Source organism: Chlorocebus sabaeus, chromosome 2, assembly GCF_047675955.1.
Source record: "Chlorocebus sabaeus isolate Y175 chromosome 2, mChlSab1.0.hap1, whole genome shotgun sequence".
Taxonomy (NCBI): Eukaryota; Metazoa; Chordata; class Mammalia; order Primates; family Cercopithecidae; genus Chlorocebus; species Chlorocebus sabaeus.
The window spans coordinates 3662164-3734252 of NC_132905.1; the positions used below are offsets into that span (position 1 = coordinate 3662164).

Sequence of the window (72089 nt, forward strand, 5' to 3'; positions counted from 1 at the left end):
TGCAGGGCTTGGAGGGGGAGCCCTGGCCAGGGGCGGAAGCAGCAGTGCTGAGTGGCCTCCAGCCCTCAGCTCTCCTCTGATGGCTTCGCCTATCTCACGGGACACCTTTCTGCAGAGCCTCGTTGGAAAGCAGCTTAAAGCTGTATTTGCACAGCATGTTGCCTAGATGGAAAAGTGGAATCCACCCATTTCAGAGGAGGGTGGCCATGAAAGGAAGGAGGGTGGATGAGGTACCCCTGGGAGAAGCCCCGTCCCCATAACTGGCATTCATTCCTGGCTCCCCAATTCCCAGCTCCCTCCAAGGCTCTGCCTTACCCAAGCGTATTTTCTCATTGAGTTCTTCCATCATTTATTCCTGAAATCCCTCTTGTTAGAATCTAATCCATAGACCACTGTGTCTTGCAAATCCTTTCTGCGTCCTCCTTTCTTCACCCGTCCCTCAGGTGGAGTGGTCCACCCCAGCCCCTAGTTCCCCACCGTTGCCAACTGTATGGACAAACGCTGCTCCACCTTCACCACCTGCAGTAGGGAGGGAGAGAGGAGAGTGTGGAAGGGGAGTGGCAGGAAGAGAGGGGGCGTGGAGCCTGTACTGGGTGAAGCAGCATTAACAGAAGAGTCACCTTGGCCCTCCCTGCTCACCCCTACCCATGCCAATGCCTACTTCCTCTCCTGCTCCCAGCTCCCAAGGGATGTGGCTCTGCTCTCTCAAACTGGGTCTCCTGAGAGTTTTCTGAATGCTTCTCCTCCCCTTTTCGGTCAAACTACTTGGAGTGGGTTCTCTCTTATGTCCAAAGAAATCCTATGATGGTGAATGGAAATGGAAGGTGGTGACGTTTGGGCAAAAGGGGACCTCTGTACCCAGAGCTCCCTTTCCCCGTCATTTGCCCAGCACCCAGCAGACCCCAGCCGGGGTTTTAATTCAGTTCCCCAAGCTATGTGGCCTTGCTCCATTAGCTCAGCACATGAAACCTCCCTTTGGGACAGGAACGAAGACTCAGGCTATTTCTCCTCATTGAACAGCCACCATGGGGAGGGCCAGGAGTGAGGCTGTCAATGCTTTAGGACCTTGGGGAGACTCCCACTCCAGGATGATGTCAGGTCAGGAAATGCTGGGACTCAGCAGCTCTGCCATCCCATGTAAGTCCCTTAACCTCTCTGATCAGCAGTTTTCTCTCCTGTTAAATTGGGAATACAGCCTCCTTCTCATTGGTGACTGTGAGGGCTTTTTTTTTTTTTTCTTCTTCTTCTTTTTTTTTGAGACGGAGTCTCACTGTGTCGTCCAGGCTGGAGTGCAGTGGCCAGATCTCAGCTCACTGCAAGCTCCGCCTCCCGGGTTTACGCCATTCTGCTGCCTCAGCCTCCCAAGTAGCCAGGACTACAGGCGCCCGCCACCACGCCCGGCTAGTTTTTTGTTTGTTTGTTTGTTTGTATTTTTAAGTAGAGATGGGGTTTCACCATGTGAGCCAGGATGGTCTCAGCCTCCCAAAGTGCAGGGATTACAGGCTTGAGCCACCGTGCCCGGCCTACTGTGAGGGTTTCATGAGAAGTCTGATGAAGCCCCTAGCATGAAGGAGGCTCACAATTATGGGTAGTTATTCCAGTCTTTTTTTTTCCTAATCTACTATATTCTGGAACTCAGTCTGGGAAAATATGTGGCAGGCACTTTGCACCATCCTATCCCACTTACCCCTTACTCCAGTGCTGGCAGGCAGCTCATAATCCCTATTGTATAGGAGGGAAAACTGAGGCAGCTTCTTGGTCCTTTTGCAGAACTCAGTGTCCGTCTTGGTCAGGATGCAAACCACTGCCTTTCCTATCAACACTGTCCCACCTAGACTGGCACTGGTGAGGGTGGCCCTTGTACTCAGTGGTCAGAGATTGCACTCAAAATCCTTGACTGACATAACATCATCTGCCCAAATTCAAATACGTGCGGAACATGCTTGCCCTGAACATAAAGCTGTTTCTACAGGTGTGTACTCAACTCATATGTTTCCCTGGCAAAATCAAGAACAGCCTTTTATTTTCATCAGGAACTCATGCTTGTGACCTTAAGCCACTGCATAGTACTTGATTAGCTGACTGAGGAGGAAATGAACACGGTAACATTTGACCTTTAAAGAGTATCTGATACCAAATGAAAAATACTCAGGGCAGGAAAAGAAATCCATCTGGGCTCCCGCTTCATTACTTTGTGTCTCTTTTGCCACCTCCTTCAGTTTGGGCTCAAAACATTTTCTTGTTTGGAAATCTTCTAGAATCATCCACATTGGACAAGATTGGGCCTGGGGTCACTCTTTGGACAGGGCCATTTGGACCTCCCATGGGATGGAGGGCAGGAGAGTCCCGCGTGAGTTGGGTGGGCTCCAGAGGCACCTGCCCCGTGTCCACACCGACTGCTGCAGAACGCATCTGAGTGCATCACGGGGCAGCTCTGAGCTCCTCATTTGTAAGAGGAGGACGGTGGTGCTCCTGCCAAGCACCTTCATTTAGTGAACGAAATGAGACAAGGCTGTGTCGGGCCCACGGGAAACGCCGAGCCCATGCAGGCTCCTCTTGACTTAGTCCCCAAAGACCCAAAGCGCAGGGCCAGAAGCCGTAGCCGCTGCCCTCTCAACTGCCACGTGTGCACGAAGCACCTGGGGACCTTATTAACATATACATTTCCAGTCATCAGGTCTGGGGCTCTGCCAGAGACTGATTTCTAACAGGCTCCCAGGTGATACAGAGGCTGTCTTTCTGGCCACACTTTGGGCACCAGGGATGTGCACAGCCCAAATCCACTGTTTTTCCAGGCTGCAGAAGTGTGAGCTACCTCATGTCTGGGCCAGCAGTGAGGAATGCTGGACCTGATCCTGGACCCCCTCCCCATCCTAGAACTCCTCCAGGAACCAGACCTTCAGACAGAGGCAGCTGTAAGTCTCTGAGCAGTCGCTGCTCCCCTGCAGGCAGGGGATCCTCGCTGGCTTCGCTGCTGCCCCTGCCATTGTGGTGGAGGTGCGGGGACAGCTCCCTCGTGGCTGTTTTTATTTTACCTCCTGTGCATCTTATTCACGATTCATCAGTCTCGCATACATCCAACACCAGTATTGCTCTTCTTGTAGGCAAAGCAGTTGGCCAGATCTCGTTGTTCACCAGGACACCAGGGCTTTGTGTCCTCAAATCGGTCTCCTGTCCTGAGTCTCACCCCTGACTGTAGATCATTTTCATCCGGAATCCAGAGAAACAGCGACAGTGGTTGCAGGCATGGCTTTGCACAGCCACTCTGGCTTGATTCCCAGGCTCTGAGTGTGTCATGAGGGACGGGGTGACGAGGGACTTGTGAACTCTCAGGAACGCCTCCCTGCTACAAACGCTATCCCCCCAGTATTCACTGGTCCAGTTTATGCCCTTTTCTGTCCTCTATGGGTCTCAGGGACTCCGAGTCCCTAGGGCTTCCTCCCACCCCACCATCACAGCAGGGAATGAGGAGGGACCCTGGGCTCTGTGCATGCCCCTGCAGTGACACGTGGGAGGCGGAAGACGCACACGGGGGCTCACACGTGGGTTCCTTCCCCTGCATGGAGGATCCGGTCCCATTCAGTGGTATTTCCCCATGGCCCCTGTGGCCTCCCTGTCTCATGTCCACACGCCCCTCCCACTTCTGCCTGGAATCGCCTCCTAAGGCAACTACTTGTGTCCATCCCAGTCGTTTCAAGATCTGCATCTGGAGGAATCCAATACTTACCCCGCAGGGCTCATGTCAGAGTTGGAGCTGGAGAAAGTGTGTATCCCTGCATCCCAGGTCTCCCTCGTGGGGCGTGGTTTTTAGACCATGGTCCTTAGAGAAACACGGCTGGGATGCTGGTCTATATTGTCCTCCAAATTTACTGGGGGCTGCCCTGTGGGCCAGCACAGTCATCACACCCCACGCCAGCTGAAGCCCCTGATGTGCAGGCGAGAGCTGACTGCGCGCAGGAATTCCCTAATTTCCACACAGAGGACAGGCTGCCCAAGCCAATAAATCCATTCGCCTCTCCAAGGCACTGTCACGTACTCCGGACCAGCCGTGGGTTTCAGAGGAAATGTGTTAAGTCCACATTCACAGGGCATGAAAGGAATATTGAGATGTTACAGCAATCAATTTTTCATAAATAATATACATGTGTAGCCACATTACATATTCAAAGCAGCTGTCAAGTGGCCGGGGAAAATGATCATTTATTCTGTTGAATTTCTTCAGAATGAATTCTGGGAGAGATCAAACAAAAAACTTATAAAATAGGAATTACCGATAATGATGCCTGCTTGTTGCAAAGCAGTTTGACTTACTTCACACGTAATTAAAGCAGGTGAGGTCAGGGTTGAGTTTCAGGTGATTTTAGGAGGAATCCCTGTATCCTGTTCATAGAGCTAGAGTAACACTTGGCTTATTTTGTAAGGATGTGTGATTGAAATGACTGATATTCAAAGCCTTTCATGAATGTGTCACGGTGAGTAAACATCAGTGCACGCCAGCAGAATAGTGACCAGCGTCTTCACATTTTGATCTCCGGAGGTAGAAGTTACTTGTCCCCTCCACAACCTTCTTGAGAATCCTCTGTTGCCTTGGTTGTCTTAGGCTATGACATCAGTTTGTGAGTACACGGCTGTCCCGTGTTCTAAGGTTGCTGTTTTCCCAAGGAGACTATAGAGCTTGGCCAACTTTAGAAGAGCATGGATCTATCTAGTTATGAGGCAGAGCCAGGCAGGGAGGCAGGATGGGTAGGGCAGTTCTGTGAGCATGCAGGGTCCTAACCTACGGGGTAAATTCAGTCCTGCAGGCGCTTTCGCTTCACCAGTGGGAGCAGATTGTGGGTCTAGAGCTGGGGGAGAGAAATCGGGGTGATGTTGAAAGGATCCAAAGTATCATTTAGATGAGGGGTGGGCACGGATAAGCTCAGGGAGTTATCCCACAACATAGGGATTATGGTCAATAACAGTGAACTGGATACTTGAAAATTGCTATGAGAGTAGGTAAGTATTCTCACTAGACACCTACACACACAAGATACATATGTAAGGTAATGCCTGTGTTAATCACCTTGGTTTGCTCATCCCACAATGTTATGCATAGACAGAAATACTTTGTCCACTATCAATACATACAACCGTATTTGTCTAAATAAATACAGTAATGGTGAAGAGTCCAGGCTTGTCCGACATTCAGAGAGATCTAGGTTCAAATCTTGAGCCTACAATATTCAGGTTGTGTGACCTTGAATATAACCTCTTTGACCTTTCCTGTTTTCCCCTGGGACATGGAGACACTGCTGCCTGCTGTATAGCATTGATGAGAGGAAGAAGAAAGATGAAGAAGGAAAGTGCTTATTACTTTGCTGATGGGAGTGAGGGTAAACTTACTAAAAGACAGCTACTCTTGCAATCTAATAATCATCAAACCAGATTTCTCCCAAAGTATCAGATGCCTCCTGGGTTTGCTATGCCCTGCTGACCCTAGAAAATATCAATATAATTAAAGATTGCTGGTGACATTGAAGACACCATGGTGCACAGCACAGGAGCACCACACAATCTTCCAGAGTCATGCTTGGGTCTGGCTGAGGCAGCCACACAGAAGGCAAACCTGCCCTCCAGCACTTCTGCCCAACTCGGCCATGCTGGGGAAGGCACTGCTGAGACCGCAGAGCAGCTGCTTGACAGCACCTGAGGAGCACAGGAGGAGCACCTGGGTGCAAGTCCAGAGGCTGCCCCTTAGGCCAGTACCCTCTTGGGCATGTTTCCTCATTCATGCAGCAGGGAGAGCTCAGGGGCCCGCATCACAGGGCTGTCTGAAGCGTAACCAGGATGCTGGGACGCATGTGGAGGGCTTTAGCACTGCGTCGGTAAAAGTACAAGATCATTCAATAAGCACTGCCGTTGTTGTGAAAATCCTTAAAGTTGCTCTGAAGCCTTTCAGAAATGCTGGCAAAGCAGCAAGCCCCTAAGCCTCTGAAATTCCTTTTCTCCACTAACCAGCTTGGAGGGGCTGCAACATGGACGATGGAAGAGGGAGTGTCGTGCAGGCGCGCAGGGCCCTTTCTCCGGGGCAGGATGGGGAGAACGCCGGGGATGCCTGGCCGGCCCTCACAGCCTGGGATGCTGCCTCTGGAAAAGATGCAGTCATGGGTCTCAGATGCCGAGAACAGCTGGCTGTGGCCTCCTTTGAATCGCTTTGGTCCCAACTCCAACGTGAGTAATAAGACACTCTAAAGCTCTTGGCATCCAGGGACTCTCATCTACAAACAACGGAACCCCCAGCTCAAAGTGCCTGACACACCAGGGCATTTATCTGCCTGGTCCTCCTGGAAGTCCAGCAGGTGCTCACGTTTCATATCTAACATCATCTGCCCGTACTGGCTCCACCTCCCACAGGACTCCATGAGCGACCTCCACCAGCAAGATACTCGACCACAGCATCTCTGTGCCTGGACATGCAGCTCAGTCAAAAGCAGAGAGTGAACATGACCTCCTTGGGCCACAACTCAGGCGGCTTCTTGCCTGATGAATTCTCACTGCTAACCTTTCCTTATCACTGTTTGACCTACAGAGATCTTCTTTACATTTTCTAAACCAACGCCACCATTGGAACTAGCGTGGCCAGCTTCCCTGGCAGCACAGGGGCCTCAGGGCAGGGAACCAAATACACGACAGAGCTGTGTCAGGAAAGAGAAAAGGGGAAGTGGACGCTGGGAGGCAGCCAGCCAGCGTCCGGCAGGCTCCTTCCACATTCTCATGACAAGTTCCGTGTTCGGATTGCAGGGAGTTCAAAGCAAGTGGCTGCTTTCTTCAACTAAGTCATTTTAAATTAAGTTCACAAAGTGAATATCAATGTTTTATTTCATTGTGACAGGCTGTCAGTAAACCTAAGGAGTAAATTTGATGACGGATTTTTTGGTGGTTGTTGTTCTTATATATTTTTTGGCATCTCCTCACAGAAGCATAAAAAATTCTCTTTGTACTAGCCCCATAAGAGCCTTTTTCCAAAGGAAATCTAACATCTAGACACACAGGATTTTCAGCCCTAGCAAAAACAATTCCAGCATCCTCACTGCACATCAAAGAGAGACAGCCTCGTTCTCATGGCCAGGATGGTTAGTCACAATATTACGAAAAGTAACAATTAAGTGCTACACAGTACATGGAGGCACTGGAAATTCGTCACCCAGCAAACAAAACACTTTTAATTACCAGACTCTTCTCTCTGCTTCCTAAATAGGAGTTAGTCCTCCGAGAGAGCTATGGTTTGGGGGAGAGGAGTAGGCAGAGATGGGCAGGGTTTAAGAATCACAGTGGCTTATGCCTGTAAGCCCAGTAGTTTGAGAGGCTGAGGTGGGAGGATTACTTGAGCTCAGGAGTTCAAGGCCAGCCTGGGCAACATAGGGAGACCCCTGTCTCTACAAAAAGAAAAAAGAAAAAAAAAAGCCAGGCCTGGTAGCACATTCCTGCAGTTCCAGCTACTCCAGAGGCTGAGGTGGGAGGATTAGCTTGAGCCTTGGAGGTTGAGGCTATCTATAGTGAGCTGTTACGGAGTCACTGCACTCAGCCTGGGAGACAGAGTGAGATCCCATCTCAAAAAAAAAAAAAAAAAGGTGTTTACAGAGGTTCCTCACTTTCTTTTAGAGAAGCACTGACATTTCAGAAGTTGTTCAGAGAACATTTCAGGGAGTAGACACGGGAAACGCCCAGGTAAACTGTAAGAGAGAGGCTCCCCACTGACACTCACATGGCGCTACGTGGCCAAGCTCTGCGGCCTGATTCCACGTCCAGCAAGGCCGGGTGCTGACTCATCCCTGCCATAGATGTATACCTTGAAGGGATGCCATCAGGAATCTGGCCACCTTTTTAAAGGAGATACCACTTGGCTTGGATTGTAACCCACAGAACAGGCTGCAGGGCTAATGCCGTCAAAGCCAGCCTCACAGAGCCCCAAGGTGCCCCTCCATCCCCAGCGTCCCTCCCATCTGCTCCCACTCAGCACCTCAGTTGCCTCTGCCAACTGTCCATGCCTTCTTGAACTGTTCTCCATCCTTGGCATCTACACCCTGGTACCCATCTTGGTGCCTCTGAACACAGACACAGCTGAACAGCATCTTGTTCATGCCCTAGGCTCCCCTTGATGCCAGGCTCCCAGATTCCATCTCTGCCTCTTTAATCAGAGAGGCTCTCTCCTGCCTCTGCGTAGCCTTCTCCTCCTCCTCAGGTGACACCAGCCCCCTTACCTTGCGTTGTTTGCACGTCTGCTCTCCCATTGGTCACAACAGTCTTGAAGGTACAAGCTTAGTCTGTTTCTCCCAGGTCCAGTGTGCTGGAGCAGAGTTAACCCATATGTGTTTGTGGATTCTCCATTTGCTTTTTTGCCATATCTTATCGTCTAACACCTTGTTTTCAAAACACGTTTTCAGCCGAAGTTTTTTCTTCTGTTAGTACTGCCTTGCCCTCCTCCACCTCCCCATGTGAACTTGGATTTGCTTTTACATTCTAATGAAGTGTAAATGAATCTATTTTATAGATTAAATTCCAGCTAATTTGACTCCTGGGTCAGTTTCAGCCATTTGGGGTGTTGACATGCCCTCCTGCAAAACAATGTTGGTTTGTACAAATCATAAAATGGACTTTCACTGGAAGGGGCCTGGGATAAAAAGAGAATGTCATTCAAAGTTTCCATAGATCACAGCCTCTGGTGTGGTCTCGCTTTGTTCACCACCCCCCACCCTATTACCACAGAGAACTGAAAGTCCATAAAAGGGATGAGGCATAGAGAACGTGCAGTTTTGTTACTTTCCTGGAACAGAATCTTTTTAGGTGTCTCATGGACTGCTTTGTGATACTTAAGCAGTTGTTCACGTTTCAGTTTCTGGGTAGATGAATTTATCGCATATTGCACAAATGAGAAAGTAAGTATTGTTAGGGGCATTTTCTCCTTAAAAGCTGTGAGATCAGTTGGCCCCTAGAACCCTGCAGGGGCTCCTTGGGTGCCTCCCTCAGGACTCTCAGACAAGGAGAGCTTAGGGCGCTCCCAGGCTTAGGCGCTCAGGGGTTTTGGTGTGGACCCAACCCAGGGTCAATAATCTGATTCTATGATATGATGCTAATTAAATGGGAGCACCAATGCCTACCTAGGCCAGAAATAACAAGGCTCAACGTTTTGCATCTTTGTGGTCATGAAAAAAGGGCAACATCCTGCAGTGATCGCAGTTTCCTGTTCTTCATCCCGTCCCTCTCCCACTGCACTGATGCATGTTCACTTTCCTCTCCCATGGTCATCTCCCGTGGTCTCTGGGGTGGGGCAATGTGAAACAGAGGGCTCTGGGGGAATCCATTGCCAGCCCGTTTTCCAGCCTCTGTGCGGCTCCTCAGCCCCACCAGCACATGAACGAATGAACCTCCTTTACTATTCTCCGATGTGCTACCTGCAAGGCAGAGGCCCTGCCATTTAAGCATACCAGCACTGTAGCTTGCCACAGGGGCCAGGAGATGTGTTGAAATGGACCTTCCTGATTTCGGGACTGCAATCTGAGATGATGCTTTACATCCATAGCCATTGTCATTTTCAGAGAAACAGATAATATTATCCTGGCAAAAGGTTCGCAGTCACAGTTGGACGTAAATTTCCCCCAAACGTCCATATCCTTTGAATGATGGCACGACTAATGTTGACTTTAGAAAAAAAGGTTCCAAATGGAATGCTCCCAGATTAAAATATAGTATCTATCTTTATTCACATGATAGTTTATCTCAAATAAAATCTCCAAGCTACATTTTAGGAAGCAGATTCAGTGGCAGGCCACAAAATTTATCTCTGGAGAGAAAGACATGAAAATACATATAAAAGTCGTTGCCATCAGCACAAAAGAGGGAGGGAATTTATAGAACTGCAGCCTTCATCAGATTTGAAATCTGGGCTCCTCCAGGCATCCTGAATGGCTCTTTTACCAGGAGGCTGTGTTTGACGGAAAGAAAAATGGACCCGAGTTAATGCTCCTTGAATATCCACTGTGCTCATGTGTGCCAAGAGCTTGGCCCCCCACGTCATCACCTGTTAAGTAAGGCAGGAACAGTTAGGGAATTGAAGCCTACAAAACCCGGGAGGAAAACCAAACCACCACCTTTAGCCATGGCAGAAAGCAGCAACAGTCACTGAATATTTGCTGTGTGTTGGGCTGTGTGCAAAACACTATCCCCATTTTTCAAAGAAGCTGAGGCACAGAGATGTTGAGAAACTTGGCTAAGGTCACACAGCTCATGGCAAACTCAGGGTGCAAATGCAGGGAGTGGCTGCAGGGCCACAGCTCTTATTCTGCCCAGATGCCCAGACCTGCCATTGGTGGATAACACCCCCCTCCTCTCCTCTCGCACATGGCATCCACAAGTCCCGGGTCTGGTGTCATCTCTCCTTCTGAAGTCTTTAATCTGTCCCCAAATCATCTTTTAAATGTTCTGTAACTCCTAAGACAGTGGGGAGCACTGCACTCTTCTGTAAAGAATTTGATGAAAAAATAAGGACTCTTTTCCCCCGAAAAGTGCACATACTGGCTGGTCTTGCAATCCTGTCTGCAGAACCACACAAACCCCCTATAGCTAGTCTCTGAGTCACCAGCTAATAGCTACCTTAAAGGCCCCCTTTTGAGATCTTGCTCATAAAGACACTAAGCATTGGTTGGTTTTAGTTTGCTTTGTGCTAATTAATCTCAAATTACTCAGATCTACCATAGAGAAATTCTATTGATTCCTACTAGATTTGTTTCATTTTCACCTTGATTCATATTCTAAACTGAATCAAGTTCTGTAGAAAGAACACCCATCAAATGTATCTCCTCAAGGAGTAGAATACCACTATTGTAGCCTTAAGCTTCCACCTTCAATTTTTACCCCTCAGGAGCTTACTCAACGCAAGAAGGGAGCATTAACTCATTGAATAATTACCATGTTAATGAAGGAGGGTGGAATTCATGCAGCCAATAAGAGGCTTCATCTTGGCCGAATTTCCCCCAGACCGAAGCTGGAGGCAGGATCCCTGGCACCTGCAGATCTCCTAAAATCTAAAGGAATGAGGTGCTTAATTCATTCTCTTGATCTGTTGCTCAAGCCATCTAGAGAAATCACCGTCCTGGCTGTATTACACCCAAATTAAATATATTTGCTTATAAGCCCAGAAGATGAAAGCAATCTCAGCGCCATCCACATTGCAAAGGGACTAAGATACGGTGCGGGTCTCTGCAGTTGTAGGAGTGGCTATGGGAGTGCTAAATCACCTCTAATACACTACTGATTTAAGGAACACATTTCTGTTTGGCTTTTGTTCTAGCAGCCGATTTTTTTCCTCTCTTTTTAATCTATTTTTTTTTTTTCCATCATGGTGTGATCACTGCCTCTGTGCTAAATTTGTAGTGAGATGCTGCAGACTTGTGGCCTGTACCTGAATGGATGGGGAGGAAGAGTGAAGGAGGTTGCTGGCTTTCCTTCGGTGTTCTTGCTCACAGCCCGGACAGCAGAGGTGGAGCTGAGCACCTCCAGGGCAGGCCTCCATCAGCTGGGGAAAAGCTTCCGAGTATCGTTGCCCAAATTCAGCTCTACCTTTCCTAATCTCAAAGCCGGTATGAACAGCAGCTGGATTTCAGCTTTTCATCTCTCTGGTACAAGTCCACAGAGCTACTTCAAAAGGCTGTGAGTGGAAGGGAGGCCTGCAAGTCCAGGGAAGTTTTAAAATATTTGAGACTTTGAATTGTGTGTTTTCACTTCAACACTGTGACTCAATAACCCCTGCCCCTTTCCACAAATGGTGCCAATCAAGCCATTTCTTTCTCAAGGGGAACTGAGTGATTTGCAGGGTTTGGGGAAGGTTCCCTGTCCCTAAAGCATCATCCCACTCTGGTAAGATTCATAACTAGCATGTTTTGGGGGCTTATCCTAGTGGGAGGCTTTGAGAAGGAGATCATCGTCTTCAAGGGGAAGCAGGTGGAAACACCTTGAGATAGATAACTCCCCAGTCAGGCCAGGCTGGGCAGGGGGAGGCAGAAACAGAAAACAGAATGAGTGATCTTGGCATCCTGCAGTGTGAGGGTCTGTAGTGCCAGCACCAAAGGGGTACTGAGCTCAGGGCAGAGACAGGAGAACACCACGTATTATTGATCATGTTACTCTGAAAATTATTTTAGAACTTAGTGTTGTTCTTTTTATTATTATTGGCAACATGGAAGGCACTTAAGGACAGAATTTACTCAGCAAGCGACTTTTAGCAGATATTTATCGAACATCACAATGTACTGAGCAATGAACAGAATGAACAAGAATCCCTGCCTTTATGGAGCTTGCAGTCTCAGAGATAAATAATAACAGCCACCACGTGGCACTGAGAACATGCCAGCTACCATGCTGAGCACTTTTTACATAGTAACTCATGAATCCTTCACATAACACTATGAGCTAGACTTTGCTATTATCCTCATTTTCTAAATGAGGAACCAACTGAGAACGGTGAGGTTAAGCCTCTTGTCCCAAATCACGCAAGTGGTAGACCTGGGGGGCTTGAACCCAAGCCTCATGGCTGTGCTACACCATAACATTTTCTGATGTCACAACTGGCCAAATTTGCAACTTCGGATACCATATACACCACCTTAAAACCTACTGGGATGTGGTATAAATATAACAAACCTACTCCCAATAATCGAAAATCACATGAGGGAAGTGGAGAGGGAGGGTCTACACAGGACAGACAGAGAGCTTCAGAGTGGCAGTAAGCATCTAGCTGTTCCCGTCGAATATGACCCAGGCAAGGACTTACACCTCTGAGTTCCAGTTTCCATATATTTTCTTCACGAAGAGAAAAGTTCCATTGCAGCCATTTGACAGCACCATTACGACATTCTATACACAATAAATATGAAGATCCTTTGTAAACTGAACCAGTGCAAAGACTTAGTAGAATCTGAAACAGACTTACTTTTGCTTTCGTTTGTTTGAGCACACATGAGTGCCGTACACATTCCACAAGCCTCACATTTGCTCTGCGAATGTGACTCTTCCCGTTCATTCCACAACTGGGGAACTAAGGTTCAGGGAAGTAAAGCAACCTGCCCAGTGTTTGACAGTGGGAATTGTCCTATTGCCTCATTTTTATACATTTCCCAAATCAATGATGAATACATGCATTTAATATATACTTCACTCAAGTAGAAAACCTACTCTTTGTTGAGCCACTCTGTATACCAAGCATAGTGAAGTCTCTTTGTGTATCTCATTTAATCCTTGCAACAGTTTTCGCAAGTAATTCTATTACTTTACCATTCGATTGATATAAAAAATGAAGTTTAGAGAGCATAAATGATCAATCAGTATGTCATCTCAGTTAGCAAGTCGTAAAAAGAAAAAGCCATCGAATCCTTACACATTTGACTGTAGAACTCTAGTCTTCGCTACTGTACATGTACCTTTCATGTGTGCTCAAACAAAGGAAACCAAGAGTAAATCTGTTTCAGATTCTACTAAGTCTTTGTGTTGGTTCAGTTTACAAAGCATTTTCATGTTTATTGTTTATAGAATGTCATAGTGGTGCTGTCAAATGGCTGTAATAGGACTTTTTCTTTGTAAAGAAAATATATGGAAACTGGAGCTTAGAGGTGTAAATTCTTGCCGGGGTCATATTTCGTACATTAATGTCATATTTTGTGTATTGATGCCACATTGTAGGATTGGAAATAGGGCAATGGAACTAGGATTCTAACCCAATCTTTCTCTCTCCAAAGTCAGATCATTTGATACCACGATGGATACAGACTTCTGAGCTGAAAGTTTTTTGTTTTGTTTTCAACAGTCTAAAAATATTTTTCTGCTGTCTTCTGGCCTTCATTTTTTTCTGAGATAAAATCATCAGTTTTCTGAATTGTAATTCCTTGTATGTAGCATGTTAATTTCTCTGGTTCCTTCTGTGTTTTTCTCCTTGACTTTGGTTTTTGGCAGTTTAATTATGATGTATCTATATGTTGCCTTCTTTGTATTTATCCTAATGGGTTAGCAGATGTTCCAGTTACTATTGCTGCATAATAAACCATCTCTAAATTTAGTGGCTTAAACAACAGCAACCATTTTCTTATCTCTTGCTGTCTTTGGCTCAGGACTCAGGATGGGCAACAGTTCGTCTCCACTCGGTAACACCCACAGTTTCAACTGAGGACTTTAAACCTGAGGGCAACTCAAGAGCAGGAACAGGAAACATCAGCGGCCGTCCTCACTCCTGCATCTGGCCATTGGTGCTGCCTGTCAGGTGGGACAGCAGTGGAGCTATCAGCAAGAACACCCTCAGGGCCTTCTCACGTGGCCTCTGCAGCCTCATCATAGGATGGAGGCTGTGCTCTAAGTGGGAACACCCCAAGCTCTACTACCTTTTATGACTTATCTCAGAAGTCACAAGGGGTTCCTTTCCTAAATTCCTAGCGCCTACAAAACTCAAGGGAAGGAATATAGACCACAAGGGTGTCTGCCACGGTGGTCTCTAAAGGAGGAAATAGAGGAAGCAGTTAAGTTGAAATCCAGCAAACATTCTACGTTAGGGGTGAACTGGGGCAAGGAACAAGGTGATCCCATATTCCAAGCTAGTGGTTAAATGGAGGTTATGATAATTCATCAAAGAGGGCATTAGCACAGAAAGACCTAGAATAAGACCCGGTCAGCTGTGGCAGACTGCATTTTCCAAATGTGTCCAGAATGACATCTGCCACAACACATGTTCTTTGAGAACGCTGTTGACTTTCTACCCTTGAAGACAGGCAGGTTCGAGGTCATTTTTAACCACAGGTTATGCCAGAGTGGTGCAGGGTTACTCTTGAAACCTGGTACTACAAGGTAACATGGTTCTTCCTTGTAGGCTGAGACACTTGCTCTCTGACATCTTAGGTGCTATGCACGGAGCTCGATTATCCTGAAACCACCATGATTCAACCCCATGTCATTCCTTTGGCTGCTAGCCCAGTTCAATTCCAAGTTGATGACCAGTGTCAACCGCCAGCCAGTCAATTCTGAACATTTGGCCAGTTGAGCTTTCAAATGATGGCAGCCCTGGCTGACATTTTGTGTAAATAACATGAGAGACTGGCTGGTTGAGCCCTCCCCAAATTTCTGACCCACAACATTGTGAGAAAAATAATCTTAAGCCTCTCAGTTTGGGGACAATTTGTTACTCAGCAATAGAAATGAAAACATCATCTCAGTAGGACCATGTGACTTGCAGCAACCAGGGTGACAATGGACATCCCTGCAGACACCCGAGGAGGGGATGTGTGAAGGTTCCCAAGGCTCCCTGGAAATCTACAGCTTCCTGCTTTCCTCTGCCACAGACACATGACACACTGTACCCCTACACCTAATCTTTTGGTTTGGAAAGAAACAGACGGTGATAGAAATCTGCAAGTTGCGACTGAGGATGATGATCCTAAACACATTATTTCATGAGACTAACTCCAAGATTATTGGCATGGACTAGAATTTTTCTCCCCTTTCTTATAAAGCAAATGGGACAGCTCAGGAGGAAGACTGGAGCGGTTATATACAAAAAATTAACACACAAATGAAGCAACCACATGACCTCTGTATATGGAGAAAAGTGTGAGCAAATGTGGGTGCCTAATACAGAATGTCAGCCAGGAAGGCGAGGAAGGCAGACCTCCCTAAAACAGTGGCACAAGGCATTGGTGGTCATCTTAACAGATATGCACTGACTGATAACCTTCAGAATAGGAAGGAAATGTCAGATCTTAAGAAGGAATTTTAGGGGCGGGCTCACCTTTACCCCTTCTGACTTGCACTTGGTCAGGATACAACTTATTCTTCCCACCAGAGTGAAAGAAAGAAAAAAAGAAACAGTTCTATATGTTAAGGAATATCACACCTTGGCCTTTAAATTATGTTAAAATTATAGCAACAAGAGTTTTCCTGAAACTTTATTACTGTATATTCTAAAACATGAGAGAGGATTCCTTCTGGTCTAGGTACTCACCATCACTCTGAAGGAGCGTCTCACCTCAAGGTGGAGCTCCCCAAATACATGCTGGATTTGTAGTTAAAAATCCGCCTGCCGCAGATAGGCATGAGATGGGTGGAAGAAGGGGAGAGGCGGTGCCGGAGGTTGGGTGCTCAGCCTTCGGCTGGAAATGAGCAATCAATATGCTAAGTACACGTAAGTCCCATGCAAATCAGCACCTAACCTTTTTGAAGGAAATGTCTGCACCCTTCGCACAAAGGGCTGAGTAGGGACCGCAGTTGGGGTTTTCCTGCACCTGTAGGCTGTAAGCTGGAGAGTAAAGGCAAGAAAGCTAATAATTATTTTCTTTAAGATTTTAAAACAATAGAACATGTTCTCCTTTTGTATCTGAGCAACCAGGAAGCTTCACACATACACGTGCACACAAACACGTGCACACACATACACACACACATACACACCTGCTTTCTATCTAACTAGTAATTGTGAAAATAATAAGACCCCCAGCGAGGGTGGAAGGGGGGGAGGAGATGGGAAGTTTCAGTCACATTTGTAAAGAAGCGGCTGTCATTTTTGCTTGCCTATGGGTTTTCAATACATACACAGCGCCTATTCAGCCACCACGTTCACCAATTGGACATTGTTGGGGAAATTATAGGACTCATTTAGATTTGCGATCTGTGACAGCCAACACTGTGCAGAAAGAAGAGAAGTTCAGACCCTGGGAGAGAAGAAAAGCAGATATTTGGGGAAAAAATGAATCAGGATAGGCTTCATCTTCTAAGGCTTTATATCGAAAACAGTTGCAGGGCATATAAGAAAGTAGCCTCCTCCCCAGATCTTTGCAGCAGATCAGGAGACAGAATCTGCTAAAGCAAACCTGGTTTTGCTGTCACATGGTCAAGGCTGCTGGCAGGAGGAGGAGGGGAGTTCAAGTTGCAAGAGTTAAGGTGGGAGGGTGGACTTTGTTTTTTTCCCTCACTAACTTTAGTTGATTTTGGGAGGATTGTGTTAAATACCATCTCTACTCACTGCATAGGTCTGAAGGATTTACCTGATACGGCTGAGTCAGACAGCCTTGGCTGGGGTCTTGTCTCCTTGGCTTCACATTGTAACTTGGGGCAAGTGTCATGACCTCTCTAACCTTCAGTCTCAGCTATCAAAAGGGCACCATAACAACAAGCCTGTGATGGCTGCCCTAGCTCACAGGCTGGTAGATAGGAAGTGCTAAAGGCATGCTAGCACCCAATACCCCTTCCACAGATTTTTCTCCCCCTTGATATTAGTTTTTACTTCCAGTCTGCTAAACAGCATAGCTTGACCCTGGGGAAGCATTTGGTTTGAAGCCTAGGCAAGGAGCAACCCTCTGTCACTTAGGCCTGTCAGGGGGACACGTCACCATCTCCCAGAGCCACTTCCTGCCACTTCAGCCAAAGGGACTTCTCCAGGGTCCCGGCAGAGGCCTCCGGTGCAGCCAGCTGTTGACATACCTTGTAGAGCATCCACTCAGCTCTCAGGAAGGGGTTCAGACAGAGGCGCCACTTTGTACATTCTGAAGCATATCTGGCACAGAGCCCCTGTCCTTCACCAAGGGAGTTGAGGCTTTGGAAGGCAAGCTCATTTGACATTGTGAATTAGAGACTCACTTGGCCACAAACACTCTGGATGCAGAAGCAGAGTCTCTTGGCTGCTCCAGCCCCAGGGTCCATCTGCTTCTCTGTGGCGAGATTCCCAGCTACAAGGTGAGATGCCAATGTCCCAAAGGTAGAGGTGCCAGCCTGAAGCCAGCATGCACCTTCAGCCAGCTCCAGGCCCTTTTCCCACTAACTTTCTCTGTGATGACCACAGAGCTGTAAGCAGGTGTGGTGTTCCTTTGCACCTAATGGTACATTTGGACTCCTGGGAGATCAAAAACCTGGAAAAGAGAAAGATCTATGGCTGTGTTTAACAACAAATGGGGATTCAGGTGCCAGTAGGTATAAGATACTGAACCCAATTCCAAGAAACCACCTTTACTTTGCCAGAACACACAAACACACGAGTGGACTGGTGCCTGAGCAATCTTTTCTTTTTGCAAGACAAGAAGAGCCCTCCGGAATCCTGGAATTCCATCCCTATAAGGAACCTCTAGACCTGAGAATGGTTCAACCTCTAGCTTGGCAAAAACCATAACTCATGACCCTGGATAGTCAGAGCTTCCTGCTATGACAGAATTTGACAATTTCCATTTGGCCAGACACTGACAATGAAAAGAATAAGGGAGAGACTGTAACTAAAACAAGTCTCCTCTCTCATCTCCCAGCAGGTACCAGTGCGGCAGGCTCATGTCTCATGCTCTTGAAGACCTAAATAGGAACACATTTCAAGAGGGTAAGAAGAAAAAGCCAAGTTGAGCTCTAGGAGGGGATTGGACTCTGTAAACTTTTAGTCCTCCCTGAATTCACCTGGTTCCTAGAAAACATGTATAGCTCCCAAAAGTTTCCAGAGGGAGGTTTGTGGAATATATTCATTATGAATTTGTTAATTGCATCAGAGATCAATGCAAACAGAGCATCCCAGCCTCCACTCAGCAATGTCCTCTGGCTTTTGCTGTTTTCTCAGTTCAGCACCTGATGTGGGGTGGGATGGTCCACCCCTCCATACTGAGTCACCTCTAATCTTTTGTCAACACTACCAGTGCTACTACGCTGGGAAGAAAGGCTCTGGGAACAAGCGCAGAAAGTTTCTGTGGGCGGTGATGCTTCCACCAGAAGGTCAACATGCACTGGTGGGAGAAATTCATGGGCAAGAAATGACTAAGTGATTCAATCAATGAGGACATTTTGTTCTTTTGGAATAACTCAGTGGTCATTGTGCCCCAGATCACTCAGTGTGCTTTTCCTTCCTTCTGGTTTACTCACCTAGCTCCACTGCATTTAGAAGAGGCTCTTTGCACTTGTCTATGGTCTGGTAAACAAAGAAGGAACAAGGTATCTCAGCTGACAGATGCTGGTTTGAACTGTGTTCCCGTTGCTGGCAAAGGAAAAACCCTCTCTCATCAAGGAAATTGTATTAGTTCATTTTCATACTGCTATGAAGAAATACCTGAGACTAGGTAATTTATAAAGGAACGAGGCTTAATGGACTCAGTTCCACATGGCTGGGGAGGCCTCACAATCATGGCAGAAGGTGAAGCAGGAGCAAAGGCACATATTACATGGTGGCAGGCAAGAGAGCACGTGCGGAAGAACTGCTCTTTAGAACCATCAGATCTTGTGAGACTTACTCAACTATCATGAGAACAGCATGGGAAAAACCCGCTCCCAAGATTCAGTTACCTCCCACGATATGTGGGAATTATACGAGCTACAATTCAAGATGAGATTTGGGTGGGGACACAGCCAAACCATACAGTAATTATCAAAAGAGTAGAAGACTGAAGCCAGGATCACTGAGGTTCTAGGTCACAAACCTCCCTGCAAAACTTGAGCACCATGACTTGCTTGTAAGTCCTACCCCTTGGGAAGCTTCATGCCACCAATGGTTCTCTGATTTTTCCCCATGGCCAAATGCATATAAAACAAATTACCTGGGCCAGGCACAAAGGAGAAATCTTTTTTAGGAGAATTTTCTGGACTTAGGGGTTTTGACCTTATCTCCTATACGTATCTATTCATTCTACAAAGTTCATCTAGTCAAGACATACTGGGGCCATACAGAAATTCTTCTGTAACTGGCAACTGGTTATGAGAAAACATTTTATAAATCTGTGAATGACTTTAGAATGTCTTCCCTTAGAAGGGTGACCGGGGGCTATAGAAACATGTGTCTAAGCTTTGTGTTAGCTTTGATTAGGAATAAGACTGTTGGGAGTTCAGTGATTAGGAGTTCATATAAAATGAAGTTTCTACCACTGTCAACAAGCAGGACTTCTTTTATTTCCAAGGAGAGAAAATGCATTCTGAGTAGTCATCTGTTATTGAAAAAACAAAGTTTTAGAGCTGGTGGCCTTGAAATAGTATTCCTCATCTCCCTGCCTCACACCATATAAAAAAAATTACTAGATCCAGGGTGGCTAAGAGAGCTAAGTAGGAGAGGGGGCACTCTATATATACATGTAGAAATAGAATACAAAGAAATATTAAAAACAAACAGTAATGTTGAAGATGAAAGGTCTTACTAATTAAAACATAAAGGCTAGAAACCATAATGGAAATATTTCATCTTTCAGTTGAACAAACTTTCAGAATTTCTGTGTACCATGAATACAGTCTAATGGGAAGCAAAAGACATAGAAATAATATGTTATATATATATTACATATTGTTAATATATATGTTATGTATTGTTAATATATTATATATATTACATATTATTTCTATCTCTTTTACTTGCCACTAAACAAATAAATATTTATTCTGTAAAGCTCATCAACTTAGTCAAGACATATTGGGGCCATATAGAAATTCTTCTGTAAGTGGCACAAGTCATTAAACACAAATAAATATCTATTTTCCTGTTTACTTATATATATGAAAAGGAAAATAATTGGTGCCTGAGTTGTATGCCCTCCTCATATAACTCAGTAAGAAAAATCCACTCAATGTAATAGGAAGAAAGGTCAAGAAACGATCCTTCTTAAAACCAATCCAACTTGGATTAATGCCTAAGCTTAAATCTAGCCAATTTAATGAGGCCTCATCTGTACCCTCATACACCCAACTAAACCAACAGAAGGAGTAAGAAGCCACCCACAAGAGAAATGACCTAGTGACAAGCAAGGGCTAATGGCTCTAGCTAGAAAAGCTTACCTATCATGAGAAACATCTCAGGAAACATACATATCTGCTTCACTGATTTTCAAGCATCCAAAATATGTGTTATGTTTCTTATATACCTCAAGGAATGAACATATTCACTTTTACCCTTATGTGAGTGACCTGGATCTAAAGACACTGTTGGATAATATCCTGATTTCTCCGATTCTGACCATCAACGAAAATGAAAAAGTAAAGAACTGCTTCTCATGCCTGGCTCATACACCTCTGGAAACACAAAGGGAAGCTCAGCACAGCATGACCAAGCTACAGGATGTTCTCATTCTGTGAACTGTGGGTAAGGTAAAGTACTGCTTCAATACAGGAGGCATTCATTGCCATGGGCTCTGCTACTTATTTGCTCCTCTCTAAAGGCATTATCTATTTTGCATGATGGAACTGTCATCAACAGATTCAATGCAACCTATTTTGTGATCTTCCATGTCTATTTTTCAGGAAAACAAAACCATTCAGGATAGAATGTTGATGTTTGGGCACTATTTTACACCTGGCTCGTCCCCCCTCCTAACCGCCCCCCCTCACCATTACCATCTTTCAGGTTCTTGAATGGTGAATCCAAAGCCCATACAACACCCAAATCCAGCTGGAAAGTGGAAAATTAACTCTGTTTTCAGAATGTGAATGGTTTTTGTGTGCCATGTGTTTAAGGCTTACAGCTATAAAGCTCGGGAAAGAAATAAGCTGGATGCGATAATGTCTGTAGTGTATTCCAACTCTAAAATGTTAGAATCCATCCAACAATAGAAATTGGCTAAATAAATTATGTTACATCCGTAAGATGGAATATTATCTAGGCATTTAATGTGATGTGGGAGAATACAAAATGACAATGGGAAAATGTTCATGATATAAGAAGGGGGAAAACAGATTATGAAGCATTATGTGCTGTATAATAACAGTTTTGTTAGAAATGAAAATAAATACTGTCTGTGTGCACACACCCATATGCACATGACAGATTGAAGGGATCACCATTTAAAAAAGTCACTGTAGTCAATTTTTAGGAATACAGGTACATTTCATTTTTCTTACTGTTTGTGTCTGAAACCTTTAGTAGCAAACACACAGTGCTTTTGTAAACAGTAAAACATACACTTCAGTGATATTAAGTATGTTCACATGTGCAACCATTACCATGATCACTCTCTAGTTCTAGAACCTTTTATTGTCCTAAAAGGAAATCTGTACCTATGAAGTTGTCATTTACCATCACTCTCTATCCCTAGTTTCTAGTAACCACTCATCTACTTTCTGTCTATTGATTTGCCTATTCTGGACATTTCATGTAAATGAAATCATGTAATATGTGGCCTCCATGTCTGACATCTTTCATAGAGCACAAAGGATTGAAGGTTCATCAATGTTTTAGCATGTATAAGTAATTCATTCCTTCTCACGGCTGGATACCATTCCATGTTGGGGATATACCACATTTTACTTATTCATCCATTGGACAATTGGGGTTTCTATCTTTAGCTATGGTGAATTGCACAACTATATATACATACAAATTTTTGTTCAAACACCTGCTTTCAATTCTTTTGGATTTATACCTAGGAGTGATTTTGCTGGTTCAAATGGTAATTCTGTGTTTAACTTACTGAGAAATTGCTAGACTGTTACACAGTGGCTGCATTGCTTCACTTTCCCACCAGCAAGGTGTGAGAGTTCCAGTTGCTTCTCATTCTCACCAACACTTGTTATGTTTTGCTTACATTATTATTGTTGCCATCTTAGTGGGTATACAGTGGTATTATCTTATTGTAATTTTTATTTGAATTTTGCAAATGATACTGATAGTGAGCATTTGTTCATATGCCTGTTGATCATTTGTACATCTTCTTTGTAGAAATGACTATTCAAGGCTTTTGCCCATTTTTAATCGGGTTAGTCTTTTTGTTGTCGAGTTCTAATTCCTTGTATTCTGGGTGCTAGACACTTATCAGATATATGATTTGAGAATGTTCTCATTCTGTGGATTATTTTTTTTACTCTTGATAGTGTCCTTTATGCAGAAAAGATTTTAAAATTGATGAAGTCTAAATTATCCATGTTTTTGCTGTTTGTACTTTTGATGTCACATCTGAGAAACCATTGCAAAATCTAAGGTCATAAAAATTTACCCCTTTTTTTTCTAAGAGCTTAACAATTTGTCTTAACATTAAGTCTTTCAACCCATGGACACAGGATGTCTTTTGATTTATTTAAATCTTCTTTGCTTTCATTCAGCAGTGTTTTAGCATTAAATTTCTGTTTCTGATATAATTTAACTTAGTTTTTGTATATGACATGAGACAGGTGAAATTTCATTCTTTTGCATGCGATATCCAGTTGCCTCTGCACCATTTGTTGAAAAGATTATTCCATCCCACTGAATTATGTCGAAACCCTTGTTGCAAATCAATTGACCATATATTATGCTTTCTTTCCCCTATATTCTCAATTGTATCCCCTTGATCTCTGGCTATACTTATGCCAGTGTTATATGTCCTGATTAGTGTAGAATTGTAGTCAGTATCAAGTCAGGAAGTGTGAGTCCTCCACCTTTGTTCTTCCATTTAAAGACAGATTTGGCTATTCTGAGTTCCTTGAATTTTTATAAGAATTGTGGGTTCCGTTTTTCTATCTTTATAGAAAGCCATCAGGATTTTGATAGGGATTACAATTAATCTATATATTGATTTGGAGAGTATTGCCATTTGTGTTAGTCCATTTTGGGGTTGCTATAAAATACCTGATGCCAGCTAATTTATAGAGAAAAAGAGGTTTATTTTGGCTCATGCTTCTGCAGACTCTACAGGAAGCATGGTGCTGTCATCTGCTGCTGGTGAGGGCCTCAGGAAGCTTCCAATCATGGTGGAAGGCAAAGGGAGAGCTGGTGTATCACATGGTGAGAGGGAGCAGGAGAGATGCCAGGCTGTTTTAGAGGACCAGCTCTCGTGAACTAACAGAATGAGAGCTCATTACCTTGGTAAGGGCCCTTCATGAGGAATTCACCCCTGTGACACAAACATCTCCTACCAGGTCCCAACTCCAACTTTGGGAATTACATTTAAACATGAGATTCAGAGGGGACAAACATCCAAACCATGTCACTGTCTTAATATTAAAATTCCTACCCATGAACATGGAATGTCTATTTATTTAGATTTTCTTTAATTTCTTTCCATATTATCTTACAGTTTTCAGTGTAATGTCTTACACCTCCTTGGTTAAATTGATTCTAAAATATTTCATTCTATTGATGATATTGTAAGTGGAATTATTTTTCTTAATTTCCTTTCAGATGATTCATTGCTATTCATTGATTTTTGTGTTGATCTTAATAAAATCATTAAGTAGCTCTAATAGTTTGTGTGTGTGGGTTCCTTAGGGTTTTTATATAATATTATATCATCTGTAATTTGAGATAGTTTTATTTTTCCTATCCAATTTGGGTGTCTTTTAATTTCTTTTTCTTGCCTAGCTTGTCTGGACAGAATTCCAAAACAATACTGGAAAGACGGTGAAAGTGGGCACCCTTGTTTTGTCCCTAATCTTAGGGGAAAGCTGTCAGTCTTTCACCAGGAGTATGAATGAGCTTTAGTTTTTCATAAATGGCCTTTATCAAGTTGAGAGAGTTCCTTTCTAATTCTAGATTTAGTTTTTGTTTTTATTTTTCCTTGACAGGGTGTTAAATTTCATCAATGTTTTTCTTTTTCTTTTTCTTTTTTTTTTTTTTTTTTACATCTATTGAGATGATCTTGTTTTTTCTCCGTCCTCCTTCTACTAATGTGGTACCTTACGTTGATTGAGTTGGATATGTTGAAGCATCCCTTGTGTTTCTGAAATGATTCCCACTTGGTTATGTGCATAGCCCTTTCAATATGCTGCCAGCTTGAAGTTTGTTGGTATTTTATGTCTATAGTCATGGAGCAAAGTAGTCTGTTTTCTTTTGATGTCTTCCCCTGACTTTTGTATCAAGGTAGTTCTGTCCTCATAGAAAAAGCTAAGAATGCTCTCAAATCTTCTATTTTTTGGAAAAGTTTTAGAAGAATTGGTATTGATTCTTCTTTAAATGTTTGCCAGAATTCACTAGTAGGACCATCTGGTCCTGGGCTTTTTTTTCTTTGGAGGTTTTTGTTTAATAATTCAAATAGTTAAAGTTTTTAAAGGACTGTATCAGAAGAGAAACTGAAGATTTTACTTCAAATGTTCAATTCCATCACTTCTAACTTTGGCCATGACTCTAAGCTCAAATCATTTTTCCCTTTGGATGGACAACTTTGTCCTTCAACCCAGCAAGCTTCCTTATCAATCATGAATATTGCCTTTTCCAACAAGTTCATCAAATTTTGGAAATATAAGTTTTCTCTGGCTTTTTATTTTGCACTCAATTCTTCTTCATTCTATGGACCTGTTTTAGAGTAAATAACTCACTAAGCAAGAAAAAAGAAAGACAAACAAAATATGAATCACATATAATGTCATGGATTGAAGATAAATGAATAAAAATGTGATTCCAACTTTGAGAAGTTAGGAGCGAAAAGAAGGCCAAAATCAAATTGTAAACATTACTTCACTCTGTCAGTGTGGGATATAACTATTTATTCTACTGAGTACCACAGACACTGTGCTGAAATACCTGTGCTATTTATAATCCAGCGCAAAGCTGATATGTCCTTGGCATCTTGAACCAATCGCCACCACTCATCAGATCTTTACACACAGGAGAAAACCCACATTCCTTAACTATTAAAACACCTCTCAGCAATGCTGCTGCTGCTGCTGTTTGTAATTGAAATTGTTTGGTTATGGTGGTTCTTACCAGTCCCTCTTACGCAGTTTCTGATTTTATAATTTTGTAATTTTCTTAGTAGCCCAATACTAGGGCATTTTTCAGCTCAAATGTAACTATTTTGAAAATGTAGTTTATACCTTTGGCCGCAATAAAATTTGTAAGAAATCTAATTCCAATACAGAAGGCTAATTTTCTACAAATAAAAATTAAAAAAAAAAAAAACATTCATCTTGCTACCTAGCCAATTTCTCAAAAAGAAGATGTTTTCCATCAAAGCAAAATGAAACTAAAGACATGATCCTCAAATAGACAGGTGAGATAACACATTTATCTCACATAGAGATTAAAATGGTAGGCTCCCCATGGCCCATTTCCTAGCTGTAGAACGATGGCCAGTCACTTGAATTTTCTCAGACTCAGTTTCTTTCTTTGTGAAATAGATATAACAACAGAACCAGCCATATTAGATTGTGGAGAGGATTAAATGAGAAAAGCCAGGCCAGTCAGTTTGCTCTGTATGTGGCATGTGGTAAACAGTCAATACATAACTGGGAGAAGCAGTATCAGCAACAGCAGCAGTAAGAACCTGAGTGCTTAGTATTTTTCTACATAGCAAACCTTCTGCAAAGGTGATCCAGTTGTGTCCACTGTCTGGCTTTAGTGCTGTGCTTCTCTGTGTGTGCAACAGTCATTCATTCATCTACCCATTCAACAAATATCTAACAAATGATTACTGCTGGGCATTGTCCCAGGTCACAATGATGGAATAATGCCACGATATCTGACCTAATTGTTTCTAGCAGAGATCAGCAAACTTATTTTGTCAGTGGCCAGATAATAACTATTGAGATTTGTGGGTCATAAGTGTCCTGTCACAACTACTCTGCCACTGCAGTGCAAAGGCAGTTTCAACAATATAAACATAAATGGGCATGGTGAATATGACTTTATAAAAATAGATTTGGCTGAAGTCCATAATTTATAGACTTCTATATATAGTCTAATAAAAAAAATCAAATAGGGATAATAAAGTGTGAAAAACACTGACGGTCTCCACGAGGGTCAAGGAAGGCTTCCCAGGGGAAGTGATATTTAATCCGATTCTTGGCGGAGAAATAGGAGATAGCCAGGCAAGAAGGAGAATAACCAAATTCTAGGCAAAGGGGATAGTGTGTAGGCGGCCAGGAGATGGAGGAAACGAGAGACAGAGAAACAGAGGGAGACAGAGACAGAAAGACAGAAGAGTACGTGTTCTTAAGGAGCTAAACAGATAGACTAAGGCTTCAGTGCTAGGGGAACCAAGTCCGGGCATCATGAGATGAGGTTAGTACCAAGTAGGAGTCAGGTTGTGAAGGGCCTGGGACATAAGGGTTAAAATGTTTAGGCTCAACTCTAGAGACAATGGAAGTCCCTGGAGGTTTGCAGTGGAGAAAGGCAGAATGAGTTTTGCATCTCTGACTGCCACATGGAGAATGGGTTAGAGAACAGTGAGTGCATAGGAACAGAGCCTGGAGAGAAGGCTGCTTCAACCACCCAGAAGGAAGGAGTGGTGGTAGCTGAGCCATGATGTGGAAAGAGGGCAGTTTACAAGTGGATGTGGTCAAGAGATGTTTGAGAAATAAAAGTTAACAGATAAATTGGGATGGGATGAAAGAGAGGAGAGTTTCTGCCCTGGGCAACTACCTGTGTTAAGTCTCTCTGAAGCTTGCCTGACCTTCAAAGGCCTTTCTTTGGTTCTGCTTTATCCCAAGACCCCTCTCTGACCTCGTCTTCCCGAGAGATGAACACTCATCTGGACGACTTTGCTCCTACCCTCACCCCTGGAGCAAGCCTCTGACCAGAGTTGCAAGTACTCAGCACCTCTCCAGGTGTGGCTGCCACTGGGGTCAGACATCTGCATTATCAGCCCTCAGTAAATGCTTGGCTGTCATATCTTAATTTGTAATGAAGAATGAACTTAAATGAAAATTAAAGAGAGATTAATTAGGCCGGGCGCAGTGGCTCACACCTGTAATCTCAGCACTTTGGGAGGCCAAGGCGGAAGGATCACCTGAGGTCAGGAGTTCCAGACCAGTCTGGCTAACATGGTGAAACCTCTTATGTACTCAAAAAAAAAAAAAAAAAAAAAAAAATACAAAATTAGCCAAACATGGTGGCACATGCCTATAATCCCAGCTGTAGTCGGGAGGCTGAGGCAGGGGAACTGCTTGAATCTGTTAGGTGGAGGTTGCGGTGAGCCAAGATCACGCCATTGCACTCCAGCCTGGGCAACAAGAGCAAAACTCCATCTCAAAAAAAAAAAAAAAAAAAAAAAAAAAAAATTAAAGGCTAAATATTCAAGAATGTAGATTTGATTTTCCACCAAAGTGTAATTTTTGACAGTGAGATAATTGTATGCCATAATCTTTTGGTTTTTGCAGGACCACAGACAAAAAAAAAATCTCTTTGTACTCATTAAGGAAAAGAAAATAGATTTGCAAGATTAGCATCTTCTACTTTCAGATGCATCATTTTCATGTTCATTATTGGCCAACACAACAGTTCATTCCCAAGAAAGATTAAATGGTTTACTTTACTTGGTATTTTGAGTTTAAAAAAGAATCTCTGGGTATCAAGTCCGAGGAGACATGCACAGCCCTGTCACTTGGAAACAGGGTTAGCTTTGCCCTCAGTATACAGGAGGCCCCATTAGGCGTCTTAGCACTGAGGTGAGCTCACATGGCAGTTGTAATTTGTCCTTTCCATAGTCCCAAAGCCTAAGAAAATGAGTGTAGGAACATGAAGACAAGAACATTTGTAAGTAACAACAATCATACTTGGTTTGAAAATAGGCTGGTGGTGGTGATGAAACCTTGCTCATAAATAAACCCCAGGAAGACAATACAAACCTATGTGCAAGTCATAAAAGCGGGAAAGAGAATAAATTCTAGCACAGGAAACTGGCTTTTCTCCTGAGGCCCTCCAAACCATCCAGATTTGATCATTTTCCCAATATATATGTAAGCCTATTCTCTTCATTCCATTTCCCTGGATTTTAAACCTAATTTAATTTCTAGTTCATTGTAGCTTATTAACTCATACATTCTCATAGACAAAATGATAGAAGGAAAATCACACCAGAAAAGATTTCAGTGACTACACTTTTACGTATAAAAAGCTATAAGCGCATCAAACCTAACCTAACATCTCATTATTTTAATGGCATCCATGCTGAATTTGGATAGCAAAAAAGTCAAATAAGAAATTTTGTTTTCATGAAAACCCATTTCTGATGCATGACATTAATACAAGGCTAAATAAACACAGCATCACCAGGAAATAAATCCAAATTTGAAGTCTGAAAGGGCAGCCATATATCTTAAATATTCTGAATGTCAACTTTTTGATGGGAAAAATAATACAATAGCAGTGACTGTATACATAGGTCCACTCTGGGTGTCTTTGGCTTGTGTTCCAAAGTTTAATTTGTTGAATCCTTGTGTTTTCTGCTCCATGGTGTCTAGTGGCATTTATTATGTTCTTCTAAAACTGCAGCTCATGAAGGCATCAGAAAGGTCACTGTTTCCCGGTTGTTTTTGAAAGGAGGATAAGTTAACGTATGTTCTCCCATAAAAGATGATCTTTCATGTGCATTTGTTTCTGAAATTGAAATGTATCTTGTTCATGTTCTCTGGGAGCCATTGTTCATCTTCTGAGTGTTTCTGCGAGCTTCGCGCAGCAGCTGGCTCCCCTGCACATCTGTAATGAAGACCGGCTTTGTTCCTACTTTTTGTCTGCTGACACGAAAATAGCACTGAGGCTCCAAGTGGCCCCGGTCCTCCTGAGACTCCCTTCTGAACGCAACTGCGCTAAAGCCCCCTGCCATGAAGAAAGACAGAGGTCATGTAAATTAGCGCCTCACGATCCTTGCTTAAGAAATAAAAGAAATCATTTATATTCTTTTAAAGCGTATATTTGGCCTACTCTGAAAAAGAGAACTCCACCATTGAGCTTTACCGCAACCAGGAAATGTTGCTGTTTACTTTGTGTTTTAGAATTCTGGTGAGATGCTATTTTTACGTGCTGGTCATTTCAGTTTTAATTGTTAGTGAGTTTTTTTCTTCCTTAACGTGGGGGACGATGACCATCTGTCCTCTGGTTTCACTGAAAATGGAGCAGGAAAAAAAAAAGAGCATAGTTTTTACAGGCTGGCTTTCTTCTTAAGAGGAACAAGTTCTCTGAAACATCGCATTCCGCTGCTAGCTGGGCAGCAGGACAAGGCCGCTGTGGTAAAGGTAGTGCTCGTAGAGACAGGACAGTTGCCTGGCAGGCTTTGCTGTCATCAGGTAGACCAGCTGTCCCACACCAGGACACTGGTGAAGACAAATACCAGAGGAGGCTTGGGGTCTGATCTGGGTGCAGGACGTGGGCAAGGACAGGATCAGGAAATAAAGGTGAGAACAAAGGTGTGACCTGAGGCATAGAGCTCAGTCACAGACAGGACACAACACAGGGTGGAGAGCCTGTCCCTCCAGGAGTGGAAGTAGGTGGGAGGCCTGAGGCGGGCCAGGTGGAGATGTTGAAAGGACAGGGGACTCGAAGTCAGACAGTCAGGTCCAGATATGGGGCAGTGTATTTTACAAGAACCCCTCGGACCCCTCAGCTCACATCAATAGCATGCAGATGCTGCCCTCCCACAGGGTTTCAAGCATTTCTAATACACCTCTGGGGTCTGAGCTTCCACATGCCTGTTCCGTCCCTCTGCAGCACTCTTCCTCACCTTCACCTCAAAGGTCTTCAATGCCCACGTGCAACCTTTCCTTAAGACCTCATGAGCTCAGAGACTTATCATGGGCATGTCCAACTCATCATTCAGTGTAAAAGAACAGGGATCAATGCAGCTACCACAGATCAGTTCAGGGATACCTTTTAAAACATGTATTGAGATAACAAATGTGTGATGAATTTTCTCAAACTGCACTAACTCATATAACCAGCACCCAGATCAAGCAACACAACATGACTGGCACCCCTAGAAGTTCCCCTCAGGCTGCACTCCAGTCACAAGGACAGCCACTCTCAAGTTCAGGAATGGATCAGAGTGGACACCTGCAGACCTCCCTGTAGTGCACGGGCCCCAGAACCACAGCCGCACAGCCTGTCGGCCAGGAGGCGGAGAGGCTGGACCAGCTGGGATCTAAGGTGAGCATGATCCCACCCTGAATCCAGCCTGGAGCGGCACCCTCCCTCTCATCACAATGCTCTGGCTACAAAAGCAGGTATGCAAGGCTGAGCTTCAAGTGGAGAGGAGAACAGCTGGGACTTCAGTCATGCTCAGCTGGATAAAGCCAAGGGGCTTGAGCACGACTTTTTCTTCAGGCTTCAAATTGCTCGTGACAAAGCTTACTGCAGCTGTCCCTAAGCCAACGAGCAAATTCTATCAACCCTCCTGCATATGATTATGTGTTGGTTGTTTCTTGATTTAGCCCCAAAGTGTTCACATTCAAGAGGAAAAGACAAAGTTTTGCTTTTCTCCTGCCTCGAGCAAAGACACAGAAGCATCCTCAAGGGCTTGTACTTAGTATCTTTGAGGCAGAGAACAATAGAGCGATTGCCTCCCAGATGTCAAGGAGCCCTGGAAGAGCTGTGGGCCTCTATTACGCAGCGGCCTTTAGTCCAAAGGATGCTTCAGACATTCTGAAAACGAACACCGGATTGCAAGTAAACACACTGCTCTCGGAGAAGGGCGCTTTGTTCTCTGGGTCAAGGCAACTCGCACCAGGCACTTTTGTCCTTCAGGGAAGGGACTGTCATGGCCATGGTTCCTACAAGCCGCTGTGTGATTGATAAATTCCAAGGCACCTGAGAATCTCACTGTCTGTGAGCTCGAGAGCCTCCCCAAGGACTGTGTGCATGGACACCACCTCCTGTGTTTCTGAAGCTGATGCATGTGGTCCGTTGGGAATCAGTGGAACAAAATCAGACCTGCCATAGGGCCCAGGAAAGCAGAGGGCATTTGCCAGGGAAATTATGGATGGGGAAGTTTGGGAAGGTCCCTCAAGACCATGTGCTTATCCCTACTGCCCTACTGAGTAACCTGCATGCTCTGGAGCTATGTGGGGTAAAGCACAACCTGACCTTTACCAACAGGATCTCTGTGCCATGGCAGAACACTGTCCTGTGAGGTCCTACTGGCCAGGGGCTCACTAGGAATGTGTCAGGCACCGTGCTGGGTCTTTACATACCTTGGTTCTTAACCCACACAACATCAGGAAGATACTGCCTCACAGGTAAGAAACTGAGGCTTGGAAGAGCCTAGGAAGAATTGCTCATCTGGGAGGGGTCTGAGCTGGATCCCAGCCAGAGCCTGAGCTCTCCACAGCTGTGCTACCCTTGGAGGTGATAACCTTGGCATGGATCCGTTGTACTTGTCTCTGACAACCCTCTTCAACCTACAAGTGGCTACTTTAGACCCCAAGTCAAAATTCGCAGGGATGCCCACCTGGTCCTGTTGAAATCCCAGAGTGTGGCATCACAGGTTAGAACATGGCCCAGGCCCTGCCAGGGCAGAAAGCAGCTGCCCTTTCTTCTGACTCACCAGATTAGTGGGGAGTTCTGTTGGTGGTTTTTCTTTTGAATTGAGGTAAATTTCACATAACATAAAACCACCATTTAAAGAGTACAATTCAGTAGCATGTAGCTCAAAAACATTCCCATCGCCCTAAAAAGAAACCTCAGATCCATTAGCCATCCGCCACCCACTTTCACTTTCATCCCGACCTGGGCCACCACTCACCTTCTTTCTGCTCCTATGGATTTGCCTGTTGTTGATATTTTGTTCCAACGGAATGACACAACATGTAACCTTTCGCGCTGGCTTCTGTTACTTAGCATAATGTTTCCAGCATTCATCTGCACCGCAGTATGCATCTGTACCTCATTCCTTTTATGGGTGAATAATATTCCCTGCAATCTGCTTTCTTAAAAGTGAGGAAAAGGCAATGTATCCTCATGGAAAGATTACTGACCCAAGAATCTGTGGAAGGCTTGCCCCCCTCATGGGACTCCATGTTCCACGTCAGACAGAACTGGGTTCAGAGACAGCTGCCCTACCATGGGGACTTACTGGAGATATTTAATTGTTATAAACCTCTGTGTCCCTGTCAATCCAATAAGCGTGACGATTCTACGTAACTCCAAGATCTGTTGTGAAAATTAAAATAGGAAAACATATAAAGATTGCCAAACTGCCAAACACATAATCAGGATACGTAAGATAATAACTTTACTTCCCCTGCCATTCATGAGATATTAATTTCTGCTTCTACAGATGTAAATTGTGTATTCAGCTGTATACAGTAGATGTGTGCCTGAGTTGCTCATATAAAATGACTTTGAAGGAATCAAATCACATTTTATATTCACTCAGTAAATGAATTCTTAGGTGGACAAAATCTATTAACGAAGGAAATCTACTCTCAATTCAATGTGCAGATTAGCAACTTGAATTAACATTTTTGTCCCAGTGTCTGGCACAGTGATTGGTGCATAAGTGGTGGCCAACATGTGTGTAGAGAGGTAAAGGGAAAGCAGGGGTAACGAAGGAAGGGATCTTATACCTGATAAGATTCAAAGGAAACTTCCCCTAAGCCCACAGATTCTCAAAGGCCAGCACTGCTAGCCTATGGGAAATGTGGTCAGTAAGTAACAGATACAAATATCTTTCTAGCCAAGCCAACAAAGATATGCACTGAATATCTGCTCAGTGCCCAGCACTACGGGGTGAGGTTAGAAAAGGACCAGGAGCTGTGGCTGTTGCCTGCAGAATTTTACTGTCTTTGGAGAAGCAGAAGTGACAGATAGACAATGAGAGGAAAAAGGCTCCTGTGGCTCAGATCACAAATTCTGGCAAAAGCTAACAAGTCTAGACTTGGCCAGAGAAGGCCCAGCACAGTGCCATAGGAAGTCACCTGTGTCTAGGCCACCCATTGTGCCTCTTCTGTGGCTGGAATAATCAAGAACACACTGTTAGAGACTATCAGGTTTCAAGCCTAAGGATCTTGAGCAAAAGCCGAGTTTTTATTAGAGATGACATCAAGCCTTTCAAGCTCTTGGGTTCTGAACCATGGACTTCTTTGAATCTTTTCTGTTTGCAACACCCCCACTGGGCACACTGAGCAGTGGGACTTGAGGCTGTTCTAGAGGACGGGCGGCCTGCCTTTCACTCAATCATAATGCAACATTTGGTTTGGAATTCACACCAACGATAACCCACACACATCATAATTCCTGTGAGAAGTGAACAGGCTCTTCTATAGAATTCAGAATACAAGTACACAAAATCTTAAATCAAAATATAAATAAATGAAAAACAATGGTGTGATTCAAAGCAAAAAAAAATGTACCAGATAGAGTGTGACAGGCAAGGAAGAATTTATTCAAGGCTATTGCAATTGGGGAAGAGGCCAGAACTCAGTCTGAGCTTAACCCAACTGAAACAAAAGGCAGGAGATGTTTTGGCGCTGAGTTGCGCTGATGGAAAGAAGGTGGGGAAAGATGGTGTGGGGAAAGAGTTGCTCCATGAGATGTGCTCAGCACGTTGCCGTATTCCTGAGTGTACACGTTTCTCTATGATTGGGCCATCTGTATTTGCTAACTGAAGCCCACTGAAATTAAGTTCCTACTCTCCCACAGAAACTGGGAGATAGGGAAGCCGTCTCCTTTGATGGTTCCCTTTCTAAGGGTTGGCTCCCAGGTTCTTGGGAAAGGCATTTCTGAGTTGTAAAATTGGCAAGAGGCTTTTAAAAATATTTACATCTCAATGGGGCAGAGAAAGAATTTGCAATTATGAGTTCCCCATAGTAGATGCTCCAGAAAAACGGGGAGGTCAGGGTCTAGTGGTATGAAGAGGCCCCTTTAATGTCTAATCAAGCCGAGGGGAAGGTTAAGGCCTTCTTGGTCAGGGTTTCCAAAGCCCTGTTCCTGACAATAAAACTCTTCTACAAAAACACTTGCTCAGATTGTATGGCATGAGTCAAAAATGCTTCTTCAAAAAATTATTTCACCAAAATGTTTAATTTTTCCAACAATCCCCTGAACAACTGATTGGAGATAAAAGCCCTTCATTGCCAGATACTGATTAATGCTACAAGCTCCGGCTAAATAAAGTTGTCTAGATGCCACCAGTGGAGGTAGTGCATATTTCAACTTTCAAAATATTTCTAAAGGTTACTGAACTGTATTAAACAGAATGAATAAATAAGCATTGCCTTTGCAGCTCAGAGTCAGACCCCGAAAACCTCTGAGCATTGTCAGTCTCTAGCATTTACAGTCTTTGTTTGGGCTTTCTGGTCAGCATTTCCTAATTTCCGAAAATAAGACACACTGTTTCCTAACAGTGCCACCAGAAGGTCAGCCTGGCTGGGCTTCATAGCTTTGCATACAGCTGTGGAATGGAAATGTCCTTTTTTGAAGTCACCAACAGAACGGGAAGCAGCGAGAGCCAACAGAAGAGCGGGCTGGCAAGAGGGCATGCCTTTTGTGGCTTGGGCTCTGCTGCATTCCAGTGTCAATCAGACTGACTAGCTCTTGCCCCTGGAGTGGCATGCAGGCAGTGCACGTGTGGAGTACTGCTCGCAGAAATTGTGCTTGGCTCATCCCAGTGTTTTCAAAATAAGGACATTGTTTCCAGTTTCTTTGGGGCAGTGACATCCTTTGACAAGCAGAAGAGCACACCTTCTGGGGTCTCCCACAGTCCCCACTATCCTCTCCTGTCTCCTATGCCTGTACAGAGTTGCTGGTGGTTTGCATAATAAGCCAACCCTAACTTAATGGTATGAAATAATACTAGTCATTTATTATTATATTATTATTATTTTGAGACAGAGTCTTGCTCTGTCACTGAGGCTGGAGTGTAGTGGTATGACCTTGGCTCACTGCAACCTCCCCCTCTTGGGTTCCTGGGTTCAAGCAATTCTCCTGTCTCAGCCTCCCGAGTAGCTGGGATTACAGGCATGCCCCACCACTCCCGGCTAATTTTTGGGTGTTTCACCATGTTGGCCAGGCTGGTCTCAAACTCCTGACCTCAGATGATCAGCCTGCCTCGGCCTCCCAAAGTGCTGGGATTAGAGGCATGAGCCACCACACCCAGCCTATTATTATTATCATTGATTATTATTTTTCACGAGTCCTGGCGGTTGTGAGTCCTGGGGGTTGGTTGGAGCTAGCCAGGTGTTCCTCACTTGGGGTTTCTCACATGGTTGCAGCCACACAGTGGCTGAGGATGGAGGAATCTGAAGCTTCCTGGCTTACAGGTGATGATGGACATGTGTCCCCAAAAGGAACCCCAGCCAAGGCTCCTTGCTGGAGTCACTGCACTTGAGATTGCGCCAGCCTGGGGTTGTAGGATAACAACTTGCTTCCAAGGGCAACTATCTTTAGAGAGAGCCAGAAAAGCTATGTTACCTTTTACAACCTAGCCTCAAAGTTCACTCTGGCTACATTTGATTCACAGGAGGAAAGGCACTAGGCTAGTCCCTATTAAAGGGAAAGGGATCAGGATCAGACTCCACTGCTTGGTGGAAGAAGCATAAAGAATTTGGGAGCGTGTTCTCAATCCTCCTCCGTGTTACCTCTGGACACAAAGCATTCATATTTCTCCCACATGCACAAACCTTTCATCCCATTCCAAGACCTCCAAAGGGCTGTGTATTACGCACCGGGCTCAAGCTGGAGAACAAAAGATGTCAACTTCTCAATCAAGTTCAGGTTCTGATGAGGCTGCTCCTGGGTTGCTCGAGTCCAGCTCTCGAAGCATCATTACCCTCCATCTGAAGACCCATGAATGGAAATAAACACATCTCCTGCCACCCACACACTCAACACAGGGGCAGGACGGGCATAAAAACCACCACTGGAGACATTCCTGTTCCAAAAGGAAAGGGAGCCCATGAGTCACTGGCTCTCAGCGATCCTGAAGTCTGGCCAGGCATGTGTGGCAGTTCTTTGTGCAGGGCTAAGTCCAACTGCCCGGAAAAGCTTTCCATGGCTCTTGGCTCCACCCTGGGCTCTGAAATCCACTCTCTGAACAGTCCTTCCTTCACCACGAATATGTGGCACTTGTCTGCACCAGAGCTGTTTTCTCTGCTTGCTTCTTAAGTGTAGACATTTGAGAATCCAAACCCTCCTTTCATTGTTTGCTGTCTCCATCCCTTTTAGTCCCAGTGGACAGTGTCGCTGTCAGTAGGTTTCCTTCACAGCTCTGCAGGTATTTTCTAAAACTTAGTGGACTTCATGCCATTTGATGAAAGCCACACCCACATGTCTCCTCTAGGCCAGGCTTCCCAGGATGCTACTGAGGAACAACATCCCAGAGATGGCTGGAGACACCACTCATTCACAGAGAGGGTCCTGCAGTCCTGCCCTGACGGGACTTAGACGACCTCTGTCTCTTTGAAAGCGTCTTCAGGTGCCGCCCTAAACCTTTCTGAGATTTTACAGAAGAGTAAAGTCAAATCGTGCTTTCTTCTTCAACCATGCTTTACCCACAGAGCCCTGGATCAGGGCTTTGCCTGGAGGCAGTTCCATGATTTGAGAATCACTGCTCTCTGCACAAGCTGGGAATAAGAAATAGTTTAATTTCTAGACTCATCAGGCAGTGACTCCTCTGTATTTAATAGGCTCTTCTTTAGCTCATCTATTTCCTCTCTCATTTTGTTATAGGCAACTAGAAAAAGGCCAAGTGGCACCTTCGACATACTGCCTGGACATTTTCTCAGTAAATCATCTCATTCATCATTAACTATCTTCCTATGAGCAGCAGAGAGGCCAAACGTCCTGCCACCTCATATCAAGGGTCTCCTTTCTCCAGCTTCAGGCATTTTCCCTTTAACCCTCACTCACAGCACCCTCAAGTCCTCCAGCCTCTGCTGGGAGCTCACGACCCTCCCTGGTCCCACCTGGCCCCTGGCTCTGAAGCCAGTGCTGCACGTACTTGGCGTTCCTATGTCAGCACCCCATGCTGCCCGTTACCAGTTCTGTTCTAGTTACCTCTTGTTGCATGAGCAACAGCCACAAATGCAGTGAAGTAAAACAACAACAATCACGTGCTTTGATGAGCTCTCTTGCTTCTAATGTCAGCCTGGTCATCCAGGCACAGTTCTCATCTGGGGCTCCTCATGAGTTTGCAGTGTCTGCGGCTGCAGTAACCTCAAAGACTTCCTCCTTTACACATATCTGGTGGTTAATGCTGGGACCACATAAAGGGAGGTCCCGCTGTTGTTTTGCAAAGAAAATAATCATTTCTAGTTGTCTTGAGATAATTTGAATTGTCCTGTGTTTGCCAAGGTGGTTCTCCTGAATGACAAAAATATACCCTTTTCATCGACTTGGAATCATCCGAGCTAGACTGAATTCCTCCCTCCATCATTAACGCATTGTGCAACCTCAGACGTAACGAGCGAACCCAGGTCCTTGTGCAGATTGCTCATTAGTCATTATTATAATGAGGCTGACAGACGTTGCTCAGGACCATGACAAGGCTCCCATTCCAGGATTTTAAGATAATTGGTTTTGGGTAAGACGTTGTGCATTGGTTGCCATAAGCACGCATTTTTAAACAACATCCAAGAGCATCCATGTGAGGTACTGTTTTAGATGCTGGGACAGAGTGAGGAAGAGAATTTATCTTGCCCTCACAGAGCTTAAATGGAAAAAATGTTCTTTATATAAAAGAAGTGCATGGGGGGAGGGGAAGACAACAACTCTATGTTTTCTCTGACTTTAAAACAAAGAGTGAAAAACAAAGAGTTGTACTTATTATCTTGTTTGCAGTGGAAGAAAGGGTGGAGCAGACAAAGAAGATGGGGGCAGACTCCCAGAGGGAATGCCTTAGGCTGCAAATCCTAGGCTCCTGAATAGAATTTTACTCTTTTGTATGGTTTACGTCCAGTCATGTCAGAGTAATTGAAATCTAAAACTAAATAAAACAAAGACTAAATATTCCATGAGCCCAGAGATGAACATGGTATATGATATATTACTTAGGAGTCTTTATTAATATTAATATGCGTTTTTAGGAGCATTGCTTTAGTGACCTTCACATGTGGTGATGTTAGAATGTCGCAGACAACTTTAAATGAAAATATTTGCAAATCCCGTAAAAATGATTGTCTTATTACAGTTCAAATTATGTACTGTACAGAACATTCACAAGAACTGGAGTGCTTTGCAGCAGACTATAGAATAGAATAGGGGCTTCACATTTCACAGTAAATACATCAGCATACACTTCCCAATGCATAGGGCCACTTCACTACACACACGCTTTTGATATTCAAATCTATCTTTTCCAAGCATTGGTAATATTGTGTGCCTTGCATCTAACATAATTAATCAAGGTTTCAAGGTTGATTCTATTTTTAAGAAGAAATTAACTAGATAAAGCTACAAAAAGTAGAAATGTTATGAATATCAGCATTCCTTTATACTTCTAAACAACTCTTTGCAAACACACTGAGATGAGAAGTTGTGGGAAAACCAGCAATTTTGACATAAGTGGAGCTAAGATATGTGTGTTATCAATACTTTGTCTGGTGCTTAGTAGGGACAGGGAAGAAAGTCTTCACACTGCACCATCTTACTGGTCATAATATTTGTAAATGCAGTGGGCTTCTGTGTTTTCACCTAGTGGACATCCGTTCCTTCTCCTTTGTATACCAGCACTTCTGTCTCCCCCTGGGAATCACATGCACTGTTGTGGCATTATTGATAGGATTATCAATCAGTGTGCAGAGTAAACCCAACTCAAGGGATGAGCCCATGATCCCAGCTAGGACTGTGAACTCTCTGATCCTTGATGATCAACACAAGAAGAAAAATGGCTTAGTGATTGTTACCCCTCATTACTAAGCTCAACAAAAACATACTTTTAGTTCTATGTGGACTCATATTACTGCCTAACTCCTACCTTTATGCAAATCAGGACCTTGGGTGTTGTATTAGTCCATTCTCATGCTGCTATGAATACCTGGGACTGGGTAATTTATAAATGAAAGAGGTTTAATTGAATCACAGTTCTGCAGGGCTGGGGAAACCTCAGAAAACTTACAATCACAACAGAAGGGGAAACAAACACGTCCTTCACATGGCTGCAGCAAGGAGAAATGCCAAGCAAAAGGGGGGAAAAGTCTCTTTATAAAGTCATTGGCTCTTGTGAGAACTCACCATCACATGATATTCAAATTTATCTTTTTCACATGAGGGTAACTGCCCCAAGGATTAAATTGCCTCCCATGACATGTGGGAATTATGGGAACTACAAATCAAGATGAGATTTGGGTGGGGACACAAAGCCTAACCATATCAGGTATGAAAAGAAAAAGTCTAACACCTTTACAACCCAGATGATCAAAATTACTGTGGTGGGGAGGAAGCACTTCCATTTAGAAACAGTGATACTTTTACCAGCTTTGTTACTGAAGCCCTTTTCTATTCTTAGAGGAATCAATTGACTGGCTTATTAAGAAGGAGTATCAGCTTTCAAAGTCAAAGGTTTATTTGGAAGGATAGAGAGGAAGACAGAAAGGAGGCCACCTTCCAGCAGTGGGAAGTGACCTGGATTTCCTTTATTAGACTATGAGTTTCCTGAAAATAGGACCTAGGACCTACATGTTATGTATCTGCATATCTCTTGTGCCCAGCATAGTGCCTCATATACAGGCACTATGAAGGCACTGAAGATCTTATTTTTCCACCTACCAGCACTCAAGTGTGAAAGTGACTTAAACTATTTAGTTCCAAAGAAATATTACGTATAGGGAAATAAAGGTAAGATGATAGCAGTTTTCTCACCAGAAGATGACAGGTGAGAAGACAGTGGAAACAAAACCTCTACTGAGGGAAAACAACCAACCACCAACGTGTCAATCCAGAATTCTATTCAGATCCAAAATATACTTCAACAATGAAGGTAAAATAAAGACTTTTATACATAAAGAAGCTGAAAGAATTCATTGTGAGGAGACTTAGTACAAGAAATGTTAAAGAAGGTATTTAGGCAGAAGAAAAATGACAATGGATGGAAATACGGATTTTCACAAAGGAATGAAGAGCACCTGAAGTGGTAAGTACATGAGCAAATACACAATATTTCCTTATTATTTAATTATTTTCAAAAGATAATTAGCAACAATGTAGACTAACAGCAATGTGGAATGGTGTTTACAATATACATTAGAGAAAACGTAGGACAACGTTATACAAAGGCCAATAGAAGGGAAATGAAAATACCCCACTATAACGTGCTCTTTGTGAAGAGGCATCATATTGCTTACAGGTAGATTGTGATAAATCAATTTTATATACTATAAATGCCAAAAGCAACCATTAATGTAACAAAAGAGTTATAGGTAATAAGCCTTTAAAGGAAGTGAATTGTATCATGAAAACATATTCAATGCAAAAGGAGGAGGAGCAGGAAGAAAAAGAATGAGACAAAAGATGAAGCAAATACAGAATAAAGAGAGGTAAATTTAAGCTTCACCTTATCAATAATCATAATTGATATAAATATTCTATATATACAAACAAAAGGCAGAGAAGTCACATTTGATTTAAAAAGTAACATCCAATATATGTTGCCTAGAATGATGTACTTTAATCTACAGACAGAACTAAGTTTCATGTAAATAATGGAAAAGATATATCATGCTAATATTATCAAAAGAAAGTTGGAGTATCTATATTCATGTCAAACCAAGTAGATTTTCAAGCAAAGAATATTACTAAGGACAAAAAAGGTCATTTAATGATGACAAAGGGTTCAATTCACTAAAAAAAAATTCTAAAGGTTTGTACATTTAAATAAACTCTCAGAATAAAGAAAAAACTAAAAGTAGTGTACAGGAAAAAATAGAAAAATCCACAATTATATTCAGAGATTTCAGTACATCTCACTCAATAATTGATAAAGTTCACAGAATATCAGTAAGGTTATAGAAAAAGGAACAATACTATCAACAAATATTATCTAATTGGCATTTATAGAACATTTCACCCAGGTACCCCAGAATACATATTCTTCTTAAATGCACACAGATTTATCAAGTTAGACTATAAGTGAGTAATAAAACATGTCTGCATATATTTAAAAGTTTTCAGATAATACAAGATATGTTCTTTGACCACAATAAAATTAAACTACAAATCAATTACAGAAATATATCTAGAATGTCTTCACGTATTTGGAGATGAAATATTTCTAAAAACTACTTCAAAAACACAAAACAGTAATAATAAAGCACTTTGAACTGAATGAAAATTAAAATAACATTACAAAATTGGTAGGATGCTGCTGAAGCAGTAGTTAGGGGCAAATTTATAGTATTGAATGCCTCTATTAGAGAAGATAAATGTTCCACATCAATGACTGCAGCAACACTCACTTTAAGGAATTGTAAAAAGATTTAAATCCAAAGTAAGCAGAAAAAAACAGAATGGAATGAATTTTAAGAATTAGAAAAACAGAAAACAATGAAACCAAAACCTGAGTCTTTGAGAAGATCAACAAAATGATAAAACCATAGCCAAACTGAGCAAGAAGCAGAGTAAAGACGCACATTACCAATATCCAAATTGAAAGCAGTGTTTTCAACACAGACACTACATATAAGAAAATACTATGAATAACTTTGTCAGTAAATTTGAACAAATTAGGTGAAATAAGCAGTTTAAAAAAGAAACAAACTATAAAACTCAAGAGGAAATGAATAACCTACATAGCCACATATCTTTTCAAGAAATTGGATGTGTATTTTTAAACCTTCCAACAAAAATGTTCTAGGCCCAGAGGGCTTCACTAGTGAACAGCACAAAACACTTAATCAAGTCTACACAAAATAATCCAGAAAATCCTAGAAGAGGGAAATACTTTCCAACCCATTCTCTGAAAGCAACATGACTCTCATAACAAACCCAGATACGTAAGATAAAACTACAAACCATTCTCTCTCATAAATATACCAGCAGAAACTATTTGTATTTCAGGAAATCAAATGCAACATTACATACAAAATATAATACATCACGGCTAAGTCAGTTTTATCCCAAGAAAGCAGGAAAGTTTTAAAATTTAAGAATAAATTGATGTCACATTAACAGTCTAAAAATAAAATCCATATAATCTTCAATAGGTGAAGCAACATTTGACAAAATCTAACATCCATTCCAGATAAACAGTCTAAGCAAATTTGTAATAGAACCATTTTTTTTTTCTTTTTTTGAGATGGAGTTTCACTCTTGTTGCCCAGGTTAGAGTGCAACGGCGTGATCTCTGCTCACTGCAACCTCCGCCTGTCAGGTTCAAGCAATTCTTCTGCCTCAGCCACCCTAGTAGCTGGGATTACAGGCGCGTGCTGCCACGTCCAGGTAATTTTGTGTATTTTTAGTAGAGATGGGGTTTCACCATGCTGGTGAGGCTGGTTTTGAACTCCTGACCTCATGATCTGCCCACTGTGGCCTCCCAAAGTTCTGGGATTACAGGCGTGAGCCACCATGTCTAGCGAAACGATTTCTAATTGATGCAAGGTATCACTGAAATCTTATAGCTAACGTCGTATCTAATGGTGAAAAAATGAATATGTCCCTCTTAAGATTAGGAAAATGGCAAATATGTGTGCTCTTACTATTGTTATACCATGTAGAAAATTCCAAGAGATCTACAAAAATCCCCTAGAACTAGTGCATAAGTTCAGCAGGATTGCAGGATACAAAAATCAACAACAAAAATCAATTTCATTTCCATATACATACTAAGGACAAACAAGTTTCCGAAATAAAAAACACCATAGCATTTACAAATGCTTCAAGTAAAATACTTTTAGGTATAATTCTAACAAAACACACCCATGATCTAGGTGCTGAAAATTACAAAATGTAATAGAAGACATCAAAGACCTAAATAATTAGAGAGACATCTGTGTTCACGGGTTGGAAAAGTCAGTGTCGTAAAGGTATGAATTCTTTCCACATTGGTATGCAGGTTTAATAAATTCCTGTCAAAATTCAGGCAAGGTGGTGGTCATAATAGACAAGCTTATTAGAAACTTCACATAGAAAGGGAAAGGCTCTAGAACAGCTAAAATAAGATTGAAAAAGAAGAGTAAAGGGGGAGGTACCACTCTGCCCTACGGTAAGTCTTCCTGTATGGCTACAGCGATAAATACGGTACCACTGTGCCCTACCATAAGTCTTCCTGTATGGCTACAGTGATAAATATGGTACCACTGTGCCTTACAGTAAGTCTTCCTGTGTAGCTACAGTGACAAATACAGTGTAATATTGGTGTAGGAACAGACGAACACATCAATAGAACTGAGAATCCAGAAACAGACCAATACAATTATGCCGAATTTATTTTTGGCAAAGGTATGAAAGCTGTTCAATGAAGGCATTATAGTATTTTCAAAAACTGGTGATGAAACAATTGGACACCCATAATCAAATATCTGAACCTCAATGTAAGTTAAACAATTTTTTAAAAAACCCAAAATGAATGGACATAAATGTGAAACATAAAACTATAAATTAGGCCAGGCGCGGTGGCTCACGCCTGTAATCCCAGTACTTTGGGAGGCCGAGGTGGGCAGATCACAAGGTCAGGAGATTGAGACCATCCTGGCTAACATGGTGAAACCCCATCTCTACTAAAAATACAAAAAATTATCTGGGCGTGGTGGTGGGCACCTGTAGTCCCAGCTGCTGGGGTGTCTGACAGCCTGGGCTACAGAGCAAGACTCCGTCTCAAAAACAAAAAAACTACAAATTAAAAAATATATATACATAGCCGTATACACATAGGTGAAAATCTTGGGAATCTAGGGTTAGGCAAAGAGTTTTTCCACTTTACACTAAAAGCAGTTGGTGAACTTCATTGAAATGAATCATTTTGCTATGCAAAAGAGCTTGTCAAGAAAATAAAAAGACAAATGAGAGAACAGGAAACATTTTTGCAAATTATATTTTCAAAAAAAACCTCATTTTTTAAATGTATAAAGGATCTATAAAACTCAACATTAAAAAATTCAATTAAAAATTGGGCAAAAGGCATGAACAGATGTTTCACTGAAGAGGAGACATGGATGTCAAATAAGCATCTGGAAAGATGTTCAATGTCATTAGCCATTAGGATATGGAAATTAAGACCACACCCAGAATTCACTGCACACCTCTCAACAGGGCAGAAATCTTTAAAAATAATGATTACGCCAAATTCTGTGAAGCTGCAGAGAAACTAAATTGCTCCCAGATTGCTCATGAAATGTAAAATGGTATAGTTATTCTGAATAGTTTGAAAGTTTCTTTTAAAACTAATAACGGAATTACCAGCAATCATACTCTTGGGCGATTATACTAGAGAATGAAACTTGTGTTTATGCAGAAACTTGTACAGGAATCTCACAGCCTGTGACAGCCAAAAGCTGAAAACTACAAAAATGTCCTTCAGTGGGCAAATGGTGGAGCTAACTGTGGCACATTCACGCGGGAATACTACTCAGAAATAAAAAAGGAATGAACTAATGATACATGCCATAATTTGGATTAACCTCACGGGATGTATGCCGAGTGAAAAAAGCCAATCTTTGAAGGTTACATACTGTATGATTCAATGTATACAATATTCTTGAAATAAAATTATAGAAATAAAGAAAAAAAATGTGTGGTGCCCAAGGTTTAAGGGGGTGATAGGAGCAGGAGGAAAGTAGGTGTGGCTATAAAGGACAACATGAGGCCCCCTGTGGTGATGGAACTGTTCTGTATTTGGTTTTATCAATATCATATACTGTTGGTAATATTGAAATTTTGCAAAATGTTACCATTGAAGGAAACAGCAATGGGTACATGGAGTCCTTCTGTGTTATTCCCTACAACTGCATATGGATCTACATTTATCTCAAAATATAAAGCTTAATTTTAAAAAGAAAAAATAGAAATACATTGGACTTCAAAGTTAAGAACATTTGCTCTTTTTAAGATACTGTTATTAGGAAAATAAAAGGGGAAGCCACAGACTGAGATAAGCATTTCCAAAACATGCATCTAACACAAGGCTTGTATCCCGAATATAGAAAGAATCCTTAAAACTCAATACTAAGAAGATATTTAAAAAGAAAAGACAAAATTAGGCACTTCACCAAAGTTATTTATTACCCAAGGAGCACATAAAAGAGTGTTAAATATAATTAGTCGTTAGGGAAACACAAATTAAAACAACAATTGACACCTTTGTGCAACTGACACATAGCTTAAAATAAAAAAAATTTAAAAAAGAGAGAATATCAAGTTTGGGACAGGATTGGAACAAATAAAACCTTATACATTGCCAGTGAGATAGAAAATGTTTCAGCCACTTTAAAAAATTCCTTGGAAATTTTTGGAAAATTCCTTGGAAGTTCTATAAAGTAAAGCATACACTCAGTGAATGACACAGCTATTTCACTCCACAGAAAGTTTTGTACACAAATGATTAACAGTCAAAAACTGTAAGTAAAATGGAGAAATGAATTGCAGTATATTTACATGAAGGAAAACTATTCAGCAAAATAAAGAAACTACTGGTATATACAAAACATGGAAGAATTTAAAATGCATTATGCCAAGTGAAAGAAGCCAGTTTCAAAACACTATATACTAAATTACTCCACTAATATACAGTTTTTCAAAATATGTAAGTTTCAAAAGAAATAGATCTTACAATGTTCTCTGATCACAATGGAACTAAATTAGAAAGTAATGTTAATTAATATCAGAATAACTCTAGAAACACCCTGAAGATTTGGAAATTAAAGAACGCACTTCTATGTAAGCCATAGGTCAGGGCAGAAATCACAAAGGAAACAAATTATTTTGAATGAGATACCACTTCACACTAAGATGGCTAAAATAAAAAAGAATGTAACAAGCGTTGGCACCGATGTGGAGAAGTTGAAACCATTTACTTGGCTGCTGTGATTATAAAATGAGGCAGCCGCTTTGGAAAACCTATTGACATTTTCTCAAGATAGTTACTTATGACTCAGCAATTCTACTCTTAAAACTATAGTATTCCTAGTACAAACCACCCAAATGTCCATCAGTTGATGACTGGAAAGATAAAGTGTGGTCTATTCATACAATGGAATATAATTTGGCAATAAAAAGAAAGGAAGTACTAGTATTTTCTACAATGTCAATAAACTCTGAAAACATGTTGAGGGAAAGGAAAGGCCACAGAATCTGTGACTGTAAAATAAAATGTCCAGAATAATCAAATTCATAGAAATATAAAGTAAATTGGCCAGCAGTTGTCAGGGACTGGGCGGTGGGAGGAACAGGAAGTGACCAAGGAAATTAATTTTATCACCTTATGGAAATTATAAGAGTAGTAATTACTGAAATAGGAAACAGACAAAAGTAGGAAAAAAATTAACAAATCCAAAAGTTATGTCTTTGGAAAGAGTAATAAAATGTTTAGACCCCTAATAATACTAAACAAGAAAAGATAAAGAGAGAAAAGATAAATTAACAACAAAAAGAATAAAATATATATCCTGACAGATCCCACAAACATTAAAAAGATATCAAGAAACTATTATAAACAGCTTATGCCAATTAACTCGACAACTTAGATGAAATGGAAAACACAACTTACCAAAACTGATATGAGAACAGAGAAAATCTTACCACAAAGATGTTAAATATTTGAAGTGATGGATACACTAATTAGCCTGATTAGATATTTCCACAATATGTTCATGCATTGAATCATCCCCAAAATATACATAATTGTTATTTGCTGATTAAAAATATAAGAACACTTATTTTAAAGGAACTGGGAAAATAGGAGAAACAAAATCTGAATGGTCTTGCTATTTGTTTATCTAGAGAGAACGAGTTCCATATCTTCATTTGGTTGTTATACATTTGTCAAAGCTCATATAATTACACATTTAAGATGAATACATTTCAATGTAAATCTTACTTTTTATAAAAATAGCATATAGTGCAGGCAACACACCCAACATAAAGCCTGGTGCATTGTGTCAGCTCTATCTATGAATACATTGTAGCTCTTGCTATTATTAATAGTATCAAGGCCTAGGATACAAAACAAAGGCTTAGAGACTTGTCCAGACCCCTGGGATACTGGAAAATTTCAGCAAATATGTGAGACATTCAGAGTTTTGAAACTGTAACAGCTCAACATTTTTCAGTGAGAAGAATAGTGTGCTGGGAGATAGATTAGACAAGTGAATGAAGAGCAAACTGTCTATCGCGGAGATAAAGAGGCTTCCACAGGAGAGCGGGGGTAGAAAGACCTTGTCTCTTCTCGATGATTGCATTTCTTGCAAAGGACCAAGTACACAAGGGCCTTTGCTCCAATAAAGGACTCCTTAGATTCAGGCATCTTCCTAAGGAGTTGTACTCAGTAGGTATAAATAGGGCACTGGAAGACCAAGACACCTAGCTCCTTGCAGACATGAGGAGATGCCCCCTAGGGACCCTCCACATCCTGAGACTCACATTTTGTATCCCTGCTCTGTGTCATGCCCCGATGACACTTAACTGACATAACCAGGCACATCTGAACACTTTCAGCTCGACAAGCTTCATGTAATTAGGATATGAAACATACTCCTCTGCAACATCACAGGCATCTGAATGCATCCCTCTGCACACATATCCTTCACACCAGTTCCCCCTGGAGCTGCTTTCAATTGGCCAATAGCCCAAAGGAAGATGTCAGGGGAGAGTCAGTCCACAGTCAGCAATCCCTGGATTTATGACCACAGGGTCAACACCAAACTTCAGAAACAGGTTCAAGTGCCCTAGAATCCACTTGGAGAGAATGACATTACTACCAGATCACTCTGGGGAGGTAAAAATAGCACCTGAGTACTTTCTTCCAAAGTAAAATGTACATACAGTGAAACGCACAGATCTTAAGTGTTTGATTATATGCATGTCATTACATATGCATAATGTTGACATTGAGATCATGAGCCCCTTTGAAACACTGTAGACTCATGTTTTGGGGCCATGTTGCACCATGCATGAAAGCATGGTTGCCTCTGAATCTGGTTTTCTACAATATAACAATATTGAAGAGCAACATGGAAAAATTTATGTCCAGCACAACGACTGCAGTTTTATTTTTCCATCCAAGGCAAATTTGAGGACTCCCATTAAAGGTTTCCACTCAGCAGTGTTCTCAGAACTTTCTGCACATTCAGATCACCTGGGAAGCTTTCACAAATACAACTACCTGGGTCTCACCACTAAAGATTCTGATAGCATGGATGGGGTGGGGTTCAGGTGTGATAATTTTAAAATGTTTTCTCAGGTGATTCTAATCTGCAGCCAGTGCTCACAACCCAGCTGTATCTAAAAAAAACTCCCAGCCTAGAGGAGGCAGAGCAAGGGTCAGGAACAAAAAGCTCCAGATCCCAGCCTAGGATCTGCCACTGATTTCCCGTATAGCTGAGAGTTTTCTGTCCCTCAGTTTTCTTACCTATATAAAATCATAGCATTGCATCTTTTCAGCAATTTTCAACCCATTACAAAGTTGTCTGCACTGTGAGACTTAAAAACATGATAGCCCAGGGGACCCCATTATGGAGAAAAGAGAAATTAAGAGCAGCTGTAATTAAGCAGAAATGGCAAGTCCTGGTTCCATCTCCTTCCCCTTCCCATGTTCCTTGGAAGCATTTTTGCAGGCACTCTACGGCCCTTAGAGAATCGCTGGCTTGATAGCTCTAAAGTCCTTGTAGCATTGTCACTAAGCATTTTCTCCCACTGGTGGGGTCCCTCTTGTGAAATGGGAACACCCATCTCCAGTCCACCTCACACAGCCACATACATCCAGCCTGAGGCAAGATCAGGCTGACATCCGCAGCCAGCCGTTGTTGGCATCTGTGGCTACCTCACTGTATTAGTCTGTTCTCGCACTGCTATAAAGAACTGCCCCAAACTGGGTAATTTATAAAGGAAAGAAAAGAGGTTTGACTTACAGTTCATGTGGCTGGGAAGGCCTCAGGATGCTTACAATCATGGCAGAAGGCGAAGAGGAAGCAAGGCACCGTCTTCACAGACAACAAGAGACAGAGCACGGCGGATGAGCCCCTTATAAAATCGCCAGATCTCGTGAGAACTCACTATAATGAGACCAGCATTGGGGAAACTGCCCCCATGATTCAATTACCTCCACCTGGTCTCTCCCTTAACCTGTGGGGATTATGGAGATTATAATTCAAGGTGAGATTTGGGTGGGGACACAAAGCCTAACCATATTGCTGAGAAAAAACAAGAGACTTCTTTCCTTTCAGTGATATCTGCAAGCCATACTGAGAAGGTCCTTAAGGAAGAAAGGAGTTGGCTGGAAGTCCAGTAAGGACACGAAGGTGGCCTTTCTATGTAAGCAGTGAGGTTAGCTTGGCTCTGGCCAGAAGAGGTGAGGATGAGAAGTCTTCCTTCGTGGCCCAATGAGGCCCCTCTTGCTTGTGTCTCACTGAAAGTGTGAAAGTACTCCGAATCAAAATAGAGTCACTTGTGTTTTTAAAAATCTGAAAAATAGAGCCATAGAAGGCCATGAACAAAAGGGTTCTTGTGCATAACTGTCTAATGACAGGAACTGTCACAAAAGACTCTGCAAAACCCGCAATCTCGCCCAGAGGCCCTTGTAACTTTACATACAAACACAAAAAAATATTTCTGCAAGGACACCTGCCCAGCAACTTCCTGTCCAACCTCGGACTGGCATCACCCTTGTTATTAATCCTTGCAGCCAAGGATGAGTATCTGAAAACAATTACGTAATCCTTTTCATCTTTCCTTTAAAAAGCCTTTGTCTTCTTTGACCTCCCTGAATTCGCACATACTTTACTAAGGTGAGCTTATTTCTGTTGCAGTCCCCTATTCTCGAATAAATACCATTGTCTTTTAGAGAGCCTCTCTATTAGACAATCTAATGTTAGTTTGTTAGTTAGATTGACAAAGGGTATGTTCAAGCTCCAGCCTAGCAAGTCAAACTCTTATTTATCATACAGAATGTTCACATCTGTGTGCAAAAGGGAATCTGCAAAGATGCTCACTGCATCATCCTGGCATATCTCCCATCACCACCATCCCACACTTACCACACTTTCTCCACCCTGGGCCTTTGCTGTTTTGGGGCTTAAGAACTCTTCCCTCCTCTCCATGCCTAACTGACACCCCTCAGAGTTCATGTGTCACTTCCTCCCGGAAGCCCTCTCATATCCCTATAAGGCCATAGCCAAGGACACCTCCAACCTAGAGGCAATCCTTCGAGAATTAATCTGTGGCTCCCTGTCTGTGTAGAAAATTAGAAAGGGCATTGTCCTGAGCCAGCACAGTGCTGAGGGCTTGCAGCCTAGGGAGGGGAAGAGAGTGCCCCCTGCCAGGCAGACACAGTTCTCCACTCCAGTGCAGTTTGGTCAGTGAAGTGTGGACTAGATTGCAGGTCCCTCTCACGGCACCCCACAAACACAGGGAGCTCCTAGTCAATGAATGGACTGCACAGCCATGCAGGCAGCCCCATGACACATCTCCACAGTGTCCTGGGCCTTCCTGTTTGCAGCAATTCCCACACTTGTCAATTGACATTTTATTTGTGAGGTCCTTTGATGAAAATCCATCTTTCCCTCTGGACTGTGGGCTCCAGGAGGGCAGTCACATCTAATTTTGCTCACCTGATATTCCTAGCCCAGTGTTTCATTACTGGTAAGTGCTGAAAAACATATATTGAATAAATACCCAGCAGATAGAAGCATTGGGAGAAAATGGGGCATGTTGTCACCTGGTCTGAAGGAATCACTGGCATGAGGGTGCCAAATGACTGCCAGACTCAAAGGTTGGGACGTGTCATGAAGGGGTCTCAAAGTAGAGCCACTTCCCCAGACAGGAAAGAGTTCATTTCACTTCACTTCCAAAGCCTGCACACCTCCTGCTTGCAAAACATAGCAACATAAGATGCATCAGTTTAAACTCCTGAGAGTTTGAGACTTAGACCCAGCTATCTGCAATATCTTTGCCATTAAAGAAGCAATTTTGAATTATTGAATGAAGCCAGACAATCTTACATTATCATGAAAATGAAACACAGTGAGAATTTAAATAACAAAAGGACGCGCACTTACACATATACGCATACCCCTAGCATCTTTTTCAAAATACAATGCCCCTTACATTTTTCACAAAGCAAGCGTCTTGGGGATCTTCCCACATCGGCAAGTATAGAATTATCTTGTTTCATGGTGCTTGTTTATTTATATGCACTCACCTCATTCTACCTGAATTTATTTACCCTGTCTCCTATCCGTGGACATGCAGAAGGCTATTACAGACCACGCTGCAATGAATATTGTGAAATAGGCATCTTTGCATACATATGTGAGCATCTCCTTAAGATAAATGACTACAAGCAGAATTTCTGGGTCTAATTGTGCACACAACTCTAAATGAAGCAATATTAGCCAAAATCTACAACACTGAGCCGCTCATTTGATGCATACATTTATGTTTTATTTGCATGTTTATACATGCATATATGTGTATATGCATCCATAGATACACTAATATATGCACAATGCATTTTATTTTTCTCACAGGTCCTAACACTGAGGTGCCCATGATCACAGCACACTAAGAATGGCACGATCTCTCAGGAATGGGGATGCGGCTGCCTTCCAGGGCTCAGCGGGCCCATTTCCACCTTCCTAAAGGGCTGTGGCATTCTTCCTCTCCATCTCATCCTCCACCACGGGCATAATGTCTTCAAAAATCACTCTCCGTTTTCACAGGACTTCTTGATCTTAAGCTGTCTTGCCCCCCTTTACTCAATAGAGTTCCATTTCCAAAGGAGAATAATAGCTCTGCATGAGAAATGCTATAAAAGTTTCAGGAGGGAGCAGGTGGAGAAGAAAGGGGGAAAGAAACAGGGAACTCTCGTTTGAGAAGGTTGGCATGAAAGGAAAAGAAAGGAGACGTGAGCTAAAAGGCACAGCTGGGGCAGGTGAATTGGGTGTTTTTAAAGCTAGGGCACACCTGAACCTATTCAAGCGCAGAGTGGAGAGGAAGCAGGAGACCGGGGCATGGAAGGGGCCAGGGACCACGGAGGAGGTGACACTCTTCCCCACCTATGCCCTGCCCTGCCTCCCTGCACTGATTCCAGTTGTCCTCAGAAAGAGCTCACATCTGCGTCCTTTGGGAAGGCCCCCAACCCTCCTAGCCAGAGTTACCACCTCTGGTGAAACTCTATTTGTTCATTCATTCATTCATTCCTTTACTCATTCATTTATTCAAATTACACCTGTATACTGAGCACCTACTACTCTTCTGGATGCTGATATTATCAGTGCAATGCCATTATACGTGGAAATTACACCTATACAAAAGTGAGGCTCCTCTCATATGGGGATGAATAGCAGGTGGGGTAAGATCCTGGCAGGGTGGACTGGGTAGTGGGAAGAACACAGGGTTTAGAATCAAAAAGATCTGGGCTTTGTTCATCCAACAAATACTAGCTGGGGCTAGCTCACTGCCCCAGTGTGGTGGGCACTGAGGATCCCAGAGGTGAGCTGGCCCCTCCCCACTGCATGGCCTTCTAGTGATGGACACATGCAGAGGCAAAAAGGCTGGACACTTGCAAAAAGGACATGGTGAAGGTTGACGGGTGTAGAGTGATGGGGTGAGAGGGCCGTTCAGAAAAGAGTAAACAAGGAAAGATTCCATGAGACGCGACTATTGCAGTGAGACCAGAACAACTAGGAGAAGCCACCCACGGGACCTCCTGAGAAAAGCATTCCAGGAAGGGACAACAGGAAGTGCAAAGGCCCTGTGGTAAGAAGCAGCCCCACAATGATGTTTGCTTCCAGGACTGGATGAAGGCACACATGGCTGGAAGGGAGTGAGGCTGTGCAGGAGTGAGAGAGGCAGGAGGGAAGAGTGTGGAGGGGAGACATATGGGGTGAGGAGATCACATGGGGTCCTGCAAGTCGATGAGAGTGGGCTTCTACTCAGAGTGTAACGGGCAGGCGGTGAAGGATTTTTGGAGCAGAGGAAGGTGGTGAATCTCATCTATGTTGTCAAGTACCACTCAGGCTGCTGTGCTGAGAACAGACTGTAGGGGTGGGTTGGGAGGCGTCTTGTTCCTGATCCGTGGTGTCAGTGGGTTCTGAGTGTGTGTGATTATTAAACGCCAGCGTTTCTAGACATGGAGCTCCAAGGTAGTGAGTGCATCCCATTCATCTCCATTTCCGGGCCCTCAGCACAGTGATGGCCAGGTGGTGAATCTGGGTTAAAGCTTTGCTAAGGGCGGGAGAGAGGAAGAAGGCGAGGGCTCTAGGGAGTCAAAAAAGGGCAGGGTTAGAGGCATTGCATTGATTTCTCCAACTCTGTTTGGACCTGCCTGGGGACTTGCCTTGCTTATTTTGCACATGACAAACTGATGGCCATTTAGCTAAAACTCAGTTCTATTCTGGGCAAGACCTGCACATAGCAACAGGAACTATTGCCCAGAAGTGGCTCCTTAACCAAGCTCTAGCAAGCATGCAAAAGCTCCATTCAACAACCATGTGTTAAGAAAGGCCTGATCACTGACGGAAGAGGGTGGCATGGCTCTTCCCATCTTGAAGTTCACAGTTTAATTGCAGGTGGGGGAGGGCAGATGCAGCCACCATCACATAGTCAAGGCATCTGTCCTTCCACTCACCTGGTACACCAGAGTCACAGGCATCAGAAGAAAACCACACCATTTGCTCTAGGGAGTAAAGCTTGTGGGTTTTAACATTTCTATTGACATATCTCTGCTTCAGTGGGAGGCAGAGGGACTGTCATTGAAAACCTTGAGAGAGTCTGAAAAAATTCCAGACTCTCTCTCCAAAAACCTCGTGTATGGCCACTGGCTTCGCATACAATTTCAGAAAGCATCTGAACTCTTTTTTGTGGATCTCTGGTGAAGAATGTGTTCCTTCAGGACATTACCAAGGCAGAAAAACTGCAGCAGTCAACAGAATCCATGGTGCAATTTCCCAGAAACACAGTGTTTTCTGGTGGGAACTGAGAGAACATATAGGCCTTGGCTAAACAGACCAGCAAAATAGCAAGCTTGACTTTGGTTTTATAGATGCTTTGGAGAGCTGACCTCTTTGTTTGATGGAGAAATCCTCTTGCTCCCCTCTGGTGAGGCTAAAACACACACTTTAATGTCAGAGCTGAAGTCCCTGGGCAAGCCTGTCTAAATTTCAGCGACTAAGCTCCACGTAGGTGAGGAGTGTGCATCCACACTGACTGATGGATGGAATGGTCTCACAGTGTAAATGGTCAGTAAAGGGAAAGTTCACAGTTCAGCTCCACCAGGCAGACTGAAGAGGATGGGGAGGCTTAATTTTCATAAATCACAACTGGAAAGATGAGAAGGTTTAATTTTTTATTTACATGAGAGCTCAGAGTCTAAAGACGACAGAAGACCAAGACACAAATATACTAGGAAGGCCCTCCATGTCTGAATCTTTCGTTCTCTTTATGATGTCCACAAGTTCTTGGATAATTGTCACTTTAAAAGGTGGAAGCTAATTCCTCCCACCTCAAGTATGAGATATACTTAGTGCTTTGCTTCTAACAAATAGAATGTAGTAAAAGGGATATGTGTGATGTCCAAGATTAGAACATAAGGGGCATTGTGGCTACTCTATCTCTTGGATCTCTCCCTCTCCAATCCCTGTTCTCTCTTGGGCAAGTTGCCAGCCACCATATTGTAAGGACACTCAAGTAGCTCTATGCAGAAATTCACCGTGCTGAGGAGCTGAGGCCCGGAGCCTACAGCCATGGGGGGGACTCATGGTGGAATTGAGCCTCCAGAGGGCTACAGCCCCAGTTGACATCCTGACTGCAGTCTCCTGAGAGGCCCTGAGCCTGCATCACCAGCTGAGCCACTCCCAAATTTTTGACCCACAGTAATTGACAGATACTAAATGTTGGTTCTTTAAAGTAACCAAGTCCTACAGTGACTTTTTTTTTTTTTTTTACACAGCAATAGAATGTTCACTCTTGAAAGTCCTTCTCTTGGAGGGAGAATCGTACTCTTACTGACCATTTACTCCATGCTAGACCCTGCACCAAGTATTGTGTGAAATGTTTCTTTTCGTGACAACTCTACCATGTAAACAAAGTTAGACCCATCTTAGGGTGAGAAAACCGAGTCTAGGTGATGCCAAGAAACGTGCCCAAATATCATAGCTCTCCATCTCTGAGCCTGATTGCAAGCTCGTGACTCTTACCAAAAATCTCAAGGGTTCGATTTCTTTGCTTGACGGTTGCACTTGGCTTATTTGCCCACAGGAGAGTAGAGACTGGATCTGCCTTGCACGTCACTTCATCTTCAGTGCCCAAATAAGACAGGAGGCATCAACATGCCTGACAGAATGGATTCATGGCACAGATAAGTGGTGGAAACAGAGCTGGCACTACATGACCTCCTCCAGCCAAGGGTTTTCCTACACTCGAAATTAAACCCACATGAGAGCTAGGTTTGTTAGCAAAGTAATAAGTGGGATTAGATACAAACAGAATCCAGTAGCAAGGAGCACTCAAGATGAATGGAAGCAGCTGGTTCAAGAGATGTGCTCTGGTGGGCAGGTGACAGTCAGCACCAGGTCTCCTGCATAAAAGCTCACTGCGACGGTGAGGTGTGCCCGCAAGGAACGGACCCTGGATACCTCCTTTCAGCCACGCTGAGCTAATCCTGGGGATGTAGTGAGGAGCAGGAGGGAAGGAGGGGTGAAACCAACCGCTGCTCCTCTCTCAGGGGAAGGCTTCCCACCTGTGCCTTCCCACGCCCTGTCACCACTGGCCTCCATTCTCTCTGTCAAGGACTCTTCCTTTCCCTGTCTTCCCCATCAACATTGCATTCAGGTTTTCAGACGCTCTAAGGACAGAGGAGACTATGGTGTCCCTATCCGATTTATAATTCAAATTAAATCCATCTAATAAACTGTAAAGTAAGTATAAAACATCCAACAAAGAGCCCTGAGTTTTTTTCATAAGACTCACCTTGATGCATTTTTGAAAATTCTAAGATCTTTTTTTTTCAACAAGTGCTTATAGCACAATGACAGTTAACACATCAATGGGCACTATTTTAAGTCCTCACATATATTAACTCAGCGCATGCTCCTAACAGCTTAGGAAATGGGGGTTACTATTTGCATTTTCAGATGTGGAAACCAAGGCACAGAGAGGTAAAACAACCCGGTGAGTGGCAGAGCCATGACCAGACCCCGGCAGCCCTACTGTGGGGGGTGTGTTCTTGACCACTGCACTGGGCTCGCTGCCCTCCCCTGGCCTCCGTCTCCCCCACCCTCCCTTCCTTTCCAATCAGGATTGGAAACTGAAACACTATTTAAAATGTGAGAAGTCAGAAGTCTGAATTACTCCAGAGCTCCAGGAGGGCATCCTCCGAGTGTCAGCTGTCCAACAGCAGGGAAGGCACCAGGGCATGCTTGACTGCTTCTTTCTGTCTCCTGGAATCTCCTTCCTCATAAGACATGGGCTCAGCAAACATTGACTGAGGACCTCCTCTGTGCCAGCAACCGTGCTAGGTGCTTCACCGCAACAAAACCCCTGTTCTCCAGATGGTATTGAAGGGTGAAGATAGTGCAACAATCATCACCAGTCATGAGACGGATGTCTCAGGTGACCCCTGTGGGCCTAGAGGATTTACATCTCTAGAGGAAAGAGTACATGGTTATCCCCCTTTCTTAGGAGCAGTGGGCAAAGGACAGCCCAGAAGCCAACACTAGACACAAAGGGGATGTTTTCTGCACAGGAGCTGAGGGACAACTCTGGTGAAGACTAGTCATCAACACGGGACAGGGAAAGGTGGGTTCTGCCGCACAGAAACCAACTCCTCATGTATTACATCCTAAAGGGAAACACATCTGGTGGAAGTTGCATTTCACCCCAATCATCCAGGGCAGACCACCCAGCTGCCAGCGACAGCAGCCTGATGGACAGATGTTTCTGGCCCTCAGAGCTATGGAAGAGAGGTGTGAGAGCACTTGGCAGAGGAGACTTGAGGTACCCCCACGGGAAAGGGGAATACTATAGAAGACTCCTCGAAGGCTCCTTGTCACTGACTCAGGATTGAAAGACTGCCATTGCTTATGGCAACTGATGACTCTGAGTTCCTTTCAGACTCTGAGGTTCTGTTTAAATAAGTGAAATTCTGACTCTATGCCTGGCTAAGGATGCTGAAGATGCATTTTTGGAGGGCAAATCAACTTAGCCAAACACTGAAGGAAGAGTAAAGATTTGGGGCACGAGGACGGCCAAGAGAAGAGGGAGATGGTGAGTGGGGTGTTGCAAGTGGAGGTGTAGGCTGGGGAGCATGGGCCACATTTAGGAAACAGGTGTTCAGGATGAGACAAGGGCACATGGACACACAACACCTCCATCACTTGCCCTAACATGGCACCATTCTAGGGGATTTTCTCAGCAAACCCTTCTGCACACGAGTAGCCACTGTCCACGAAAGTGCATAGCCAGAAGCGCAGGAGTCACATCTGCCAGCTCCTTCTCAATCAGCCCCCAAACTATAACTCCGAGACCTTTGCATCCTAGTTCTGAGATTTCACAGGAATGCATCCACCCCTCCCCTTGCCATTGCCACCATCATTCCTTTCCCAGCAGAATTCAAACTGGTCCCCTGCCTACTCCAATCCACTGTCCTGGCAGGAGGCCAGAGGTTTTCCATTCATGTACCTGACCATATCCTTCTCCTGCAGAAACTTTCCTGTCTCTCTTTGCTTGTGAGATCTGAGATGCTGCCAGGATATCCCGGGGGGTGAGAGGGTTGAGTGATGCACCATAGTTGGCAGGAGGCTCTGCAGAGAGTGCTGCTGTGATGTGGAAAACTTGCTTACTCCTATCATGGGTGGGGGATCTCTACTGCTGGCAGTTAGGGAGTTAAGTTAGGAAGGAGAGATAGGGTCCCACCTCCCAGCCTTTTTGGCCCTGCCCCACTTGGGATGCTTAGAGTGAAGTGCACGATTTCCTGTCATTGCACTGTCCTCCTAGGCCTACCCTCCAGCACAGAGTCATCTTCTTCCACCCCAGCCTGCAAGCTTTGGCCTCTCCCAGCCCGCTCTCCACAGCTCCTCGAGAAGTCCTTCATCCTTCATGGCAGGCCCGTCTTCATTGTCACAGCCTCAGCTGAGCTTTCAGTGGCCTCCTGGCTGCACCAGACCCTGACTTATTTGCATCGGTAGCACCGACCCTTTCTTCCTCTCTGCAGCACTTTTCCCAGTTTAATTTCACTGTTATGGGTATATTTTTAAATTAATGCCCTTTGGCCAGGCACTTTGGCTTACACCTGTAATCCCAGCACTTTGGAAAGCCAAGGCAGGAAGAGCGCTTGAGCCCAGGAGTTTGAGACCAGCCTGGGCAACCCCGAGTTTAAAAAAAAAAAAAAAAAGCCTCGGCCGGGTGCGGTGGTTCACGCCTGTAATCCCAACACTTTAGGAGGCCAAGGTGGGCAGATCACAAGTTCAGGAGATTCAGACCATCCTGGCCAACATGGTGAAACCTCGTCTCTACTAAAAATACAAAAAGTAGCTGGGCATGGTGGCATGTGCCTGTCGTCCCAGCTGCTTGGGAGGCTGAGGCAGAAGAATCACTTGAACCAGGAAGTTGGAGGTTGCAGTGAGCCAAGATTGCGTCACCGCACTCACTGCACTCCAGCCTAGCAACAGAGCAAGACTCAGTCTCAAAAAAAAAAAAAAAAAAGGCTACTGGACTCTACACATTGCAAAGGTAGGAATGAGGTTCACCTGGCAAGGCCAGGCCCAGGGTGAGCTGAAGATAGGGCAGGTGATCAGGCATATATTCTGGAACATCCTGGAGGCTCATCCTTGAGTGCCAGGGTCTTGACATGACATATGGCGTCAGGGGAAGACAGGGCTCCTGTCACGAGCACCCTTGGAACTTCTCTCTCCATAGCTCAGACTTGGAGGAAGAGGCTGCTCTTGTGCCTGGGTGGGGGGCCCACAGCTCTCTGGAATCTAAGAATAGGGCAGAGCAGAAGGGCACCCAGTCATTAACAATGGTAGCATCTTAGTGCCGGCTCATGGTAAAGCAAGAGAAAACAATCTAAATCACAGGCCAATTTGCCATGCATTAAAAAGTGTGATGCAGCCGGGAGCAGTGGCTCACGCCTGTAATCCCAGCACTTTGGGAGGCCAAGGCAGGCGTATCACAAGGTCAAGAGATTGAGACCAGTCTGGCCAACATGGTGAAACCTGTCTCTACTAAAAATGTACAAATTAGCTGGGCATGGTGGCATGTGCCTGTAGTCCCAGCTACTTGGGAGGCTGAGGCAGGAGAATTGCTTGAACCTGGGAAGCGGAAGTTGCAGTGAGCCGAGATTGCGCCACTCCAATTCAGCCTGGTGACAGAGCGAGACTCTGTCTCAAAAAAAAAAAAAAAAAAAAAAAGAAGAAGAAGAAGAAGAAGAAAAAAAAGAAGTTTGATGCAGGCCATAGAAGTGACAGATGCAGGCATAGGATGGAGGCATGGCCCCAGTCTCAGGCTGGAGACAGTGAAGGCTTGATAATCTAACCTGTACCATTGTTCAGTGCCAGGGCCATTTCAAAGGCCAATACGCTCTCCTTTTACATTGTCACTTAAGCTGTAATTTGGGGACGTATTCTTTTTGTTTGAACTTTCAAAAGGAAAAATAACATAAATTAGGATATACATTTTAGAAGCTCTGAACTTCCTTCAGGGTTGATAAGGGCTTTAAATGAGTGTGTGAGGAAGGCATTGCTGTTTTCAGGAGGAGAAAACTAAAGCTTAAGGAATTTAAGAGACCTCCCAGCTGCGGAGCTGGTAGTTGGCAGGACAAGGATGCCCTCCAGGGCATCCAGGACAGAGCATGTGTGTGCACAGCAGGGTCAGCTGCCACCCTGCGCTGACACTGAGGAGCCTGAAGTCCAGAGGACACCGGAGGAGGCAGAGTTACTGACACTTCTCACCCGGTGGTTCTCTGTGGGGAGCTGGAGGGTGGGGTTACTATCCTGGGAATTGGAGGATTTTTAGCCACATTCCTGGTCTCTATTCATTAGATGCTTTCACCTGCAATTGTGACAACCAAAAATGTTTCCCGACATTGCCTAAGTCCCCTGACAGAGGGGAAGAAAATGTATGCAAAAATCCTACCTCACTGCAGGAGACGAAAGAGATGTAAGTAGAAACAAACATCTAGGGTTTTCTACAAAATGTTCCCTGCTTATGCTCCTTGATATAGCTGTTTTGAGCTTATGATGGTGCAAATTTTAACTCAAAATTTGAGCTTTCCACAACTTACTGAATATTGAAGTGAAGAAACATGACTTTGGGTAGAGAGAGCTATAAAAAGGAAACATTATTTTTCTATATCTAGAACAAATTTCCTAGGGAGTCCTCCCTGCTTTCAAGAATTCAGCTTAACAAACTCTTCCTTGGGGCTTCTTCCCATAAGATGTCCATACAGAAGTACTCACGTGCATTTTTTATGAATCCTGCCTGCAAATGGTTATGAGTTTAATGTCCATCTCTTCTGGAAAATAAAAAGTTCATAAAGGCAAGAACAGGTCTGCCTGATTCATCTTTATATACCCTGGGTCTAACTTGGATCCTCGCATTTGTTAGTGCCTCAATAAACATTGTTGAATACATTTGTGTGTATTAATTCTTACAAAATCTTTCAAAAATTATCAGGGTAATGTATAACTATTATGTATCCATAATAATTAAAAATAAAAATTTTTGAAAAAATAAAAAATTGAAATCAGATGCAGTGGTTCATGCCTATAATCCCAGCATTTTGGGAGGCCAAGGCAGGCAGATCACTAGAGGTCAGGAATTTGAGACCAGCCTGGCCAACATGGTGAAACCCCATCTCTACTAAAAATTATAAAAATTAGCAAGGCATGGTGGCACACACCTGTGGTCCCAGCTACTTGGGAGGCTGAGGCAGGGGAATCGGTTGAACCCAGGGGACGGAAGTTAGAGTGAGCCAAAATTGCGCCACTGTACTCTAGTATAGGCAACAGAGCAAGACTCCATTTCAAAAAATAATAATTTTAAAAAATTAAAAATTGAATGTCTTTATTACCCAGGGCAAGAGATAAGATGTCTGGGAAGGGATGCATCTCTTGTTCTGTAGGTATCAGCCACAAACTCCAGTCATCCTGGTAATATCAGGTTGGATGTCTAAAGCTACAGGAAAAAGACTAGAACGTTCAGAACCAACACAAGAACTTAACAGAAAACCTGAAAGAAACCACACATGCTTTGAAAGAAGCAGTGGGCAGCAGCCTACAGTGTGAACCAGGTGAAAAAATAACACAGTGCTCAGAAAGGAGAAATCTTTTGCACAATCTCAGCTATCACCATCACCTGCTCACCCTGGCTCACCGGGAGATCTGGCGTCTGTCTAGGTGCCCAGTACATTAGGACTACAGCTGGAATTTGAGAAAGCTAACACACAAAAATAGACTTCTATTTTTAACCAAGAAAGTCTCACAAAGTCAATGCCACTCCCCTCCCACCACATTAGAACTGGTGCTGGTCCCCACTGCTGGGAGACTAGAGGACAGTTCTCATCACTGGATCCCTTGGAGACATTTCCAGCACCAGCCTGGAGGGGGCAGCCCCATTGGGTGGCTAGACCCAGGGACAACAGGGTTCACAGAGGTATGGCCCTCAGGGACTGCTACTTCCAGGGGTAGAGGGAGTGAAGGACATTAAGGGAGCACTCCCTGGGACAAAAGTAACCAGACTGCAGGCCTTGGGTCCCTGAACTTTCTGCCAGTGGGCAGTTTCTCTCAGCAGAGGCACAGGTGCAGTGCTGAGGTCAGTGGGGAAAGTCTGCAGCTCTACAACAGTTAGGCAGCCCCGGTGCTCATGAAGGGTCTTGTATAAGGGGCTACTTCTCCCTTTTGCCCACCACTGCAGACACAGCTGGGGCTTCTCTCATGGGAGCTCTGTATGGGCGTGTTCGTTGACAGCCCTTCTGAACAGCTTCAGGGTGACTGTCTTCACAGGAGGGGTGTCCTCCTGGCTCAGGCTTCTATGAGAGATGGAGTCATAATCCATCTCCACATGGAACATCAGCATTCCTGCAGATGAAAAGAGGTGCTTGTCTGACCTGAATAGCTGGAACGCTGGGTCAGGAGTGACTGGGATGTGGATAACTTTCCTGCTGGCCTGGAAGGAGCTGTGGTGGCAATCTCCCTTCACCCTGAAAACACCCTGGTACATTTTACTAAGAAAACACCCTGGTACATTTACACAGCTGCTTTGTCAAGGCTAGGACCTCTGCCCACCATTGGGCTACTGCATTTATCCACCTGCTTTAGCCACAGCCAGTTTTACCCATGGACACCTCTCACTGATCTAAAGTCTGAACTGTTCAACCCAGTGATTAAAACACTGGGACCAAAAAAAAAAAAAATTTAAGTGCATACTACTGGGGAACAAGATGTTTCATGAGTCATCTTCCCTTCCAGCCCACAGGAGACAGTGAACCACCTCACATACCCAGCACATTGTTACTATAACCAGCATCTGAGAAGCAATTGCACAAAGATTCTCTATAACCAAGGAACTCTTACAGAGCCTTCACCACTGAAAACACCCAGATCCAAAGCTAGGTGACAATAAACTAAACATTGAAGTCATATCCCCTGGGGGAAAAATAAGAAATTAATTTTTGAAAACCCAGTCAAATAAAAAATAAATATTCAAAATTATTAGAAGAAATAATCCACCCAAATGAGAAGGAATGAGAAAAATAATTCTGGCAATATAAAAAAAAACAGGGTTCTATAACACCCCCAAAAGATCACACTAATTCTCCAGCAGTGGATCCAAACAAGATGAAATCTGTGAAATACCAGATAAAGAATTCAAAATGTTGATTTTTAAGTTACTCAAGGAGATACAAGAGAAAAGTGAAAACAAATATAAAGAAATTTTTTTGAAATAATTCAGGTTATTCATGAAATTTTTTCTGAGATAGATATTTTAAAGAGAAACCAATCAGAATTTCCAGAAATGAAAGACAGATTTAGGAAACTACAAAACGCAGTGGAAAGTTTTAACAATAGACTAGACCAAGTAGAGGAAAGAAGTTTTGAGTTGGAAACAAGGCTTTCAAATTAGCCTAATCAGACAAAAAAAAGAAATGAACAAAGTCTCCAAGAAATGTGGGATTGTGGATGGGTGCGGTGGCTCACGCCTGTAATCCCAGCACTTTGGGAGGCTGAGGTGGGCAGATCACAAAGTCAAGAGATCGAGACCATCTTGGCCAACATGATGAAACCTCGTCTCTACTAAAACACAAAAATTACCTGGGTGTGGTGGCACATGGTTGTAGAACCAGCTGCTAGGGAGGCTGAGGCAGGAGAATCGCTTGAACCCAGGAGATGGAGGTTGGAGTGAGCCGAGATCAAGGCACTGAGCTCCAGTCTGGCGAAAGAGTGAGACTGTCAAAAAAAGGAAAGGAGAGGAGAGGAGAGGAGAGGAGAGGAGAGGAGAGGAGAGGAGAGGAGAGGAAAGGAAACATGGGATTGTGTAAAATGTCCAAAACTAAGAGTCACAGGTTTTCATGAAGAAGAAAAAGCAAAAAGTTTGGAAAACATATTTGAATGAATAATTTGAATAATTGAGGAAAACTTCCCTAGCCTTGCTAGAGATTTAGACATTCAAATACCAGCAGTTCAAAGAACTCCTGAGAGATTTATTACCCAAGCATATAGTCATCTGGCCATCTAAAGTCAACATGAAGGAAAGAATTCTAAGAGCAGTGAGAAAAAAGCGTTAGGTCACCTATAAAGGAAAACCTACCAGACTAACAGAAGACTTCTCATCAGAAACCTTACAAGCCATAAGGGATTGGGGTCCTATCTCTAATCTCCTCAAACAGAAGAATTGTCATTCAAGAATTTTGTATCCAGGAAAACTATGTTTCATAAATGAAGGAGAAATAGTCTTTCTCTAACAAGCAAATGCTGAGGGATTTTTGTCAATACTAGACCAAACCTATACAAAATGCTAAAAGGAGTACTACATTTTGTAACAAAATGTTGATATGCAGCAGAGTAGAAACTCCTGAAAGCATAAAATTCACAAGGTTTATAAAACAATAAGACAATGAAGAAAACAAAGTCACTAGGTAACGATCAACACTATGACTAAAACAGTTCCTCACATCTCAATATTAATGCTGAATGCAAATAATCTAAATGCTCCACTTAAAAGATACAGATTGGTGGAATGGATAAAAAAAATCACACACCAAATATCTATTGTCTTCAGGAGGCAGACCTAACACATAAGGATTCTTATAGACTCAAGGTAAATGGGTGACATAAGACATTTCATGCAAATTGAAATCAAAAGTGAAAAGGAGTAGCTATTCTTATATCAGATAAAGCAGACTTTAAAGCAATAACAGTGAAAAAAGAAAAAGAAGGTCATTATATAATGACAAAAGGATCAATCCAACAATAAGATACATATGCTGCTAACTCTGGAGCTCCCAAACTCATAAAACAATTACTACCAGACCTAAGAAAAGAGATAGACAGCAACACAATAATGGCGGGGGCTGGGGGGGCTTCAACAATCCACTGACAGCACTAGACAGATCATTGAGGCAGAAAATCAACAAAGAAACTCTGAACTTAAACTGCACTCTAGAACAAATGAACCTAACAGGTGTAGACAGAACATTCTGCCCAAGAATCACAGATTGTATATTCTTCTCATCAACTCATGGAAAATTCTTCAAGATAGACCATATGAGAGTCTCAATACATTTTTAAAAAGTGAAATCATATCAAGTATCTTCTCAGACCAGAAAGGAATAAAACTAGAAATCAATTCTAGGAACCCTCTAAACTGTAGAAATATATGGAAATCAAGCAATATGCTCCCAAATGATTTTTGGGATAAGAATGAAATCAAGACAGAAGTTAAAAATTTTTTTTTGAAATGAAAACAGTGACACAAGATATCAAAACCTCTGGTATACAACAAAAACAGTGCTAAGAGGAAAGTTCATAGTGCTAAACATCTGCATCAAAAAGTCTGAGAACTCACAGATTGACAAACTAAGATCACACCTCAAGGAAGTAGAGAAACAAGAACAAATCAAACCCAAAGCTAGCAGAAGAAATAACAAAGATCAGAGCAGAACTAGATGAAATTGAAACTAAAATCAATGCAAAAGATCGATGAAACAAAAAGTTGGTTTTTGAAAAGATGAACAAAATCAATAGACCACTACCTAGATTAACTAAGAAAAGGAGAAAGAAGATTCAAATAAGTTTAACTAGAAATTAAAATGGTGACATTACAACTGACACCACAGACTTACCAAAGATCATTCAAGACTTTTATGAACACAGCTATGTACACAAACTAGAAAATCTAGATGAAATAGATAAATTCCTGGAAACATACAATGCCCTTAGCTTGAATCAGAGAAAAAGAAATAGAAATCCTGAATAGACCAATAACAAGCAGTGAGATTGTATCAGTAATAATAACAATAATAATAATAATGATAAAACTACCAACACAAAAGCCCAAGGCCAGACAGATTCACAGCCAATTTCTAGCAGGCATTCAAATAATTGGTACCAATTCTACTGAAACTATTCCAAAAAGTTAAGGAGGGAATCCTCTGTAACTCATTCTACCCAGCCAGTATCACTCTGATACCAAAGCCAGAAAAGGACATAACACAACAAAAAAAGAAAACTACAGACCAATATCCCTGATGAATATAGATGGAAAAATCCTGAACAAAATATTAGCAAACCAAATCCATCAGCATATCAAAAAAATTATTTCACCATAATGAAGTGGATTTTATCCCAGAGATGCAGGAATGGTTCAACATAGGAAAGTCAATAAATGTGATTCATCACGAAAACAGAATGAAAAACTAAACCATGTGATAATTTCAATAAAGGCAGAAAAAGCATTCAATTCAGTCCAGCATCCCTTTATGATAAAAACCCTCAACAAACTAGGCATAGGCAGAACATACCTCTAAATAATAAAAGCTATATATGACAGATCCACAACTAACATACTGGATGGACAAAAGTTGAAAGCATTCCTCCTAAGAACTGGAATGAGACAAGGATGCCCAGTTTCACCACTCCTGTTCAACATTTTACTGGTAGTCCTAGCCACAGCAATCAGGCAAGAGAAAAAAAAAGTAAAGGACATCCAAGTTGGAAAAGACGAAGTCAAGCTATCTCTCTTCGCCAATAATATGATCTTATACCTAGAAAGCCCTAAAGACTACTCCAAAAGACTTACAAATCTGATAAATGAATTCAGTAAAGTCTCAGGTTACCAAATCAATGTACACAAATTAGTAGCACTGCTATACACCAACAATGTCCAAACTGAGAAACAAATCAAGAACTCAATCCCTTTAAAAACAGCTATATAAATAAAATAAAACACCTAAGAATATGCTTAACCAAGGAGGCATTAATACAAGATTTCTACCAAGAGAACACAAAATACTGCTGAAAGAAATCATAGGTGACACAAACAAATGGAAGTACATCCCACACCTATGGATTGAAAGAATCAATATTGTGAACATGACTATACTGCCCAGAGAAATTTACAGATTCATTGCAACTCCTATCAAAACACCAACATCATTTTCCACAGAATTAGAAAAAACAATTCTGAAATTCATATGGAACCAAGAAAGAGCCTGAATAGCCAAGGCAATCCTAAACAAAAAGAACAAACCTGGAGGCATCACATTAACTGACTTCAAACTGTACTAAAAGGCTATCATAACCAAAACAGCATAGTACTGGCATAAAAGTAGATACATAGACCAATGGAACAGAATAGAGAACCCAGAAATAAAGCCAAATACTAATGGATCTTTGACAAAGCATACAAAAATATAAATTTGGGGAAAGGACACCCTGTTTAATAAATGGTGCCAGGAATATTGGATAGTTACACGCAGAAGAATGAAACTAGATCCCTATCTCTCACCATACACAAAAATTAAGGAGAATTAAAGACTTAAATCTAAGATCTGAAGCCATAAAAATTCTAGAAGAAAACCTAGGAAAAATTATTCTAAACATTGACCAAGGCAAAGAATTTATGACTAAGACCCTAAAAGCAAATGCCACAAAAGCAAAAAATAAATAAGTGGGACCTAAATAAACTAAAATGCTTCTTTACAGCAAAAGAAAGGGTCATCAGAGCAAAGAGAGAACCTACACAGTGAGAAAAACTATTTGCAAATTATTCATCCAAGAAACGACTAATATCCAGAATCTACAAGGAACTCAAACAAATCAGCAAGCAAAAGATAAACAACCCCATTAAAAAGTAGACAACATAAATAGACATTTCTTAAAAGAAGATATACAAATGGCCAAGAAACATATGAACAAATGCTCGACATCACTAATCATCGGGGAAATGCAAATGAAAACCTCAATGAGATACCACCTTTCCCCAGCCAGAATAGCCATTATTAAAAAGTCACTAAACAATAGATATTCTCATGAAAGCGGTAAAAAGGGAAGGCTTAGACACTGTGGGTGGGAATGTTAGTACAGTCCCTATGGGAAACAGGATGGAGACGTCAGGAAGAACTCAAAGAAGGTTTATTTCCCTCATATTGATTTATTGTTTCCCTCATATTGACAACAAAATTAACATATACTAGCACTATAGATCCCTACGAAGTAGAAACTGTGTGGACTCTCTTGCCCACTATAATCCTAATTGTAAGTGCCCTCCCAACCCTACGTATCCTGTATGTAACAGATGAAATTAACAACCCGTCTCTCACTGTCAAAACAATTGGCCACCAATGATACTGAAGCTATGAATATACAGATTATGAAGACCTAGGCTTCAATTCTTATATAGCCCCTACAACAGACCTAAGACCAGAAGAACTACGACTCCTCGAAGTTGATAACTGAGCAGCTCTCCCAACAGAAATCCCTATTCGCATATTAGTGTCGTTAGAAGATGTTCTACACTCATGGACTGTCCCATCACTGGGCCTCAACATAGATGCAGTCCCCGGGCGCTTAAATCAAACTACCCTCACTGCCACACAGCCAGGCCTTTACTATGGCCAATGCTCAGAAATTTGATCCAGCAATCCCACTACCGGTTGTCTACTCAAAGGAAAAGTTACCATACCAAAAAGACACCAGTGTGTGAATGTTTATCACAGCACAATTCACAATTGCAAAGATGTGGAACCAACTGAAGTGCCCATCAACTGATGAGCTGATAAAGAAAATATTATACACACACCATGCAATACTACTCAGCCGCAAAAAGGAACAAAATAATGTGCAGCAATTTGGATGGAACTGGAGGCTGTTATTTTAAGTGAAGTAACTCAGAGATCAAACACCAAAAACCACATGTTCTCTCTTATAAGTGGGAACTAAGCTATGAGTATGCAAAGGCATACAGAGTGGTATAATGCACACTTCAGAATCAGAAAGGGGGAAGTGGAGTGAGGGATTAAAAACTGCCTGTCGGCCGGGCGGATTGGCTCACGCCTGTAATCCCAGCACTTTGGGAGGCTGAGGCGGGCAGATCATGAGGTCAGGAGTTTGAGACCAGCCTGACCAACATAGTAAAACCCCATCTCTACTAAAAATACATAAATTAGCCGGGCATGGTGGCATGTGCCTGTAATCCCAGCTACTCGGGAGGCTGAGGCAGGAGAATCGCTTGAACCTGAGAGGTGGAGGTTGCAGTGAGCCAGGATCACGCCACTGTACTCCAGCCTGGGCAACAGAGCAGGACTCCATCTCATAAAAACAAAAACAAAAACAAAACAAAAACAAAAAACCTGCCTGTTGGGTACTATGTACACTACTTGGGTGACAGGTGCACTAAAATCCCAGACTTCACCAATATACAGTTCATCTGTGTAACAAAAAATCACTTGTTCCTGTAAAGCCACTGAAATAAAAATAATTAAATAAAACAAAATAAAGAAAAGCAAAAATATAAATAAATAAAAAAATCATCAGAATAACAATTATAGATATCTAGGTATCTATACTGTAGAGACACTATAAAGTGAGTATTTGCAGAGAAAGTGGTGTGAGACCTCAGCGACATAAAACTTGTATAAATTTAGCTCTAACCTAACGGCCATGTCATTGATTTTTGTGACTCTGCATCTCTTCTATTTTAGAAATAATAGTCATCAGCTTCTGTAATCAAAAGTTTCCCTGTAAACTTAATGATTTGGGGCGTATTGGTTGTTTTTGAAATAACACCTGCAGAACAATCATTAGAACCTTGATTAATTCTGTCTGACACACAGGAAAAAAATGAAATACATCTTTTAAAAAGCTGCAGGGTTTTTAGTGTGAATAATCTGCTGAATATTCTAAGAAGGGATTATACTTCTAAATATGTAACAGTACAAATATTAGAGAAGATTGTGTGTGTGCATGTGCATTTGTGTGGGCATGTGCCGTCAAATATGTGTGTTCATGTGTATGTGTGTATTCTGTGTATGTGCATGTTTGTTTGTATACATGTGTGTATGTTTACAGAAAAAGTAGGTAACTAAACTATTGCAGAGAAAATTTAAAAAACTTGGTATTTTGCAAAAGATGATGAACCTTACATTTGTCTATGTGGGCTCCAGAGTCACCATCTGGAGTAACTTACCCAAATCCTGTTTTCAAACCTTTGCGAAGGAAAGAATATATAATAGTTAAAATAAACAATAGAAAGCCTTTGATAAGCATGGGTACAGCCATTAAATACCCTGCTTGCAGCTTAACTCTTCCAGGCTACCTAGAACTCTACAATTATAAGTAAGATGCTCAAAGGCAGGACCACCCACTGCACAGGGTTCCCCAAATCACAGGCTTCCTAGAGGAGGGAGCATTTCAGCTGAGACCTGGAGATCGGCAGGAGGAAGACAGGGAAGTGGCCTCCCTCTCCATGATGCTGCCAGAGCACTAACCCTCTCTCTGCAACACTTAGGCCCATTTCGTGGTGGGGAAGAGTACGGCTCATGTCCAGAAACAGATACACATGGAAACAACCTGATCCATGGAAAAAGTAATCCTGTGGTACAATGGGGTTAGTCCTTCTTCTAAATCAATGTGCTGGGTCAATAGAATTTCTACATGGGCAAAAACTGGACCTGCACTCTTCCCTCAGATACGCAAGGCTCCATTCCTGTCTACTGTAGATCTAACTGTGAAAGGGGAAAATCACAAAACGCATAGAGGAAAATACAACAGAATGTCTTGCTGACATTGAGTTCATCAATGATTTTCTAAATGGAGCACCAACAGCACCAACGGTAAACAAACACTGACTGACACAATGAAAAGGCAGACAATGCAATAGGAAGGCTTGACTCAGTGCCTTCTGGATTTCCAAATGACCAGTAAACATGGGAGGGAGCTTCCCTTCATTTTACCACTGGAAAACGCAAACTGTAACCATGCAATACCACCGTGCGCCCATCTGATGAGCTGAAGTGAAAAAGATTGACAATTCCAAGTATTGCTGAGGGTGTGGATCTATGGCAACTCTCATACACTGTGGGCTGAAATGCAAATTGGAACAGCCCTGTGGAAAACTAACAGTATTTTCCAAAAGGACCTACACATACCCAGTGACCAAGTGAGTCCACACCTGGGTATATTCCCAGTGGAAATGCACGGCTGCCTTTACCAAAATCTATAGAAAAAGTGCCTCATGGCAGCACTGTGTGAAAGAGCCCCAAACTGGAGACAACTCCAAGGTCTATCACACACTTCAGTGCTAGAGGGTACTGCAAATGCTCCATTTCCCTGTGCAATAACCTGCTGGACTCTCACAATGATGGTGAGCAAAAGAAGGCAGATACAAAACCATGTGTGCTTTACTAAGTGTGGATTTTATTTATGCACATTTACTAACAGGCAGAGCTGATCTATGGTTTAGAAGGAAAACAAAAGAGGGTGCTATGGGCTGAGTAGTGTACCCTCCAAATTCATGTGTCAAAGTCCTACCTCCCAAGGTGGATGGTATTTGGCGATGGGGCTGTTGGGAGGTAAATAGGTTGAGATAAGGCCATGAAGGTGAGGTCCTTGTGATGGGATTAGCATCCTTATAAGAAAAGATCAGAGAGTGCCCATTTTCTCTCTCTCCTTTTTCCTGCCATGTGTGGATGCAGAGAGGAGATGGCCATCTTCAAGACAGGAAGAAGGCCTTCACCAGAATCCAGCCCTCTGGCACCTTGATAGTGGCCTTCCAGCCTCCAGCACTGTGAGAAATGAACTTCTGCGGTTTAACTTGCTCAGCCTGTGACATTTTGTTGAAGAGTCGGAACAGACTCATACAGAAGGTTCCTCTGAGCAGGAGGTAAAGC

At 42.9% G+C, this 72089-nt stretch overlaps 1 long non-coding RNA gene across 1 annotated transcript; it reads left to right on the forward strand.

The window, feature by feature from the left end:
* Positions 1–11743: 11743 nt before the first annotated feature.
* On the forward strand, positions 11744–15240 carry LOC140710230 (uncharacterized). The gene is made up of 2 exons (XR_012091174.1): positions 11744–11892; positions 14914–15240. It is a non-coding gene; the product is annotated as an uncharacterized lncRNA (long non-coding RNA).
* Positions 15241–72089: the final 56849 nt, after the last annotated feature.